The sequence below is a fragment of the Ptychodera flava genome, chromosome 5 (genome assembly GCF_041260155.1).
Source record: "Ptychodera flava strain L36383 chromosome 5, AS_Pfla_20210202, whole genome shotgun sequence".
Lineage (NCBI taxonomy): Eukaryota > Metazoa > Hemichordata > Enteropneusta > Ptychoderidae > Ptychodera > Ptychodera flava.
In genome coordinates, this window is record NC_091932.1 from 7,301,035 (window position 1) to 7,373,123 (window position 72,089).

The 72,089-nt window shown below is 38.0% G+C and overlaps 1 long non-coding RNA gene across 4 annotated transcripts; it reads left to right on the top strand.

Moving 5' to 3' along the window:
- Positions 1 to 4,292: 4,292 nt before the first annotated feature.
- LOC139132886 (uncharacterized) lies at positions 4,293 to 21,019 on the top strand. Of its 4 annotated transcripts, XR_011552481.1 has the most exons (10): positions 4,293 to 4,437; positions 5,258 to 5,447; positions 6,294 to 6,431; positions 6,741 to 6,801; positions 8,296 to 8,437; positions 8,907 to 8,981; positions 10,341 to 10,476; positions 12,193 to 12,284; positions 17,036 to 17,165; positions 19,082 to 21,019. It is a non-coding gene; the product is annotated as an uncharacterized lncRNA (long non-coding RNA). The 4 variants fall into 4 exon arrangements; XR_011552478.1 differs by lacking the exon at positions 5,258 to 5,447 and having other exon boundaries at positions 17,032 to 17,165; XR_011552477.1 differs by lacking the exon at positions 5,258 to 5,447.
- Positions 21,020 to 72,089: the final 51,070 nt, after the last annotated feature.

A 72,089-nucleotide genomic window follows, 5' to 3' on the forward strand; every position in this document is an offset into this window, starting at 1 on the left:
AATCCTCATGCCACAAGGGTTCGACTTTATTTCTTGTTGATCTCGAGTTGCTACCACCAACTTTTGATTTGAGATCTTTACATGCCTCAGACATAATAACATCAAATAAATAAAGAGCACTATTTACATTTACTTTCGATTTCAGTTGTAAATTCTCCCAGAAGGTGCAGTGTTTTATCACTCTGCAAATGTGTTATAACCGAGTTAGCAATGTCAGGTCTCCATGAATATCTACACTATTGTTCCTGCTGGTGTCCAGATCTATGCCAGTATTTACAGAAAAGGATAACTGACAGTGAACGGGAAAATGGTCTGATAAATCTACAGTATCAACAACAAAATTGTCAATGTAATCAAAGAGAGATGTTGACGCTATTATATAATCAACAGTACTTGCTCCTTGGTTGGCTGTACACGTAAATTCTCCGTCTTTGTCACCAACAAAACGACCATTTAATATGTGTCCGTCTATTTCCAGCAACATTCTATAAGACTTTTACAAAAATTATTTACATGTTCATCTTTTGCTTTTCTTTCTAAATCAAAATAATCTATTCCATGATCAAACAAGCCATGCACATTATTATCGGGCTCATTACTTATATAATCCTGTAAATTTTCCGTACGAGCATTAAAATCCCCTGCCAATATTAAATCATGACTATTACCTTTATCAAACACTTCCTCTAAACCATTTTCTAGGCGCTCAGAAAGTATTTATATGTTATATGCAGGTAAAGTAAAAACATCAGCCAAATCAAAGAGCAGATCACTAGAAGTTATAAAATCAGCATCAAGTAGAACTCTAAGCGCTCTCTTCTTTTATTTATACACTGTCAATATTCTTACGTCGTATTTCCCCATACAGCACAGCAATAGTCTAAGGCTAATTGTATCAAACCGAAGTACAAAGTTTACTGAGGTGGGACGTCGAAGTAGGCATATTTTCGCACTCAATGACACGCAGGCCTTATCAATGTGGTTATCCAAGACATTGCATTGTAAAGTTACTCCCAAAATATTTTTAAAAGGAACACAAGATTTGATGTACATTAATCGATATGTCAAGAGTGTTCTCCAGTGTCTCAGCACTGTATAGTTTTTTGTGAGAGCCAACTAACATTACGTTTGTTTTACCTTCGTTGATAACCATACCATCGTTTTTTACCCAATTTGAAGAGGGGATAACTTCATTTTGAAGTGAACGATTCTTACATGGGAGATTGAAGTTCCTGATATTGTCAGCATATATGTCAAGATTTGAATTTTGTAAAGGCAGTGGTAAAAATCATTCATGAAGATTGTGAAGAGAAGAGGATCAAAAATCGATCCTTGTAGAACACCAATATTTGTCTTTTCGATGATATCTGATAGTTTGTCAATGTGGCAAAACAATTTGGGAGCGATCTGACGAATACAATTTGAGCCAATTTATTGCATCTCTATGTACGTGTTACCTCGTTCCACGCGGAAGGCTCTCTGCTGTCCAAAAAACACACTCATGTCATGATAAAACTGAAAAACTTTTGAAGAAATCTGCCGCGTTTTGACAATAGGAGTTTCTGGTGTCCACCGTTGTAATAACGCAACTCATTATCATAATGGCGCCGTCCGCATCAGTGATTGGTCCGTCAGCACTCCATTAACGGCATCAGACGGAGATTCACCAATTTCTATGACCGACGGCGTTCATTATGATAACGAGAGTTGCGTTATTACACGGAACAGCTTTACTGCAGTGGAAACCATGTTCAGAAGAAATTGTCAATTTTATTTGAATAAACTTAGAAAATAATCAACCTGAAAACGTTAACTTTCTTGGAGTACTTTTTTTGAGAGTACAAAATGGTTTATCGGTAACTTTGCAAATCAGCGACATCTTTCTGGTATTCGTAGGGTGACAAAGTTTTCTGTGCCCCAGAACCTCAAAATATGGTGCCAGATGGATAATTACACACGCTGTCACTGCACAAACCGCGTTACATGTACTTTAATCCCTTCAAGTGGACGAGAATTCCAAGCATCGATCAATCTACGTATTCCAACGTCGGCTTTCAATAAGGAAACAGAAGATATACAGTACATGTTGAAACTGTTGACATGTCTCTTGTCGTGGTCAAATTTTGTGAGACGAGGCAATCATTTCTGAAGTATTTTAATGTCGCATCACCCTTCTTTTCACCATTGCTCACGAACTTTTAGTCGTACATTTAACCGTGACAGCACAGGGCACAGAAGTTAGTCCCCTCGGTGGGGAGGGGTGAGGAGGGGTGCGTATTTTGTGCAACGTACGGTTACTATATTGATTTTATTAATTTTGACTGTGGTATTTCAAATAAAGATTTCGACTCCAAACCGTCTGACTGCTTTCTTTCTTACTACAAGTCCACAATATCTCCTATCAAATCTGTGTATACATCACTGTAATTGCTCCGCAAACATTGCCAACTTGCTAATCCGCTGTCCGTATCAAAGGATTAATTGATTAAGTCAACACCACAGACGTCCTTACAACGCTATGGATTAAACGTATTCTTGGCCCGAAAGATAAAAGCTGGTCACATATTCCATCGTATTATGTATCGCTTTCGAATACCACCATGACTGTGTTAGGGACTGGTCAGTTTCTTCGGCCTGGGGGTAGCCGGTGGATTCATGGGGGTCACCCTGTTTTTGACTTTGGTGTTGGGGTCACCATGTTTTTGAAATGCCCAATAAGGAGGGGGGGTCAGTGTGTTTTTGAATTTTGACAGAGGCTCATCATTGCCTAAAATGCATTGTGTCAGCCACAAATTTCATCATTCAGTTGCATAGAGATATATGTCAGCGATATCTTGATGTTTGCTTAGTGAAAGTGTATCATTATGAAATCTGCAGTTCATATGAAAAGCATGACAAATTCCTAATACTTTTCTGTTCTTTCTATGAGAATTCAGTATGAGAAAGCAACATGCACAAATATTTCACAACATATATTTGATACAGTGACTTATTTTAGAGATAGAAAAATGACAATATATCTTTCCTTCTCAATGATGCAACTATTTTCCTTTGTGTCTCAGGTTTTCTGTCGAAAGATGCTTTTTTATTACCAAAATAACAGTTAAAAAGGGCAGTTTTTGTCATTATTAGCTGTGCTTTTATGGTTTCAATGTTACAACAAAAGGTCATCTCAGACACTGCACACATCGGATTTGGCTAAAATACCTCTCTATGGCTCCTCGGGAGATTTAATTTGATGGGTGGCAAGTCTTAACATCCATGTTAAGACTTTAAAATTCCTATCTTACAACTGACATGTCAACAATTTCATTAAAAACAAATATAATATATTTGTAAATATTATTATATATATTATATATTATATATATACACAGTTATTGTCCACACTTTTGTTTTACCGTTGTCGCGGGGGGGTCACCCTGTTTTCAAAATTTGGAATAGGGGGTCAGCCACTTTTTGACAGTCCCTTATTCCATCAATGTCAGATGACACAAACCTAGCTTTGTAGATCATATTTAGAGTTTAGCATGCTTCTACAAGCAAGTTTTTTTGAAATCATGGCTAATAACAAAGCGTTGTATTCAACCAAATGAAAATGCTTCTGTAAAATGGTCAACGCTTTTAAAACATTTTCTGAGGCTTGTAGACAATGGATGTAATAAGCGACAAAGTTCCAATACAGAAACGTTCATGTAAGCAAATGTACACGATTTTATTGTAATGTATGGAAGGACAAAGATACCCTTGAACACAGACTTTTACGATGTCAAATAATGAATTGCTCAAGATGTCTGGAATGATAATTATAAACTTTTAAAATCGCCCATATATAAAACAGAAAGCAACATTTATATACTTATTGTTGTCTGAATAATATTTCTCAAGCTGATGAAAGCTTTGCAAATTTCCTTACATTAATTGGTAAATCGACTATTCATAAATATTGGCAAAGGGGGAAAAATATTTCAATTGGTCAGAGGTACTTGCAGAACATACAGCTTTTACTCTGAAATGTACAATTATCCATTGAAATTTACACTTTCATATTACAATTGTAATTAACTTGCTCTTGGAAACATAACTTAATGCTATATTGAAATATTTTTCTTTGAAGTATGCATTTTAATAAAAGATTTTAAAAAAGTGCGTCCAAATTCTGATCATGGTGCCGTCGTATGTCTGATCGCCTCGGGGACATGTAAACAGAGAGGTATATGACGTATCAACATCGTACATCTTGACCAATGAGGAGCCAGAGATCCGAGGTCACAGACAGTTGACCTCAGACTGAGCAGTCAACTTGTCGAGAAATGAAAGCCACGCTCGGACTCCCCTTGAAACCTTCACGTTTTGAGTAGTTTGCCGTAAAATCTGGCTGTTTCTTGCTATGGATCATAAACTTTATGAACAACAGCCTCTAGCCGCCACATTTCGGTAAGTTTTAAAGAAAATTATGCGGCGAAATCGCCGCTTGAACATTTTGCCGTCGTCGGCAGTTTTCAGTATTCTTGCTCGTTTGTTGCTGCGGATTCGTAGCCCTACCACTCCCTTTGCTGGTTGTGCCCCACTCCCCAAACACAACCAGCAAAGGGAGTGGGCTACGGATCCGCAGCAAGCTCGTTTGATGCACACCTTTTCTCTCTCTCTGCAGTCTCTGTTTACTGTGAATCAGTGCGATCGATCGCGACTCGGAAGCGACGTGTCTAATGCCTGTGATTGAAGGGGCTTGTGGGCCTGTGCCGTTTAGATTAGTGGACACAAACATAGGATGTGAATTGTACTTTCCAATACGTCTCATTAGGTAGGACTGGCGAGTATCTGTATAATATACCACATGTCATTCAACAGAATACCACATCATTCACGTCACGAGAATACCCTGATAGCAACTTTGAGTGTATAAATATTTTCTCGATCGTGACATGCTGTGGTACACTGGCATGTTATACTCCCTAGTGACCTAGGGAGACCTTGGGGAAGCAGTAATTACTAGTATATCTAATTATATATATCTAATATAATTATATTTGTGTCCACTATATAAATCTTTACATGACACGGGCCCTTCAATGCTGTGGATGCCATGGCCATACACATTGTAATACCTAGTATATTACTTAAAAGACCGTAAAGGTGAAAAAAGATCCAATGTGTAATTTATTGTGCATGTCACTCCAGAAAAGGGAGTCACGGTAGCTTCGCTCCTGCCCCCATTTCCCCTTCATAGCAATCATGTTTTGCTGCCACCCACTAGGTATGTTTGTTGCTGGGTAGCTAGAAGCATAGACAGTCGTGACTGTCTATATGGTGGAAGAATATACTGACTAAGAGGCAAGGCTACAGGGTTACAGTCTGAAAGTGTAAACACAACGCAATCATGGACGTTTAGTTTGTGGAACAATAGTGCCATAGTCCCTCAGAAGACCAACAACAGCCTTTGCAAGGTACAAGTACAGGGAACTCAGCACCACACTGTGCAAAATGTAGAATGTAGTCACGTGTAGTTGGATACACCACTTGGAAGCCTGGTGATAAGCAATGTTGAGCTTTAATGCAGTACTGTAGCTTGAGGAGGGAGAACAAAGTTGATGTACATGTTACCTGAATATAGCACAAAGGACATGTGGCAGTGTGATACACATATTCTCATGGTCTTTATAGTACACCAGAAAACGTTCAGAAATAAATTATTGAACAAATATTTGTTCACTTTTTCAATAACTTATCATTGACTTCCAAACCAAATTATTCATGGCATGTGGCTGATATCCATTTGATGTCTTTTTTGACATTTTTCAGGCATACAACAATAATTGTTACCAAGTTTCCTTTCTGTACCGATCGATAGATGATATTCAGTATAACAAATTTAATGATTTACTTATGCATTGACTCATCTTATTCAAATTTGCCTTTCAACAAAGATGCATTACTGATATTTAGCCACATTTGTCAATGAATATAAGGGAAGAGGGGCAGTTGGGATTAGTTGGAATCAATGAATTTGACTTCTTACGAGTTGCACTGGCCATGCACAGAGTATGTCCCTGTCTGACCTTGAGGTCTATTTAAGTGAAGACATTGGCACTTGAATGAACTCTGAATGTTTTTAAGAAAGTCGTACTGTTCATGTATATACTTGTGAGAATTTTTCTTGATTCCAAGCTACGGTCTTTCACTGTGATATCCATTTCAATACAATAATCAAACAATGATGTATTTCATCCTCACTTCTTTTACAGCACATACATATACATGTTTTCTAATGTCTGTTTTTTCCCTTTTCTCAGGTTCTATATATGCTATGTAAGGACCATTGCATGTTACAAACGTGGGCCGTAAAGTTACTTTGGCTACTTGTTGTTGTACCATCAATCAGTGGGTGATGGACTTTGACGGAAACTTGGAATTCAAAAGGATTATAAAAAGTAAGAGTCTGATTTGTTTCTTCCATTCTGTAATTGCAAGTTACAAGTGATTCCACTCAGCAGCACATCACCTTTATATCCTAGTTATTAATTGCTGAGTCACAATCAATACTGCCGCAATTGTTTTTTAAAACCATGACCAAAAAAATACCATGTCTTGGAGATTGTTTTAGATTGTTTTCAGGTATATAGAATATCTGAAAATTTCCTACAAAATCAAATGCTGCAAAGAAAGTATATGCTGTTAGTGTATTACTATTGATAGACTTTCTGGATGAACTTAGGATTGTATCTTTCAACTGTTCACAGGCATTGAGATGGCCAAGTCTAGAGGAGCAAGATGCAGGCTAGGACATGAGTTAGAAATCTGGTAAGATATAGGTTACTTTGAAAGAAAAAATGTGTATTTGAATGCAGCAAGACACATGTATGTATTGACAATTGGGCTGTCAAGGTGTCTTAAAACAGCATTGACCGATATGAGCCTTAGATACCGGTACATCTTGCACAGAAAGTTTGATCCAAAACAGTATGTGCATGAATTAAGTTTCAATTAAATTGTGTCCAATGGATGTAGAAAACAGACCCTCCTGTTTTCATATATGCCTTTTTAGGTATTGATTAGGCGTTATGGATAGCAATTTCAGAAGTATTCTATATTACTTTACTTAGATTAGAGGGGCATTCACTTTCAGAAACTGACAAAACAGAAGATATCCAGTCGTGAGTCTTGTGAAGAAAGTTAGAGATAATGTGCACCTAAAAAATGAAATATTTAAATTTTCCCCGTAAAGTTTTAAACCATAGTGCTACCACTGTGTGTAGGGACTGCATTGAAATAGTTCACTTTCACAATCGTCACTTTCACAGTCGTGCACATCAGGAAAAAAGGCACAACGAGATGCCCGGACATCATGCAATTAGTAAGGAGCATCTTTTATGAGGCAGCCAAAGGAAATTTCCATGTCATGATTGCCCACGTCAGTGGAATTGATAACTCAATTGCTGATGCACTTGTGCTGCTGTGTCTGTTTGTCTTAGAGTGGGTATCATGCAATGAGACATTACAAGGTAGCTGACTGACATATTCAAGTGTATCTGAACAGAACACCATATCACATCGGACTGCAAATACATTTCTTAAATTCCTATGGTGTCAATTGATTTTTTCAATGTCTGCAAATTTTCAAAAAGATCCCACTGGATCATTCTGTTTGTATCACTCAGATGTGCTACATGTATATCAGTAAGCTGAGTACATCTGCACTTGGCATGTACCATTCTGTGTTCACTGTCTCTTCAAAGATGATAGGGTCCTTTTAAACTTACAAGTGTAAGGCATTTCTCAAAAACAAACACAGTTACTCCTTTTTCTGAAGTTTGACAAATATATCTCTCATATTTATGCTGTCCAATTACCAGTATTTACTGTAATTTTGACTGTTCAAAAATAAGATCCATGTGTAGATTGTTCATATGCATTGAACACAGCTTGATGTACAAATACAGTTTTAAGTGACATTAAGCACACTGGGTATATTTAACTTCAAATTTCATTCATGTTCTGCTAAGCTTTTGATAAATTAATGCATCTTCTTTAATGATCCTACCAGTGGAGCTTGTGCCATCTTTCTGTACTTCCTACAAGCAGCTCTGAACAGTGTTCAAGCTTTAATTGGATTTGTAAATGTGATTAAACACAGTGAATTTTTGCATGAAACAAGGTTCAGTCTAATATTATGCATTCTACTTTATCTCCAGCATGGGTTTTGAAAATATGGTGAATGATATATTTATATTTATTACACACAACTACGAAAGTAACTGCTAAAAAATTAAACATTAATTTATTTCTTGTTTACAGAAAATGCTTAAAGATTCGCCCCAAGATTGATCTTTGTAACCATGGCAATTTCAGAGAACTCTGTTGGTTCAGAGGCTGGGCAAATATTCAAACCTTGGAAGATTACTGCCTACCAAGAATGATCTCAGAACTCACAGGCCAGGTAATGTGATGTCACAGTACACAGTGTAACTATATCTTTCTTGCAGCAATTACTGTCAATCCACCATGGTCATGATACATAATTATTGTTGACAGTGTATCTATTAATACTTTGAAATCAGTATCTCCGCTGATGAATTAATTGCTGCTGTGCAAAGTCTCAGTTAGAATGTGCTGCATGTCAAGTTTAGACACTCTCATTAATAATATTGGCATGCTGTTACACAAACTTCTACAATGTATATTGTCTCCATGGAACATCCAAGAAGGCAGCAAAAAGTCAATGCAGACAACAGTAAAGACTCATAATATACTGGTAATTCTGTTATTTTCTCACAGGCTAATGTTTGTGACAAATTCGATACCAGTATATTTCAAAGATGTTTACATTCGGCTGAAAATGTAATAATATTTTTTATCCACTCAATTTTGTTAACATGTGTTAATGTTTTCTTTTTTATCATGGGAAGGAAGTGTGCACAGCAGAGCTTGATTTAGAAGATATGAGAGCTTTTAGAGGAGAATTCTCAAACAGATGTGTGCAGGTAAGAATTTGAAATTCTGAAACAGTGATTGGTAATTTCTCATTTGGAATGCACAGTAAGTGAGGCTACCCACAATTCTCCATGATCTGTACACACAGAGATCACTCACTGAACTGAAGCAAATTTCTTCTGTACACAGAACAACTCGGTCCATATTTCAAAATTCTGGCAACATAGTTCTGATACCCATAATTATCTGATTTGTCACTGAATAATGAGAAGATCAACCCCTTTTCCGTGGAGGAGATAGCAATTTTGTAATTTTGTCGACATAGATTTTTGACAGCCATACACAATATTTTCAAGGAAATTAAGGGAATAAGTTGCACCTGTGTTGGCAAAAGTAAGGTATTGATCTTTTAATGTTCGTAACAAAGGAAATTTGCATGTCTAACCGGTGGTATGATGAGACCATCTTAGTTGATGATAACTTTGTCTTGACAAGTGTGCAATTTTTAGCACTTCCATACATCGACTTCTCATTCAATTTAATCAAGGGGAATAGTGGGTAGCCTCACTTACTGTGGAATGTCATCTGTAGTTTCATTTCATAAGTCTTTCATCTTGTAATGGCAGTGTTGACATAGGTAAGAAATGCTGTGTATGATAGACTACCAAGGAACCCCAATAACATTTACATAAACTTGTCTTCACAAAACTCTTTCAATGAATGTTATATTAATAACAAAGTTGAATGTAAAGGGTCATACAGCACTGCTGACAGTCAGTATAATTACATGACATGTACACTGAAAGCTAAATAGATAGTTTCAATTCAGCTGTGTTTATATCTCAAAGTCCGAGTCATTTCTTCTGTTAAGGTAGAATGCGTCTCAGGGACAGATATTCAGACTCTCAAACTTTTACAATTCCTTTCTGATCTGCCACTTGTGGCAGTTTATTATAAAGCTCTTGGTGGAAGAAAACTTTTCACCGTCTTAGTTTTTCAAAAATCGAAACTTTTTTTCCCTAGATGGAGTTAACACAGGGATGGGAGCCATTTTGAATTTCAAATATCGGTATATCATGGATAATTTGTTTCCCTAGTTCCAACTTTGCACGGTGACCCCTGATTTTTATCGTGGATTTTGAAGGAGAAGGGTTGAAATATTCCTTGAGGAAAGTCAGAGCAAAACTTAAAGTCTTTTACTTTTTAGGTGCATACTACCTAAATTTGGAAACAAGTCTGAAAATCAATATCAGTATTCTTATCCCAACTATTTCCAATCCTTAATTTTGCCCGAGTAGTTTTTCCTACTTTTCATGTCAGATATGCTAGGTGCACTCTGCTTTAAAGGAGAATTCCTCTCATTCTACTGAATTAGAAATGAAATGTATCGTTCATCTTTTTTACCTCAGCTACCCTCTAGGGATCACCATAGATACGACTGTGAATACCATAGTTATTGTTTTCTCCAATGTGACTGGCAAAACATCAAAGTTCAAAGTTCACAGAGGTGGTATCAGAGAAAGTGAAGCCTCACAGAATGTACAGGTAATATGGAATCTTTTTTCCTGTACTTATTTGCATAATGACGTGGCATGTTCCATCATACAAATGTTGTAGGTACATTACCATGAAGAAACAGGGACCAGAAATATTTACACTTTTGTCATACATTTGCTTGGCTTGGTTTGTATATCATTCATTTTTGAAATTCACATTCTCTTATCATGTTGTAGTCAATCAAAGTTTAGCATACTTTAGATTGAAACACACATCCAGTAATTTAAAAATTTCTATAAAATGGCACATGTCTCGTTTTGAACCAATGTATGTTGTACCTGCATATTCCAACACATTAACATTTACACTGTATACTTGCATGCAGGCATTGTCATACTGTTACATCTAATAAAAAATGTCAAGTTGTTCTTTGAAATAGAATGAATAATAATGATAAAATTCAGAGAAATTGAAAGATTGGGAGATTGAACTTTTAAGAAAGTGTGTCTTTCACAAAATATAGTTTATCATTCAGTTGACTACCTCTCTGCCTCCTTGCATAACGTAATGGGGATGAACACAAAAATACCAAATATCAGCTGTCATTAGCATATTTGAACATCATGATGTTGAATCATTTCTGCCCAACATCCAAAAGCCTTTGATCTATTTGTAACACTGTGAGAAACGATTGATTTGAATAACAGGGCTAAGTTCCAAATGACATTATTCACAGTTCTAATTTTTCACAAGACTTTAAGGTAGTATGCTCCTCTGGGACATATATTTGAAAAACTTTTACTGTCATAGTTTTTCGAAAATCCAAAATGTAATTTCCCCCCATAGAGTTAACACAGGAATAACGGCCATTTTGAATTTCAAATATCGCAAAACGTTTGGTAATTTGTTTTGTTATTTCCAAACTTTGCATGGTGATCTCCAACTTTTATTGTTGATTTGGTAAGAGAATTGATGAAAGTTTCATATAGGAAACTTTGAGCAAAAGTTTTAAGTCTTTCACTTTCGAGGCACATACTGCCTTAAAAAATTTGTACACTGGAATTCAAAAATTGTACTTAGCCATCACCAGTGTGCAACAGCAGCAATATTAGTGAAAAGGCTCAAACCAGAGGCCTGGTTCAAATTTCTGTCAACAGGGGCATGTATTGCATGTTTGATGTTTTCTCTGGTAACAATAATCTACAATTTCTCACAAACGTAATTACATTATTTTAATGCTTACACAGCCTTTCTTATTCTGATAGTTAATTGAAACACCAAACTTGGATGAAACTTTGATGTCAATGAAAAAAAATGCCATAGCATTGGAATGTTTACACACACACTGTACAACTGTAAAGATCATAAAGATATCTTGACAGTGTGATAGTAGAGTATGATCATGAAAATTACCAAGACTCATAAGTTTATGTTTGACCATCTTATGAAAGATCACATTCTTAAACTACCGGTAATCAGAAAAGAACAGAATTGTAATTGCTCTTTTGCTGGTAGGTTTTACAAGCTGCCAAATTACAAATATGAAGTGAATAGATACTGTGACTCTTCACTCTCAGCACAATGTAGCTTGTTTTTGCGATTCATGAAGACTTAACTAAATAAGGTAATTGTAATTGTATTTATAAAGAAACCTGACATCACTTGAGAGCTGAATATAACTGTCAGAGTGATATCCAGTGACTATGTTGATGCTATAGACCACGTATGACTATTTAACAGTCTGTTTTGACTTTTGTGTTTCAGGCCCGTATGAGAACGCTATCCATACATGTTTGCTGTCATTGAGTTGATGTTTTATGGTCCAGAGGAGCTGGTGGTGGTGTACTTGAGTTAGGGTAAGCTTAATGCTGATGAGAGGTATAAAGTAGATGTTCTTCCCTGATATTTTTCTTTGTTCATCAAAGGAAAACATGAGTAATGTAATGAGTGTGTGAGCACAATTAGACATGTGATGACATTGCAAGTAGATTCTGAGCTGAATGAAGAAAAATATTAGGGAATTATACACTTATCACAAGCACGTTAAGTGAAGAATTGGTTAAATTTTGCAAAATAAGAGGAATTTTCCTTAACAATTCCGCATTTTAACTTTTGAACTACTTTTGGAATAATATCAAAATACTGTGGGCAAGTGACAATCATTGTCGTCAGTTGTGTTGGCAAGGAACATGGCACTCCCATTCATGTACAGCAGTAATGCTAGATGATCACTCATGATATACAAATACGAATCTCCATATCGGTGATAAAACTAAAACAAGGGCATTCAAAATTTGCCAAGTGGATATATTTTGTCAGTCTCTTACAATTACAGCTGTCACACACAAATTTCAATCTCTGGAGAAATAGTGGCCACCATGTTGCTTGTTTACTTTGATTAGCACACCAAAGATCAATGCCAGAAAAGTTCAACACACCAAAATTTATGACACAAGCTGGTTGTTGTGACACAAAAGGACCAGAGGATAAATCTGTGTTGTTGTCGAGAGATGACAAACTTAGCTTGTTCATGGCATAACAGAAACAATGGTCAACAAGAAACATTTACCAAACTCTCTCACTTTCCTCAATATATAATTGCAACATTTAGTTTCATTTTCATTCTGGTTTCAGTTTTGAACTATTTTCATTTTTTATTTCACTGAAAATGTCAACGGAACATACGCACTGATCATAAAGTACTGTGTCTCAACCAGAGAAAGATAATGGTACTGAACTCAGTGTTCAGAAGTACCACTGTCTACATTGTTGGTATTAAAATGAGTCTGAAAGTAAAAATACTTGAAAACAGGATTTTATCCTCAGTTCAGTACTCAAAATGTAAATTGAATCAGTTTATTTTAACAATTCACGGCACTTTCCAATAAACCTGTCATAAAATTTGGTAAGGGCAAGTGAGATCACATTTCAAACAACAGATGCCCTGTAAAGTTTGAACGAGACCTACATATTTTTCAGAAGTCTTTGTTAGTCCCCACGGACACCGTCCGGGGGGACTTATAGGTTTGGTCATGTCCGTGCGTCCGTGCGTCCGTGCGTCCGTCCGTCCGTCCGTCCGTCCGTTCACGCAGATATCTCAGAGACGCCTGGAGCGATTTCGTTCAAACTTGGTACAAGGATAGTACCATACCTCATACAGATGCACGTCGATTTGTTTCACAATGCGATCAAATTTGGCCGTGTTAGAGGACTTTTTAGTTTTCACCTCCATAGACTCCCATGTATAAGGCAGACCATAGACTCCCATGTATAAGGCAGACCATAGACTCCCATGTATAAGGCCGACCATAGACTCCCATGTATAAGGCAGACCATAGACTCCCATGTATAAGGCAGTCCATAGACTCCCATGTATAAGGCAGCCATAGACTCCCATGTATAAGGCAGTCCATAGACTCCCATGTATAAGGCAGTCCATAGACTCCCATGTATAAGGCAGTCCATAGACTCCCATGTATAAGGCAGTCCATAGACTCCCATGTATAAGGCAGTCCATAGACTCCCTGTATAAGGCAGTCCATAGACTCCCATGTATAAGGCAGTACATAGGCTCCCAAGATAAATAAAAATTTAGTTTCTCATCGTATTCATATTGCAAAAAGGATGCAGTGACACAGTTTTTAGTCCCCACAGATAAAGTCCAGGGGGCTCATAGATTGGGTCTGTCAGTCCGTGAGTCCATCCGTTCACGCAGATATCTCAGACACTTTGACAAAATGTCACGTGACCTTGGTGACCCTTGACCTCAAATATACATATTTGTCCATACTCAGTAACCACAAGTGCTACACCCTTCATATTGGTATGATGGGACACCTTATGACGCCACATATTGTACCTCATTAATTATGCACATATCTAATTTTGAGTGAGCGAATAGAGCTAGAGGTCTGATTTTTGGTATATAGGATAACTTAGCAATACAATTTTTTGACAAAATGTCACGTGACCTTGGTGACCTTGACCTCAAATATACATATTTGTCCATAACTCAGTAACCACAAGTGCTACACCTTCATATATGGTATGATGGGACACCTTATGACGCCACATATTGTACCTCATTAATTATGTGCATAACTAATTTTGAGCGAGCCAATAGAGCTAGAGGTTCTGATTTTTGGTATGTAGGGATAACTTAGCAAAACAATTTTTTGACAAAATCTCCCGTGACCTCGGTGACCTTTGACCTCAAATATACACATTTGTCCATAAGGCCAAAGTAATTAAATTCTTTGTTTTGCGTCCCCACCCGCGTAGGTTTTTAAGGTTTTCATGAAAAACACACACAATGTATTTGAATAGGAAATTTTAGGACATGACCGCTTAGCTTTTCTGAACTAAAATTTTGTTACAATTTTTTATTTGCTGCAATCAAATTACATTGTGTTAATTTTCTTGTGTGTGTTTTTCAGCCGCTCAGACACGTACATTTTCCCTTAGAGTGGACGCAAAACAAAGAATTTAATTACTTTGGCCTAAACTCAGGAACCACAAGTGCTACACCCTTCATATTTGGTATGATGGGACACCTTATGACGCCACATATTGTACCTCATTAATTATGTGCATATCTAATGTTGAGCGAGCCAATAGAGCTAGAGGTCTGATTTTTGGTATATAGGGATAACTTAGCAATACAATTTTTGGACAAAATGTCACGTGACCCCAATGACCTTTGACCTCAAATATACATATTTGTCCATAACTCAGTAACCACAAGTGCTACACCCTTCATATTTGGTATGATGGGACACCTTATGACGCCACATATTGTTCCTCATTAATTATGTGCATTTCTAATTTTGAGCGAGCCAATAGAGCTAGAGGTCTGATTTTTGGTATGTAGGGATAACTTAGCAATACAATTTTTTTGACAAAATGTCACGTGACCCCAATGACCTTTGACCTCAAATATACATATTTGTCCATAACTCAGTAACCACAAGTGCTACACCCTTCATATTTGGTATGATGGGACACCTTATGACGCCACATATTGTACCTCATTCATTATGTGCATATCTAATTTTGAACAAGCCAATAGAGGTAAATGTATGATTTTCTGTATAGGGATAGACTATAGGATAGAAATTTTTTGACAAAATGTCATGTGACCTCGATAACCTTTTACCTAAAATACACGATTATGTCAATAAATAAGTAACCACAAGTGCTATGTCCTTTATATTTAGTAGGATGGGAGACCTTATGACAACACATGCTTTACCTCGTTAATTATGCCCATATATAATTGTGGGCAAGCCAATAGAGCTAGAGGTCTGAATTTTGGCATATATGGATTAATTAGCAATACAATGTTTTTTTTTCAAAATGTCATGTGACCTTGATGACCTTTGACCTTGAATATGCATATATATGCATAACTCAGTAATCACAAGTTCTTTACGCTTCAATTTTGATAGGATAATAGACCTTAAGATGTCACATCTTGTACCTCATTTATTATGCACATATGTATTTCTTGGCTGGCCAATACAGCTAGAGGTTTGATCTTTTTTCCCGATTTAGAACCATAACTTAGACATGCCTCTTGTTTCAAATTGGGAACAATGACATAGACCTATGTGTCCTTTGATCTGAACATATACACTTTAGTGATACTTCTTAATGACCTCATTTCCCTGCCCCCTCAAGACTAATACTCCTATTACAAGTGGGGACTATGTCATTGTCAATGACTTGTTATTGTTAATGTTATCAGTGGATATGCATGTAACACCTTTTATGAATCAAAATGCAGATGTTAGTGAAGTGTTCCTCAAATGAACGAAACAGCTACCAATTGTTCAAAGTCATGTCTTTGCATGTCATGAAGTTTTAATCTTTTGCTATGCAATATCATATATTTAATACCAGTATATTAATGGTTATCTGATGGGTCGACACATGCTGAGAATTGAGTGGTATATTCACAATATAGCACGGTTGGCACACACGTGAGCTCCATGCAAGAGCAAAAATCCTTTTTTTTTGTGTGTTCCATGCAAGAATTTAAATAATTAGCAATAAAGCACACCCAACGACAGTATACCACTCGATTTTGACTAGATCACCACATACTTGCACTTGCTATCTCTCGTGCATACAGTATATGTCACAAACTGGTCAAAATCTTGTGGTAAACTGTCACTGGGTGAGCTTTATTGTTTTATTATTCAAATATCATCATAATGATAGCATGGACTTATAACTCTGTCTTTGCATGAGAACATTTTGTATTTTATATCTGTACTGGTAGATTCTGAAGGCACCACTCACTTTAGAATTACAACCACTTTTGGATGGACAAATTGCCAAGACTGATGACGTAAGATAAATACTAGATGCGATAATCATGTATTAATGGCATAATAAAGCCAGCTTTCATCACCATGGTTTCGCCCAATTCCATTGTTTCCTGTGGAAACGTTGGACCTTTCCACAAGGAAGGAGTGAAGGGGTAAAATATATTATAAAGCAACCATCCGTGCGCATGAACATCAGGTGGATAAATTCTGTGACACTTACTCAGTAAATTGCAAAACTGATGTATATGTTTATTATTTATGCATTTTGCAGGAAGATATGGAAATGATGTACAAGGAATTATCAGTTTATGGAAGATCACACAAGATGTCCAGGTGTAGACCTTACAGTACGTTTTGTTAATTGCTTCATCTGTGGAAATTTAAGATACATGTACTCCAAAACAGGTACGTTGCTCATCTGTCAGCCTTTAATAATGTGTAATGGCGTCAGTGCACCATGATGGAGATTTTGCTTCTTACAGAAGAATTTGATTTGATAATAAGCCAGCAATATATGGAATTCATGTGACACAGAAATGAACTGAAAAGCAAATACAGCAAAACTTTTTTTATCAATGCCCATAATACAGTGACATATCAGATACAAGTACTTTATGATTACCATTGATAAAGTAACCAACAAAATATCAGTCACCAAAACTACTGATTGCAACTGTACCATTGTCACTAGGGTGCAATAAATTAACCATTGGCATGAAAATACCAGGTTTATAGATTTTACCAAAAGACATTGTCATTTTTTAAAGGTAGAACATGCTTTGGGGACAACTATGCAGACTCTCAAACTTTTACAATTCTTTTCAGATCTACCACTTGGGGGGCCTCATTTTAAAAAACTCTTGGTGTAAGAAAAATTTTGACAGGCTTAGTTTTTCAAGATTTGAAAATTTATATTCCTCCATAGAATTAACACAAGGATGGCAGCCATTTTGAATTTAAAATATCGGTAAATTTTGTGTAATTTGTTTCTCCAGTACCAAAATTTGCATGGTAACCCCCAATTTTTATTCTTGATTTTGAAAGGAAATTGTTGAACGATTCATTTAGGAAAGTTTGAGCAAAAGTTCATTGCAAAGTCTTTCACTTTGAGGCTCATAGTACCTTAAAGGACAGTGGATATATCATTAATGATGCCAGGTGCTGTTGGTATGATAGAGCCAAGTGCCTGTTGATATGGTGTCATCACAAAGAGAATTAGTTGAGCAAAGCAAAGGTCAATCCAAGAACGCTCCACTTTCAATTAGGGGTTCTTAATACTTCCCTCCTATCAACTTCAATAAAATCAAACATTTAAGAGAACATTCCCTTTGTGATATCTTCATATTGAGAAGAGTTGGCCATACAGTAGTTGTTAGCAAGAATTTTGGTTGAAATGGCAAACTAGTGGTGATTGACAGGAAGACTCCAAGATATCAAGTGTTTTGTTTTGACCATAATGTTAACAATTGAAATGCGATATTTTAAATCATGTAGATAAGTATTTTCATGTTTTAGCAAAGTCAGTTAAAACTTGTCACTGAGGTTTATAAATGAAAACTGACTGGTAACAGCATGCATAGCATAATTGGTGTGTTGTCATTTGCATGTCTCATTACACCATGGCAAGTGTCTGTACACTGTGATGAAACTATCTACTGTCAGCAGGATCTGTACACCCCTGGATTGTCCTTGAATTTTAAAGATTCGCGGACAGTCCTGGAAAAGTCCTTGAAAATAAAATTGAGTCCTGGAAAGTCTTGGAAAATTGATAATCCACTCACAATATATGGTAGACCTACAAAGGTTCTTGAAAATTGCTACAAAAGTCCTTGAAAGTCCTTGAATTTTGAAGTCCATTTGAGTGTATGGACTCTGTATCAGTGTTACAGCAGTAAACTTTGTTTCAGTAATTTGTCATCAGAGCAAAGAATTATTCTTACATTTGTATTTACAGAAATTTGATAGTAGTCAGAGCGAAAAATTATTGTATATTCACAGAAATTTGATTTTTCAAACAAGATCACTTTATGTCAATCTGTCTGTCAATGGTTTTGCCTCAGTCTCTAAAGCTTACAATCTCTACAGATAAATTTCATGTTTATCAACCTATCAATTATATTGCCTTTGTCTCCATAGCTGCCAGGGTCCACATGTAAATTTCTTTATGAGCACCTATACTTCCATTAAATGTGATTGTGTCACATGTGAAATGTTCTCTGCTGTGAACATATGGAATGAAATGTTTTTGTTTTTGTCGAAGGCAGAAAAATATCAACAACTTTGAAATTATGTCAACATTCTTTCAACTTGTGTCGTTCCAGGTTCAAAAACTTGAAAAGGCAAAAGGACAAGAAGATAGAAGTGATTTCCATGGCAGCGCAACAAAGGGTAATAAAGAGTCTGATCCTGAGGGTGCAGCACCCAGTAGTCATGGTAACCAGAGGGAAGGGCAGAAAGACAGCAGGTTTGAACAAACAACTTCATCATCAACATGTACCGGTACAGCAGTTTCCACAGAAACACTGGTTGTGAATGAAGAGACCTCATCTGCTGTCATGGCAACAACAAAAGATCCTGATGCTGACAATGCTAACAGAAGTTCTGAAAGTGCAGAAGTTAGCTTTGTAAAATACTATGAAAATAGTTTAAAGGGCAGAAAATGCTGTTACAGTGCCTTGGATGGAGATTTGGGTCTCACTGATCAGTTGAGTAGTAAAAAACGCTGTGAAAGGGCCATGGACAGAGATTTTGGTCTCACTGATTAGCTATAAAGTCTCTAGCATCAAAGAAACGACGCTCCATTGCTGGTATCAAAAGATCAACAAGTATGAGAAGTGATGATAGTGATGAAAATACAAAATGGTGGAAACCTTGGACATGGAAAACACCAAATGAAAATAAAGTGATGAGAATAACACCAACATATGTGTGAAACCATGTCAAAGATCTTTACACTTAACTGTAATTTTGCAATATTGGTTAATCAGATTTTCAGATAGTGCTACGTCTATCCATGAAACTGATGTTGTGTTGTATTCAGTTATTCATGAATTTTTTGTATAGAATTGCAAGTCATCTTTCATATTATCAATATTTTGGAATGCCTTGTTCATCACCGTGGTGACTTAATTTGATCCATCGAATCAGTTTTACCAAATTTAAATGTAGATATACTTGAGATACAGAGAGACTCTTCACTGGGGTTTTACTTTACGCTTTCAATTCAAAAACAACTATAAATGCTAATTTATGTTAATAATTATGATCAGGTGGTATAATTTACATTTTTATACTGAACATTCTCTCACTTGTATCTGTCAATTTTAAATTCTTGAATGGATGGGTGTACATGTTTGTAAAAGTGTTTATATGAAGAAGTATTATGTATATACACAGGTTGCATATTATACACACACCATAGCCTAATGCTAGTGGCTCCTGTTATGAGATTAAGAGCTGATCAGCACAGCTAGCCAGTAAATTATGGCTCACTCAATGAAAATTCTGCACATGCCGTCATTTAAATCAGGTTTTTTAAATTTTTTTTATATCAAGTTCATCAGTAAATACCAATATGTCATTTGTCATTGCATCGGGCATCAATCTGTAATCAAAATGTTGTTAAATAGACAACTTGAAAATTTTTCACGAGTCTGTCAAGTACTTTTTGATGAAGTGTGAATTGTTTAAGTCACAGTAATTGTACAGGGGTTGAATTTTCCTGGTTCCTTAATGCTTATGTTATCAAGAGGGAAATTTTTTGTAACTTTTTTGAAACTGAACATGATGTTACTGGAGAACTGCAAATACATTGAATAAGTCATTCTGTAAAAAGTTATAGCTGTAAAGAGATGATTTAGTAGTATGTGGTAGTTTTGTTTTCACGATTTGATTATTACCAGTATCTCCTGTAATTGAGTCCAGATACATGACATTGTGTAAATACCAAGGCTATTGCTTGAACAAATACATTATCAACCACATCTCAGACTTTTTTATATGTATATTATGTACCCATGTTCTTATAAATCCTTTTTTTTCTTTTTGTGAAACCAACCTAGTGGTTACCTGTACTGTCAAGTGTAACTTTTACAGTAGTATTAGATTTGGAGTTTATGTGTAGCTTACTTTTGTAACACTGTACTGTGTAACCTTGAACTTTGTTCTTGAGATTGAAAACTTGAAATATGCTTCATAGGAGAATAGTGTCTTTAGAAATTTTATGTATTAAAATGGCAAGGTTTCTTTGCTTGAAGTTACTTATTTGCTTTGATTTCACATGCAGACACTTGAGATATTCCTGTAGAGTATGTCCTAAGTCATAATAATAATCAAAAAAGTTATCTAGTGACAAACTTGTCTCCTTCATGTTTGACTTAGTAAGTTTATAAAAGTTTGGCTCAACAATAGCAATAAGAGGTAATGTTTTTGTAGTGTGCTGTAAAATGGACAAATTAACATAAAATGATACTCATCTTCTACATCACCCCTCCTACATAATTTACACAGTCTAGCTGATGGATCAATATTCTGCCTTCTTCCTTCTACAAAGGCTAAAGGAGTTCTGAGCATCAAAAGCAAGCAAAGGTTTGAATGAGTTGCCAGTTATGGTGCAAAGAAATGTAGTTTTTCTGGCTCAAGTACAGGTTCGAATTGGGTGTAAGAGCGTAACATGGGCTTTTCCATTACCAAAGTTTCCATTGCTGTTTAACCCTTTGAGAGCCGTAATTTTTCCCACAAAATTTTAGTGCAACATTTTACCATTTTTATGAATTTTCCTGTAATTTTTTTGATAATTTTGAACAAAAAAGACATCACATTTCATTGACTACAGATTTTCATCAAAATGTTGGCAAAAATCTGACAAAAATTGACTGAGGTGTATTTTTATAAGGGTGACAAAAACTTACTTTGGTGCTCAAAGGGTTAAGTATGTCTGAAACTCTTATATTGAAATATGTTAAAATAAAAAAATTATTACCAATTTCTTGAGCTATCCATGCATAGCCAAAGCCATAAGAAAACAAAATATTCTTAATAGATGTCACTCATGTGTGCCTACAGGTGCTGTCAAGGTTACATAACATTTGATAAGCCTGCTTTGGGAGTCGACCTGAAGGCATTTCTAAAAGCTTTACCAGTAAGTTATACAGTGCTTTAGAGCAAGCTTATGGTGGAAATTGGGGAGCCGGTGTTCTGCTAACAACGGAGACACATTGACATTTGCGCGTGCGCAAACTTTGGGGCGTCGCCACTGCTGGACGACCAAGAGTTGCCAACAACCAAGCCTGCCGACAACGGAGACACATTGACATCTGCGCATGCACAAACTTTGGGGCGTCACCCTCAAATGTCACCTTCGCTGGCAGACAAGAGTTGTTTTGTGGAGGGACCGTGACACGTTCTCCGATTACAACTTCATCACAGGCATGGTTCGGTAAATCCAAAATTTGTTGACACCATTTCCTATGATTTTTTCTAAAACATCAAAGTGTTGGAATCCCCAGATTTCAGAGCCATAACAAAGCATTGGTAAAATCATACAGGCAAAGATTTTAAAATGACATTTGAATGGAAAGAACTCGAGGCTCGATCTGGCGATGGACAGCATAGTTAGTGCTATGTTGACTTGTGAAGCAAGTGTATGTATGGCTTTTAATATACCACATATTTCTTGAAGGAGAAAACTACGCAAACAGGTGTTTTGCCAAATCGCCAGACTTCGCTACAAGCTCTATCTTCCCCTTTCCGGAAAATCATTACTTTGGTCTTCTCTAAATTATTAGATAAACCTTAATATGCCCCTTTGAACAGAATTTATGCAAAATTTTGATAAGATTTTGAAGATGAGTAACAGAATCAGCAAAAATAACAATGTCATCTGCGTACAGCAGAGCAAAAATAAGCTGAATTCTCATCTGCTCAGTTCTTACTAACATTGTATTTAATTCCTCCCATCCCAGTATGCTTCTCCGAACACACCCTTGACGCACCCCAGTCGGACAGTGGAAATAATCAGACATGACGTCACAAGATCTAACACATGCCTTAACACTAGAATACATTGAGTACAGGATATCGTACATTTTAACTTTAACTCCAAGACATTAAAAGGGAACGATTTATTCAGTCAAAGGCCTTTGAAAATTCAACAAAAAAGCAATAGAATTTCCACGTCTGGCACTAGACTCTCTCACAGCCCCTTCGTTGGCTACGCAGTTATGCGCCCTCAACGGTCTTTCTAACAAGCTACGCTCACTGAGCCAGCCGTGCATCGCCGGCGTCGCCGGCTCGCTGGAAGCTCGGCTCACCCTCTGAGGGCCGTATTATGGTCAGAGGTGAAGCAGGCGAGGGGCTGGAGAGAGTCTAGTCTGGCACATAAGTACTTTTGAATTATGGCATGGAGAGCGGAAATATTATCCATAGTGCTATGATTTTTCGTGAAACCGGCCTGGCAATCTGAAAGAACATTAACCGCATCAGACCACTTGAATAATCTGTCATTGAAGATGGAAGTAAAGATTTTACCTAATACATTTAAAAGGGAAATTCCTCTATAATTATTAACATCAGATCTGACTCCTTTTTGAAAAGTGGTATAACAATAGCAACAGACAATTATAGGGGAAATATTCAAGAATCAAAAATAAAATCGAAAATTTCAAGTGGGGTTGGTAAAATAACATTTGCAGAGTATTTGTAAAATTCATTTCGGAGACCATCGCGACCAGAAGCTTTACCAGATTTAAAATTTTTTAAGGAATGCAAAATTTCCTGCTCGGTAAGTCTCGCATTTAAAATATTCAAAAACCCTTCATCACTTCCTTTATCGTAACGGTTCGATGTACGTTCTAGCTGTAGACGATCTCCACAGAACGTAAATGTTCATCTCCTGTATGCTCATCAGAACAATCATTGTATAAAGACTTGAAATTACCATACCAAGTTTGCAGAGAAATCTCATTAGATGCACGACCTTTGTGATGTGCAACTTTTTTCAACACTGTCAAAAATTCCCCTGAATTTCCACGTGAAGTGATTCGAAATTCATTTCTTATTTATCTTGAAATTTTTTTACTGTGTCGCCAGGTTTGCTTGAATTTTTCCTTTGCATTCTTGTACTGTGCAGCAAATCGTCCCAGCCGTTTTTAGCTATTATAGACTATAGTCTATAGAAGCTATTGGGATGGGTATCCGTCCGGCGTCCGTCGTCAGTCTGTATGTATGTATGTATGTATGTATGTCCGTTTGTGAGGCGTCCGTCCACTCAAATATCTTGAGAACCGCAGTACTTACTGATTTGATATTTGTTGTGTAGATGAAAAAATATGATTTTGAGAAACTATTTTTTTTAAATTTTTTGATATTGTTGAAAATAGGCAAATTAATGCCAAAAAAGGTGTTTTTGGTAAAAAATCTTCTTCTTCATAACCGCTGGTCAGACAGCTTTGTTATTTGGTATACAGGTCCCTAGGGGTAACCCAACTTAGATTTGTTCAAATTGTGATGAAATATGCAAATGTGTATTTTTAAGGAATTTTTTTGTCATTTTTGGTCAAAATTTGACTTACATTGTATGTTATTCTTGTACTGTATAAACCCTATCAATTCACCCAGAAAAAAATAATTAATATGATTTTAAATAATTGAATCAATTAGGAAATCATCAAAGCCAAAATAATTTTAGTGTAGAATTATCAGAAAGTTCAACTTTTTTTGACAGTTCATAGTGAAATGCTTACCATCTTGGAGGATTAAAACATATAAAGGCAACTTTCCTAAATCCCAACTTTGACATATTCTGAACTGTCATTTATTGTGCCCTGTATGTTATCTAAAAGAAATTGCTCAAAATAGTCAATAGAGATAGAGATAGAGAAAGTTCTAATTTCCATTTATGATTGACTTCGTAAGGATAAAATAAAATTACTTTTGAGGAAAAAAATAGAGTGGTCAATTAAAAGAGTGGTCAAAGTGATAGGGTTTTTATGGTAAAGCTGGGCTGTAAGATTCCTCACATAAAGGTGCGGGATTGCTGGATAGCCAAAATAGCCAGCTTTGACATATTTAGCAGCTATTCAGCTAAGAGGGTTTACAGCAATGACTCAAGGGATAATTAGCAGCTATTCAGCTATTATGTTGGGACCTAATGACGGAAACTTAATTGCTGCTTCGAGGTTGTTGAGCAGCTATTCAGCTATTCTGCTATGATACCAAAATCCTTAGCTATTCAGCTATTCAAGCTAATAACCGTTTTTAGCCGCTATTAGCCAATGTTAGCTGGCTATTAGCTGACTATCAGCTATTTTCTTATCAATCATATTCATGCAAAGTCACTGTCATGTTTTCCCGTATTAATTATTGCCTTGCCTGGAAACTGATACTCTCATCATTAACACGCCGAATGAGGTGACATACAATTCGTACGTGTATTTTCTGACTTTTTTATTACATTTCAACATTTGCTTTAAACTCGAGAAGTCTCCAAATGTCTTAGGGTGCGATTACTCTTGCAATGCAGCACCTGTTTGTCGATATCTCTCTTATTTCACCTAGTATTCCCACCGCCGATCTTAGTGATCACGCAACTGCGCTTCCGCTTTTCCATATGAACTTACTGGTCGCAGTTCTTTGTCTGATTTAGGACCTGTGTAATCAGTCATTCATGTTTGTCGCCGGGATTAGTATCTGTTAAAACCTGTAAAGTGGGCATAAACATTACCAATTCTCATGTACAGCGTGATCTTTTGGCGTGATTCTACCCTTCGCTTATAACTTAAAGACAATGAACAAAATTACCACGTTCACCATTTCCTCCGTAGAGCCCCGTTCGACAAGAAATGCACAATGCAATTAGGTATTTCTGAAGTAACCGAACATTTGATATTACTTTCTTGGTTCTACCCATATTCTTGTACATCTTTCATTTAATACAGAGGCCAAGCCAAAACAACAGCTTATCGTCCAAACGCTTGTGTACTTGTCAGTTGTGGGATTCGTCTTCTACAAACAATTTTTGTGTTCAGCTGCAAACTGACATGCATATTTAATAAGTTTTTGAACAAAAGACAATGCAAAACCCGTCACTGGTATTTGATTAGCGTCTGCGTGAATGTCGGTACAATTAATCACATGTAATTTTTTAGACACAAGCAATCACATGGAACCTTTTCAAACAGAGACTAACTGACCATAACTACTCTACCGCTCAAACCAGCCATGTGACTTAATATATTTATTGGTCCTACAAATCGCAAGATTCCCCGATCATTTCGTTTCATGCCAGTGAATGAAATCCTCAATACGTACAATTTGTGATTTCTTCAGCTCTCAATGCAGAAAAAATGCCATGTGCGATGGTTAGAAGAAACTTGCACTTGCATGAAAAAATATCTTCCATAAAGAACTCAATACTACGTTCTTGGTTCTACAATATTTATTCAGTATATTTATGAGATGTCTAATTCTTTGTACACCTAAGTGAAAGTCACGCTCGTAACTTCCTTGGTAATAAGTAGTTGTCAGGCTTTTTCAGACAAGTCCACTGCTTAGCTTGTAGCCAGCTAATAGCTAGCTAAGAGTGGCTATTAGCGGCTAAAAACGGCTAATAGCTTGAATAGCTCAATAGCCAGCCCATTTAGGCCGCGGGAGTTGTTAGCTGGTAGCCAGCTAATAGCTAGCTAAGAGTGGCTATTAGCGGCTAAAAACGGCTAATAGCTTGAAAAGCTCAATAGCCAGCCCATTCCGACCTCAGGAGCCAGCCCATTCCGACCTCGGGAGTTGTTAGCTGGTAGCCAGCTAATAGCTAGCTAAGAGTGGCTATTAGCGGCTAAAAACGGCTAATAGCTTGAATAGCTCAATAGCCAGCCCATTCCGACCTCAGGAGCCAGCCCATTCCGACCTCGGGAGTTGTTAGCTGGTAGCCAGCTAATAGCTAGCTAAGAGTGGCTATTAGCGGCTAAAAACAGCTAATAGCTTGAATAGCTCAATAGCCAGCCCATTCCCACTGCGGGAGTTTTTAGCTGGTAGCCAGCTAATAGCTGGCTAATAACAGCTAATAGCGGCTAAAAACGGCTAATAGCTTGAATAGCTCAATAGCCGGCCCATTTCGGCATCAGGAGTTTGTAGCTGGTAGCCAGCTAATAGTAAGCTAAGAGTGGCTATTAGCGGCTAAAACGGCTAATAGCTTGATTAGCTATATAACCAGCCCTACAATAATCATTTGTTTTTAGCTGAATAGCTACCTACTACGTTTATAAGCAGCTAAAAGTGTCCTGTGGAAATTAATAATAGCTTCAATAGCCACAAACAGCTAAATATAAGCTATTCTTATGGCTAACGTAGCTATTAGCTACCTAGCTATTTAGGGGGCTATTCAGCTATCCAGCAATCCCGCACCCCACTCATTCCTCATGTGCTATTTATAGCAATTATGCAATCTGTGTAGACAGTGCAATGAAAGTTACATGATTCCTTATAATGCTTTTGATGACCTTGAACTTCTTAAGTTTCAAACATTTGTCTCTTCAGTGTGCTTTCTCTGAGTATGGACAGTCTCAACTTATTCAACAGAACTCACTTACAATGTTAATCAAAGATATCCACCTTCTTTCAATACATGTGTCACAAAAGGTTATTCTCTACAAAACACAGCAGAGCTCTGTCAACTGTTGAGTTGCTTGTTTTTTCAAAACCGCTGGTCAGACAGCTTTAATATTTGGTTTACAAGTCCCTAGGATGACCTAAGTGAGATAATTTCATACAGTCAGGAAATACTTAATTTTGTATCCATGTCTATAGTAGCTTCAGGGACTTTGGCCCTATGTTTTCTAAATGCCTTCAAGCTATCATTCCCACTGCGTTTGGCCAAACCAAACCGCTCTCCAAACCAAGGGGGTTGATTTGACCACCTGTACATGCCTGTAGGTGCCAATTGCAAAGCTTTGTTCAGATATTTGAAATAGCACAGCTGATACTTGGTAGGGCTGTCATCGACTCATCTAAAGACATTCTGAATATGTAGAGAGCTGAGATTACGTTGAAAAGTATCGCTGCACGAGTCAGACAGGTGAGATCTGGTATATTTGGAAGCTGTCAAATTAACACAATATCTTGGAAAGGCGACCATTAATAATATGTAAATCAAAATGTTCTCAAGTATTCAACAAAACCTTTGCCGGCTTCATTTGCATGTTTATCTTCAGAATGATGTGGCAAACGGAAATTAGATAGCTCATAGTGGGCGCCGTCAAGGGGAAGGTAATTCCACCAGCCCCCCCCCCCCCCCCCCCACCTTTTTTAAACGCAACCTTACGACAAGCTGACTCGGGTCAACAACCCAGGTATCACGACAATTTACAAAGTCGATGAAAACACGAGTCAGCTTTTCCAAATACACAACAGTGACAGACAGGAAACCGGCCAAAGCCCGAGTCAAACTGAACTTGCCTTTTTATTCTGGAACGTTAGAGGACTTAAACCTAAGGTGAATGACCGAAATTTCATTTCGTTATTATTGGTTTGGTAGAAACATTTTGTCTTCCGAATGATTTTGTCAATATTTTACCAAATTATATATAGTCTAAATTTCCCTGCAGTATGACAAAGTCGGATGGTTCGTCGTCCGAGCGGAGGTACTGCCTGTTTATGTTAAAAATTCGATTGCCAGCGAAGACCGTAAATCTAGAACCGTTTGTAGTTGACTTTATATGAAAAAATGAAAGCCATTAAATTTTCGTAAAACAACAAGTTGACCTTGTAATGGGGCAGGAGCTGCAACTGTTGATATTTTTTTCAATATTACTATGCAATGTATCACATAAAGTTTCTTAGTGTTCCGCTACAGCATGCTGAAAAACACAATATTCAAATTGTCAACAAAGCCCGTTTGTCTAAATATTGGTGGTAATTGAATTACAGTTCAGACTGAATTTGTCAATGATACAGATGCACTGTATACACGTAGGCTGTGTTTGCAGGCTGAATATTGGGCAGCTCAACATGCTGTAGGGAGTAGAACAAGAACGCAGTGGTATAACTGAACATAAATATTGTCAAAATACAAAGTTAATACAGCTACTGCACTGCTACTGGCTACGGGTAGTGTCACTGTCACTGCATATCGACAGTGAGAGTGATAGCTCTGACTCTGATGTAGTTTAAGAAGAATTTGGGTCATAGGACACTCAATTGACAGTAAAACATACATGTACACAAGATCCGGCCCGAGAGCAACACATAGAAGACTAGGAGACTTAACAGTTACCATGGATTTTTGAATTCTGGCATATGAGAATAATAAAATACTAGAGAAAAAAAGATGGGGTCCCCATGCTTGATTTTATACAAATGTACGATGAAAAGTCACAGTTTTTCTCAGATCGCTTAAAATCGATATATAAAACAATTTATTTCAAGTTCATGCAGTGAATGAAATTTTCACATCTCATCGTTCAATTATATGACTCCAATTTAAACGACAAAAAATGTGTGACTATATAGAATCATTAATTTTTACCAAATCTGTCATTATTACACCCAAAATTTCTGAGATTAAAACATTTATTTGATGGAACATTTTAACCTTCCAGTATTGTCAATTTTGTAAAACATTTATAAGTGGCATCTAAGTTGTATATGTCTTGTACTTTCGAAAAAATTAAATGTTTGCGAATTTAAAGTTTGTTTTGCGAAGCATCATACCAGTAGGACTACAGGCACAAATTGCACCAATCAGTTTTCGGCGCACCTGGCCCTTCGGGCACAGAACTATAATATATCAGAGATATTTGGATGTTTGCTAATTAAGAGTTTGTTTGGCGAAGTGGTATAGCCACAAACTGATGACGTCAAATCGCCGTACACAAAACACAGACGCCTTGTAATTATGGTGCCGAAAGTATGACAAAATCATTATCCTTTTTTGTTTCTCTATGAATGTTCAGTATAAGAAAGCAACGTGCATTAGTATTTCATAATACATTGATACAGAGACATAGTTTAGAAAGACAAGAATGATTTTTCGTTCGCATTGATACAACCATTTTCCTCCCTGTCAAAGGGGTTCAAATAAAAAGTGCTTTTTTATGAGTAAAATAATAGTTAAGAAATTATAACTAAAAGATAGTTTTTGTCATTATTAGCTCTGCTTTCATGGTTTGTTGATGATAAAAGAAAACATCCTCTCAGACACTGTGCGTGCCATCAGATTTGGCTAATGCTTATAAAATAACTGAGTCTTTAGGGATTCTCAGGTTTTGTAATTGGATGGCTGGCAAGTCTAAACACCCATCATAGTTGAGATTTTAATACTGCTATTCTTTCTTTGATATAAGTGATTGACACCCTGGACATCTGGTTATGCAAAGAAAGTGTGAAATACATTATAGACATCCGTTATTTTTCATATTTTTCTGTGACCTTTGACCTGCCGTATTTCCCTGCAGCTAAGCTATAGCAAGATCATATTGTGGCCTATGTAAGAGTCCCAGAGGAATGACAACAGTTCTGGACATTTGGTTATGCGCAGAAAGTGTGAAATGCATTCACAGCTCATTCAATTACTGTATTCAAACTTTCAAATTAAAATTCCTATACTACAATTGATATGTCAACAATGTCACCAAAACACAGAATGACTACAAATTTGAAATATAATATAAAATTTCAATAATAAATTTGGAAAACACTTCCTTTTAGCTTTGTTGTGGGCGGGGTCACCCTATTTTTTTTCTCTGAAAGTTAGAATAGAGGTTCAGCCACTATTTGATGTCTGCAAAAAATTATCCACCGTTCCTCCAGGCTGAGGAAACTGACCAGTCCCTTATCATATACAATATTATGCAACATTATCAACACGAACAAAATAAATGAAGACTACATCTTCATATAACTGTAGTCCGTGACCCCGACTATTTAAATATATAGTATTGATCTTTCAAATCATGCTCATGTTTATGAATACAAAATATAGGAAACATGTTTAATAACCAACAAAAAAAATGCATATAGACGAGTATCGGTTCTTTGTGATTTAAAACATATCTCCCGATCGCTATTCATGTCAATATTTCAAAAGTTAAAACATTCGACACCTATGGAAAGTAAGTATGACTCCCATGATTGAACTGTTCACTTATCATATCCGATGTGAGCCGGCAAAATCCAAAAATGCAAAGAAGTTTTCTTTTAACAATGGCGCGCAGCGTGGGCGGGGTCATTAAATTTTCATCATCTTCTGAAGGGGAACAATAATGTATTTGTGTGGGTAGGGGTTCTAACTCATTTCCGAGTATGATATGGTTTCAAACTTATCGTCCACTCAAAGACCATATTAGACAGATTCAAAATTTACCATAAAACAAAAATGACCAAAATCACTCAAGGAAGGTGGGTCTACCCCTTAATTTGAAGGAGTCGCACGAACAATTTGCCGGCCCACCCACGGCCATAATAACCGAATGCTCCCTCATGGCACAGAAACACAGCGAGACAAGCGAAAACGCAGTATGTCTCTTCGAGACGTCAAACTGTCAACTAAGCCTTAAGGCAGTATGTGCCTCGAAAGTGAAAGACTTAAAGTTTTGCTCAAAACTTTTCTTAACGAAACTTTCAACCATTCTCATACTAAATCAACAATAAAAATTGGAGGTCACCGTGCAAAGTTTGGAAATAGCGAAACAAATCACCCAATATTTTGCGATATTTGAAATTCAAAATGGCCGCCATCCCTTTGTTAACTCCGTGGGGAAAATTGGATTTTCGGAAAACTAAGACGGTGAAAGTCTTTTACTCCAAGAGCTTTAAAATGAGCCCCACAAGTGGTATATCAGAGAAGAATCGTAAAAGTTTGAGAGTCCGAATGTCTGTCCCCGAGGTGCATTCTACCTTAATCCGAAAGTTTATCATTGGTACATTGACCAACACAAACGAACAATCTTTTTGACTTACAACATCGAAGAAAAATGTATTCACTTAAAGGAAATTGGTCAAAATACGGATGGCAAAACATTTCAATGACAACGATGGTGCAGAAAACGAAAGACTCGATAGGCAAGACTCATGTAGCTGTACTGTGAGACAGTATTCGGTGGCAGGGGCACAGTACTTGAGACTGCACTTGTACGCTGGGTCAAGGTAACTGTTCAATTGCGCGGTTGGACCTTCTTAATTCGGAAACCCAACAGCCAGTAGGTTTACACACGATAGAAATTTAATGGCAATGTACTGATTTGTTGCTTCCTTGCGGCAATAGAGACCGAAAATTTTCAGTGCTATAAATTTTATTGAATGTTCGAGCTTTCCAGTAGCTCTTCAACCATCGAGAGTTGATTTGGCCTATCGTTGAATGCTGTGTCAGAGCAAGAAACTCACTTTCTTGTGCGTGGTCACCCTTTCAAGTACAACAGACGTTACTATGTGTACCTCAGCGGAGAGAGCTCATGGGACGCCCCGGGACCGTACTTCGTTGTTCTCATCCCATATTCTTATCCCAGATTCGCGTTTGCTACTAAATAATTGAGGACGACAAATAATGATTTTTTGCGGCCTTCAAATTATGTTAGTGTCCATCTGCAGAGGAGTGTTGTTTAGCAGGGCCTGGACCAAGGGGATTCCGTGCAACTCTGCACGTCGACTTTACCGACAAATCTGGATGTATAATACGCGCAGAATGATGCGCACTGTAACAAAACGCGCAAGACTCAAGAGTATCACCTCCAGCAACAGTCTATGCACCAGATGCACCATATTTTCCCTTCTTTATCGTGTACCTACGTTTCATATACGATTGCAATCAGGTATTTTAATTGAACTGATAATATATCACAAGTTAACCATTGACAAAACATGGCTAAACATTGCAAAGTGGCAATATCATCAGTTATCATTCACTGAATAAATTTTCTGTGATTTTCAAAAAAGGACAAATCAAAAGGAAGTGGTATTCATACTCATTTCTGCTCTATCACATAGTAAACAAAACCTTAGATCTCAATCTATTCCGATCTCTCGATTAACCTCAATCCGTAAGGGATCTTTGATAATTAAAACGCGTACGCGCGCATGGTAAACGCAATTTTTTGTGTGTGGGGGAGGGGTTTGGCTCGGATATCATTAATGATTCGGTCAAGATCTCCTCCCCTTGAGCAGGCCATAAAATCGTGATATTGCCCTCACTGTCATGTGTTATTATTTAACTACATTTCAATAGCAAGTTTAATATTGATATAAACTGGAGTCACTGGCTTCACTGTCGCCACTAAATATCAAAACATTTTTCTGATCTCGTGCTAGCTTTGTTTGTGAAAGGAACGTTTGTGGGTAGCAATGCGCGTAATGCGCCGGGTAAATACTCAAGAAATATGTACTGTTCAGAAAGTTCTCATCGTCAACGTCTAGTAAAACAACTTATTTTAATTTTCAAGTGTTACGAAACGATTAAATAAGATTACCAAGCTCTTCAAGTAGTGAGAGAAAACCATTTCATCTGGGTATTTTATATGTCGACTGCAATGGCCTTGTTCCATATCAAGGTTTGTAGTATGTTATTGCCGAGTTCAACAGGGCCATAGATTAAGCAAGGAAAATAAACAGCTGACCAAGGCACATAAAATTTGCACATTGATGTATGTATAAGGTTTCTAAACATCATAGTTTGCTGTATGCTGAGTTCATCGGTGCATTTCGACTATTTACAAAATAAAACCTGGTTTTATATAGTCCATATTTACCTATTTGACTCTCTTTCACAGTAAGTCTGTGCTGTATTGGGGTATACCGTATGGACTCTCTTTCACAGTAAGTCTGTGCTGTATTGGGGTATACCGTATCATGTCACATGATCATAACTATCCTGAAAATATGATTGATCACTTCTAGCAGTTAGCCCACCATTGAATTCATGGCAAAGTGGTATTTTGGAAATAAAAGATTGACATTTTCATTTCGACTTAATTCGATCAGTAATTTCAGGTGTTTCCTCCAAGATGTGTGAGGAACATGTTAAACAATGTATGACATTCAAGTGTTCTAAAGACCACTATTCATTTTTTTTACTTTTGGTTTCGTGAGACCGTAGTTGAAGTCCTTAATTAATTATGGGTCTGATTTGGCTTGAAATACCTAACAATGGCCGATGTGATTTTATTAATACTGATTTGGCTTGAAATATCTAACAATGGCCGATGGGATTTCATTAATTAAGGCTTGCAAAGATTCCATCCCCAATATCTGCCTGGTTTCGTGTCTTGGATTTAACGCTGATTGTATCACACAAAGACAAGCTTCACCTGAACGGAGTCCGGTCATTCTTCCATTAAACACAAAATGAGTAAAAAGATACTGAATCATGATACTTATGACGAGTACACTTATTTATGATGCTTATAGCATATTCTCGACAAGTTTGGTTTCATGGTACCTCTATTACATCTTGATAGCAGCTGCCGAAAAGACGTCCTACAATAGACGTTCAGACAAAAGAGGTGGTGCTTTTTTCAAATTATCACTCCAAAATAGCCCTCTTTAACCAAGCAACATAGTCTGTGCATAGTAGAACTATGACATTGAACAGAATTGTTCCTACATGGCTCTACCTAATGGTGGAATCCAACGTCAACTGAAAATTCTCATTATCATTACAAAAAAATTAAAGTGTAAGTTTTGATATCGAAGTTACAGCTGATATGTCAACAAATTCAGAGCCATTTTTCCACAGAAAATTGTCGCTTCAAAATAATTGCATAATGTCGCCAGTGGCAGTGCAATGAGATATTTCCAAAACAATTCAAAAAAGACACTGTCGAAAACAATTGAAAGTGAATCTTGAAAGAGTGGCTCTACAACTGAGTAGAATGTTAACGGAGTGCATTCAAAGAAAGGTGAGTCTGTTGTCAGTCAATGGTTTCAGATTATCAAGACCGACAAAGAGCATTGTCAAGAAGCATTGCCGACAGGGGTTGTCGGGAATGTTATCAAAATGTTGCTGATTGCAGGAAATATTCTGAATCACGGCATATTAAACAGGCTGTTAATCACAGTAGAAATTGTATGAGGCACATGTAGGACAGAATATTGGACGGCTTATAATGTAGAGATTGTAAACACAAATGAAAAATTAGCAATCTGGGAGAGGGCGATATCGATGACGATGTTTTCCATAGTTATGTTGATGCAACAATTGTTGTTGTTGTTGTTGATGTTGATGATGATGATGATGATGATGATGATGATGATGATGATGATGATGTGGTTAAATGTTCCAGACAGCCAGACTCTATTGATTCTTACGACAGTGACAATGATTGTGTTACCAGAACTGAAATAACATGTATTTTCAAGTACCATGGTCATGTAGAATGTGTACAACTTGGAAATCACGGTATGATTATGAAACAATGTAAGGTTGCAGGGCATGGTCATATTCAACAAGTTTGGCAAAAGGGGGGTTATATTTGAGAAAGACAAAGAAGGGGGACAACATTTCAAACTACACGCTCCCATTTCCCCGGCCTATTCCTTTATAATAAATGAAAGCTCCCTCAATGTTTGGTGTGCCTTTTCTTTCTCGCCAATAGATTTCAACTAAAATTTCTGGAAGGACCAAGAACCCTATATAGATTAATATTGTCAACTAAAATTAGGGTGTAACCATGTAAAGGTTTGAGATATCCAATCATTAAAATTTATGATTTTCATATTTCTGCATAGGAAAACAATGGACTGAATAATTAAGAAATAACATGGCAGAATTTAGTATTTCCGACAACACTGTAAGACTGATATACCATTAGTTTTGTATTGGTGAATGAATGAAATTTTATTTATTTTGAAAAATAAACTACTAGACAAGTCTATATTGTGTAGGAAAAAGTTCTCTTTATTCAAAATACACTGTTATCATATTAGGTTCCACTGAAGTGATCAAACATGAATCAATAATTTTTTTGCTTTTAGTTACTCTCGGTTTCCTATTGACATTTTCACTCAAAACAGCAATGCTATACCATCACGCCCATTTCTGTTGAATGTCATTTGTAAATGATGATATTTTAATCAAGATGCTGCAATTTTCTCAGCCATAGACTTTGAAATAACTTTGTTGGGAGTACAGTAGAGAATTGAAAGTGTAGAGAGACATTGATTTTTAGACAATAGATATTCAAACTCAAACAATCCATGTATTAAATTGGCAGGTTTCCTTGGCAGAATCGTACAAAGTTTCAGTATTTGGAATATTTGTTCAAGCGTTCCCTAAATGTTGGAAGAGACACCAAGTATGTCTTTTGTTGTTGTTGTAAATACTACTAGTCCGAAATGTTCTGATGTCAAAGATGTTGGCGACTGTTACTGTGACACTTTACAAGGTCACATGGGTTGATAGAGAGACGAGAGAAAATCCGACAAATATTACACGTGGATGGCTTCGCATAGAAGCGTTGTTTTTCGTCCCGAATGTTTGTACTTAAGGTAGAACGCACCTCGGGGACAGACATTCGGACTCTCAAACTTTTACAATTCTCTTCTGATATACCACATGTGGGGGTTCATTTTAAAGCTCTTGGTGAAAGAAAATCTCACCGGCTTAGTTTTCGAAATTCGAAAATTTTTATTTTTCCCCATAGAGTTAACACAGGGATGGCGGCCATTTTGAATTTCTAATATCGGTAAATCTTGGGTAAATTGTTTCTCTAGTACCAAAATTTGCACGGTGACCCCCTATTTTTATTCTTGATTTTGAAAGAGAATGGTTGAAATATTCCTGAGGAAAGTTTTAGCAAAAGTTTAAGTCTTTCACCTTCGAGGTTCATACTACCTTAATGTTGGCGACGTCTGCCTATCATACGACATATATTTTGTGCGTTCTGACCGAATTTCTTCATGCAATTAGTTGATGGCACCATTGTGTATCTGATAAGTTGCATTTTTGTCTGAAAGTTGCAGAGGGCAGCTGCGGTCACCATCAGGTTCGGTACAGTGATATGAAAAAATATATCACTAAACTTTATCAATATCTTGCTCTATTTCCACCAAAGCGTAACAACACTGAGCGTAAGCCGCGAAGTCTATTAGGTGAGTTTGCTTTTCGTCCCATTGCGCATAGTTTTTGAACGTTTCAGGACAAAACAATAAATTGCGTGAATAGGAATTTACTGCGTAGCCCTCTGCTTACAAATCCTTGTTTACAAATCCTGTCAAATCTACCGATACTAAAACACTTATTCTTTATTCTTAAAGTGGCATTCATATTAATACATTGAAACAATCCAGTAAATCGAAAAACGTTCAGACAAATGATGAAATTAACAGAGAAAGGGTAAAGAGATTTCTCTATTATTAGGGTGACCGGACGATTTTTAAAACTGAAATTGTTTGCCAATATCTTGATGGCACCTGTTGAAAGTGTCGGTACAAAGTCCAAATCTGAAAAAATAATTTGGCTAATTAGCATGATCACAATTTGGCAGCCTCTGGAAAATCAAAGTTTCCAAATTCTTTCCCTGAGAATATTGTAATGAGGAATAATGAGACAATATGACCAAAAATCGGATCAAATATTGTTAAAATGGCTCAAGATGACTAACTCTACAATAATAGTCTGGTGAAAGGTGCATTGATAGTTTCCAAATTATTTCTGGTGAGAATATTGTATGGGTTGATGAATCCCAGTGAAAGAAAATGGAAGATTGTCCTCACGCTGACCTTTGTGTTTACAGTATCATGGATACAAACCATTGTTTCTAGTCAGAGACAGGTGCGCACCGGTGAAAAAGCACGTTGTTCAATTACGGCACTATTGCGAACTTTACTTCCTGCTTTAGAAAAACCGTAGGCGCTAATTTGTGCTGCATAACTGAGCTTTTTAGAGCACAAAACAAGAAGAACAAGTCATTGACAATGACATAGTCCCCACTTGTAATAGGAGTATTAGTCTTGAGGGGGCAGGGAAATGAGGTCATTAAGAAGTATCACTAAAGTGTATATGTTCAGATCTATGGACACATAGGTCTATGTCATTGTTCCCATTTGAAACAAGAGGCATGTCTAAGTTATGGTTCTAAATCGGGAAAAAAGATCAAACCTCTAGCTGTATTGGCCAGCCAAGAAATACATATGTGCATAATAAATGAGGTACAAGATGTGACATCTTAAGGTCTATTATCCTATCAAAATTGAAGCGTAAAGAACTTGTGATTACTGAGTTATGCATATATATGCATATTCAAGGTCAAAGGTCATCAAGGTCACGTGACATTTTGAAAAAAAACATTGTATTGCTAATTAATCCATATATGCCAAAATTCAGACCTCTAGCTCTATTGGCTTGCCCACAATTATATATGGGCATAATTAACGAGGTAAGCATGTGTTGTCATAAGGTCTCCCATCCTACTAAATATAAAGGACATAGCACTTGTGGTTACTTATTTATTGACATAATCGTGTATTTTAGGTAAAAGGTTATCGAGGTCACATGACATTTTGTCAAAAAAGTCTATCCCTATATACTAAAAATCATACATTTACCTCTATTGGCTTGTTCAAAATTAGATATGCACATAATGAATGAGGTGCAATATGTGGCGTCATAAGGTGTCCCATCATACCAAATGTGAAGGGTGTAGCACTTGTGGTTCCTGAGTTATGGACAAATATGTATATTTGGGGTCAAAGGTCACCGAGGTCACGTGACATTTTGTCCAAAAAATTGTATTGCTAAGTTATCCCTACATACCAAAAATCAGACCTCTAGCTCTATTGGCTCGCTCAAAATTAGATATGCACATAATTAATGAGGAACAATATGTGGCGTCATAAGGTGTCCCATCATACCATATATGAAGGGTGTAGAGCACTTGTGGTTACTGAGTTATGGACAAATATGTATATTTGAGGTCAAAGGTCACAAGGTCACGTGACATTTTGTCAAAAAAATTGTATTGCTAAGTTATCCCTATATACCAAAAATCAGACCTCTAGCTCTATTCGCTCACTCAAAATTAGATATGTGCATAATTAATGAGGTACAATATGTGGCGTCATAAGGTGTCCCATCATACCAAATATGAAGGGTGTAGCATTTGTGGTTACTGAGTTTGGACAAATATGTATATTTGAGGTCAAAGGTCATTGAGGTCACATTACATTTTTTCAAAATAATTGTATTGCTAAGTTATCCCTATATACCAAAAATCAGACTCTAGCTCTTTTGGCTCGCTCAAAATTACATATGCGCATAATTAATGAGGTACAATATGTGGCGTCATAAGGTGTCCCATCATACCAAATATGAAGAGTGTAGCACTTGTGGTTACTGAGTTATGCACAAATATGTATATTTGAGGTCAAAGGTCACCAAGATCACTTGACATTTTGTCAAAAAGAATTGTATTGCTAAGTTATCCCTACATACCAAAAATCAGACCTCTGGCTCTATTGGCTCGCTCAAAATTAGATATGCACATAATTAATGAGGTACAATATGTGGTGTCATAAGGTGTCCCATCATACCAAATATGAAGGGTGTAGCATTAGTGATTACTGAGTTATGGACAAATATGTATATTTGAGGTAAAGGTCACCAAGGTCACGTGACATTTTGTCAAAAAAATTGTATTGCTAAGTTATCCATATATACCAAAAATCAGACCTCTAGCTCTATTGGCTCGCTCAAAATTAGATATGCACATAATTAATGAGGTACAATATGTGGCGTCATAGGGTGTCCCATCATACCATATATGAAAGGTTTACCACTTGTGGTTACTGAGTTATGGACAAATATGTATATTCGAGGTCAAAGGTCACCAAGGTCACATGACATTTTGTCAAAGTGTCTGAGATATCTGCGTGAACGGATGGACTCACGGACTGACATGACCCAATCTATGAGCCCCCTGGACTTTATCTGTGGGGACTAAAAACTGTGTCACTGCATCCTTTTTGCAATATGAATACGATGAGAAACTAAATTTTTATTTATCTTGGCCTTATACATGGGAGCCTATGTACTGCCTTATACATGGGAGTCTATGGACTGCCTTATACATGGGAGTCTATGGACTTCCTTATACATGGGAGTCTATGGACTGCCTTATACATGGGAGTCTATGGACTGCCTTATACATGGGAGTCTATGGTCTGCCTTATACATGGGAGTCTATGGACTGCCTTATACATGGGAGTCTATGGTCTGCCTTATACATGGGAGTCTATGGTCTGCCTTATACATGGGAGTCTATGGAGGTGAAAACTAAAAAGTCCTCTACCACGGCCAAATTTGATCGCATTGTGAAACAAATCGACGTGCATCTGTATGAGGTATGGTACTATCCTTGTACCAAGTTTGAACGAAATCGCTCCAGGCGTCTCTGAGATATCTGCGTGAACGGACGGGCACGGACGCACGGACATGACCAAACCTATAAGTTCCCCCGGACGGTGTCCGTGGGACTAAAAGTATCAAAGGTACAATTTGCCCGCCTGGCCATTCCTTCCTCCTGGCAAATGATGAAAAGTCATAGCCGTTTCAAAGTAAAAATTTCGTCAGCAGTTTCTCGGAAGAAAAAAGACCTTTTTAGGAAATTTTTGCACTCATCTTGACTTCCTAGTCTTCACAACATTCACTGTGAAATGCAAGTGTTTCCGTTCACGCGATCTCTCATAGTGACCATTCGCGTGCGAGTAGACGACTTCCAAGATGGCGTCCCGTCTGACGTTTGTTGACAAAATGTGTTCATAAACTTCAAGATTTTCACGTCATTACCTTGTTCATAGACATAAATTTGCACAACTGTTGCATGAATTGTACAATTTATCACTATCTAGGTCTCCCTTTATGCCTTCGATTTCGAGTATTCACTCTCAGAAAACTTGTGTCAGCCCTAGCTGCAAAATTGTAGCTCTACGGTGAGGCGGTCGGCGAGTTTGGTTTTTGCGACATCGCTCACCAGTAGAGCTACAATGCCGAAGGCCCTGTTGCATACAAAATAAGCGCGGCACACATGGCGCGGCATTTTCATGTAAAATCCCGCATATTTACTGCATTTGGTCGTACCGATTTATCACTACTGAAGACTAAACAATATACTACACTAACCGTGTCGTTTATGGGGTTTGGTATTAGCGCGAACACGTCGATCGCGTTCCAAAACATTGAGCGTGTTTCTGGGGCCGCCATTACCGGAAGTTGGTAATGGCGGCTCCAAGAAATGTTTTTGGAACGCGATCGACGTATTTGAACAATAACAAACCCCATAAACGACAAGGTTAAGCAGTCTACTGTTTAGTCTTCAGTAGTGATAAATCGGTACGACCAAATGCAGTAAATGTATGGGATTTTACATCAAAATGCCGTGCCATGTGCAGCGTGCTTATTTTGTATGCTACAGGCCTTCGGCATTGTAGCTCTACTGGTGAGCGATGTCGCAAAAACCAAAACTCACCGACCGCCTCACCGTAGAGCTACAATTTTGCAGCTAGTGTCAGCCCCATGTAGGGAATAGGAGGGCCTCTCGTCCGGTCACCCTACTATTATAGACAAAATTGAAATATTGGCTGGTCTTGGTTGATTCCTTTGCAAAAAGTTCACATGCTCGGTAGCGTAAAAAAGCGGACTTCCGTGTGAAAAAGTATGCATGTTTTCTCATTAAAAAGCTCTAAGAAAGAAATTATCAACCTATTGGAGATCTAACAGTTTAACCCAAGTAGTTAGACAATATTATACATTATTGGATGCTCTTCACAGTTTTTGCAGGTGTACAAGTGTATGATACATTCAAACCGTGTGAAAACATGACTGCCAGTGTATCTCAGGGAAAGAACCGTTACATCTTTGGAGGTATGTCGCGAAATTTAAATGTTACAGCTATGTTGATACGATGCATCTATATATAGTGCATGAAATACATTGTTTGTAAACAAGAAAGTCGCACATGCGCAGTTCCGACGACCGTTTCATTATTGGAGGCTAAAATGTCTTACAGCATGTTGAACGTCATTAATTATAACACTCAGCATAGTACGTGGAAATCATCTCTGAAGGCACTTGACAAAGGTTTGAGAAAAATGATTTTTTGCGTAGTGCGTCGTGGCAAACAAGTACAATGGGTTAACAAACTTCTAGTTCACGACATCGCGCAATATTAACCATGGGAAAATGTTATCTATATAATTATAACAAATGTGCGTCCGTCAACAAGATTGAAATATTGTCATAGCCAACAAAGTTATAATCAGTCGCTCGCTACTGCAGAACAGTGCGATAAACCATTACAATATATTCATTTCAAATTATTTAAATTAAGTTGTTCAGGAGTGACAGGTGTAAAGGATACCTCCTCAAAGCTTACCGTGACATGCAGCAATCGCCAACAAATTGTCCGTAAAATGATAGACATTAACTTCAGGCGTTCCTTTTCCAATACTATGGTTGTTTCAATTTCTTGAAGCTTTCTTACAGTATCTATATGTTAAGAATTGTGGAAAAGTGGCGAGGTGGTCTCCTATTTCCAGTTCTCTAAAGTTATCACATGTGAAGGCAGCCGCGGCCATCCCGATGACTCGTCAGTGGCGTGTATGTTTGCTGCTCAGAGCGTTCCTTTTCCAATGCTATGGTTGTTTCAATTCTTGAAGCTTTCTTACAGTATCTGTATGTTACGAATTTTGGAAAAGTGGCGAGGTGGTCTCCTATTCCAGTTCTCTAAAGTTATCACATGTGAAATAAGGCATCCGCGACCATCCTGGTGATTCGTCAGTGCTGTGTATGTCTGCTGCTCATGGCAGAACGAGACTTGATATAATTCACATTTGCATAACTAACAGCCACAACCAATTATCGATTACCAGGCAAGGAGAAGGATCAATATGTAAATTTTGCACTGACCGTCATTCTAACGCTGGTCAGTACTTCGCTAGGCTATCAAAGTAAACAAAGGATTCCAGGTGCCAGATCACAAGCATTGACAGTTGGAACGACAGGGCACTAAAAATACTCAGATTTTGATTGACCGGAAACCAAGGAACTCGTTATTATGTAATAATTTCAGAATAATATCAATGTAGTATATTTCTCAATTTCATAATAATTTTCCAATTGAACAAATCAACATAAGTCAAATGAACAGTAATGGACAAACTAATGAATGTGTGGTAATCATAGACGACAATCATGCTCAGTCGATTAGTTTTAAAAAGTATCCGTTTTCCAGTAATGGTTTACCGTGGGCAGTCAGTCATGGTTTACCGTGGGCAGTCAAACAACTTTATCTATCAAAGGTAAAGTCAAATCCAGAGATGAGATTTACAGAGTCGCAGATGTTACTGATCTTACACAAAGTAAACCTTGCCTCAGAAATTTTCATTTTTGGTTCGTAAGATAAGAATGTTAGCAGTTACAGGCCATCTCTGATATCGGTCATTTCCATGACCTTTTCCTGATCTTTCACTCTAGTATTTCACTGGTATCAATTTCATACCAGTTTTATTGAAAACTCTGCAACGGCGAACCGTATCAACCGAGTGCGGTACTATACTGAAAATTGTCTCTGTGACATATAGTAGCGCATGAAATTTAAAGCTTTTCTTCCTGGAAACAATTAAATCTTAATGTCACAAACTACTATAATGAGCCCATGGATTTAAGAATATGTTTTGTCATGAAATGGCCTAGGCTTATAAACGTTGCTGTTCTTATACCTGTGTCAGAATTCTTTGCACCTCTTAAGGGACAGCTTTGTTCTCTTTGGATAATTACATTTGCCTCTTTTATTTTCTTTGTGATATGACAGTGCTGTCCTTAGAAGCCGGGTGCCGGGTAAATAACCCGCCTGTTTGCGTTTTTTCCCGGCTACTTTTAACGTAATTCGATTATTTTAATTTCTGAATCGCACTGCTCGGTGTTAGACGGCGCACGTACAATTAGCAGTTCCGCGACCCCTTTCCCCGCTTGGAACAGCACAGACATAAAAGAGTTTATAAATACCCACTTGTGGCTTTTTGAGCCCGACCTTTTACTTGTTAAGTAGTGTGATGGGCTGATGGACGCGCCAATAATGGTGTTGGCTTTGATCAAGCAGCGTGATTGGTTTGATTACTATGAAGGTCATCTTAGGTCATCTTTAACGATGGCGTCAAAATGAAGTTTGAAAGAATTAAGTGTTTTATCCGACATCCATCTTTTGACGTGGTCCCTAAGTTAATTAATTCTTTTCTGATTGAATTGAATATCATTTTTTTAAATATCATCATGAAAACAGTTATATAGGTAGGCCAGATGGTGAATACTTACTAGTATTAATTTAACTAATTGTACTTATCATATATTCTTTCTGATTATAATTTTAACATTTTTTTAGTGAGTCCGGGGTTACTTACCAGTAATAAAAGATGGGAAATGAGCAATGAAATGAGCAGACTGCAGGTGACTTTACTGCAAATAAAAACATAAGTGCCGGTATGTCATAAATAATACAAACAAAACAAAATCATGTTTGTTTGTCTTGTTGTATGTGAGCCACGTCTAAGACACACAACAAAAGTACTGTTTCAGTCTCAGCTAAATGTTCAATGAATTAGTCAAATGTCACCTCAGTGCCACCAGAGAACACCATTCCACTCAACACGTTACTCCGAAATTTCATTTTTCGCCTTGCCAGAGGGGGACACCCCCCTCTCGCGCTCTCCCCCTCGGTCGCTTCGCTCCCTCGCAGTCCACCCGTCTACTCTCTTAAATTGCATGGTTACTTTTAAATATAAGGACAACACTGAATGATATGTACCGGAGTGAGCGATATAAGGACAACACTGAATGATATGTACCGGAGTGAGCGACAACGTCGAAAAGTGACAATGAACACAGCAGTGATGTTGTGAAGTTGCTGTCTAACGATCAGATCAGACGCAGAATACAAGGTACAGTCTGCTTGTTCAAATGCAATGTTATCTATGTATATAATAATCAAATTGAATGACAATTATCCGATAATGACACTCTCCGCAACTACTGGATATTCGACAATATGAAGAGGTTAAAACAGAAATTTACACAACAGAAATGATAAGAATTACCGCCAAAGGGTCCTAAATTTTGTTGATGAATATATGTTTTCTGACTGATTGCATAACTAAAAATATTGGGTGCCTTTAAAACTTTACTAAGCAAGCTTACGTTAACTTAAATTTGATGATTATCTCTAACTGAGGGTTAAAATTTTGTCAGGAAATACTGAAGTTGGTCTCATGTTTAATGTAGATGGTATTAAGTGCATTGTAAAGACCCGAATTATAGCCACAGAGGCTCCCATTTTACGATTCTTGGAAGGGAACTTTTCGTTCTTCTAAAATCTTCATGACTTCGAAGCAAATTTGAATAATGCCGAAAACTTTAAACCGGGTTAGGGTAACCCCTAACCTGCGCATGCTCATCGGACATGAGAATGTTGAAATGAAAGATTAATGCGTAATATGAATTCACAGAATAACGATCACATATAACTTGACAAAAAATGCACCGCGTTTAAATTTTAAAAAAATATTACGTAATACAGCATCAAAGAGCAATTTCATAATATACTCTAAAGTAGTTTCTTCGGGTACTTGCCTTAAGCAGGTTAAAAATTTAGAATGAGATGCAGGTCACGTGTAGGGACTGTAGGGTTATATGAAGTTTGTCCATGTTATGACAGCCCGGTTAAGACAGCTGTGGTAGGATTCTGACACGTTTATGGTCTGCTCGCGATGTGAACATTAAAGCAGGTCCAATAATCCGTTTTATTTGAGGTAAGTATAATTTGCGAGGTTCAAACACTCATAGAAAATGACAAAAGTTATCATGTTGAACCACTGCTTAGTGACGGTAGAGTCATGGCCCCGTACAACACGTTCTGGTACGACATGTTGTTTCTCAGGTGATACCCCGTGCTGTTCGACCTGACAATCCGCCCATGCAGGTGTTGTAACTCGTGACTGAGTTCCCGTGCTTTAAATAAAGCCATCAATCTCAATTCTACCGGCGTGTTCGTCTTCAATTACACAAGTATTACGGTCACGTGGTACTCTGATATCTGGTAAGGACCACAGGCGCATAAGGGAACGATCACAATTAACGGGAGGGGGGGCTGGAAGAAAAAATATGTGGTGCATATATTTTTTACAGGCCCCCTAACACCAGCAAAGATTTTAGTGGGTCCCCCCCCATCATCGGCAACAGAATTTTTGTGGCCCCCCTCCCCAAAAAAGAAAGATTACATAGGTACAAAGTTGTACACATATATATAATCCTTATAACTTTTAATATATGCTTTAGTGAAAAAACATTCTTGCATTCTTGAAATAAATACTAAACAAATAAATATATAAATAATAAACAAACAAAATAACATATGTTCAAGCTTTACTACTTGTAACACCTACAGCTACTTTCAGTATTGTGTTGTGCTATTTTAATCTCAAAGAATGATGAAATTACCAAATACCTTATAAACAATCTACAAGTTCATTCAGTGCTGTTATAGTTGTTATAGTTGAAGCATTGATTTAGACATGAATTATTTTTAATGATGACAGTGTTCACTGCACATCTCCAAGTTAGTCTAACAAGCTCAATATTGTGCATTTCATCATACTCTGAGTAAAATAAGAACTTCAAGTGAAACACACAGAACACAAAATACTAAAAAATAGCCAAATTATGTACAGATAATGACCCTCAATACCTTTCCAAATGACGCATACTCCAAGGCAGGAGATCAAAATAGAACACACTTTGAACGAAAAGAGCAACAATTGTCACTAAAGCAAATGTAAATATGAATGGTCTGGAAGAGGTACACAGCATAAAAGCAGATACCAAGTACAAAGGTATTTTGTTTGCTATGACGGAATAACAGTTTTAGTGTGACTCATACGAGAAATATTGGCTGAAAATGGTCTGCTATCTCAAAAATAACCTAAAATGTGTTTTCTGGATCAAATTTCATTACAAACTGATATGATAAGATAAGGATAAATGGTCACACAGGGGTCATGTATATATCACCATGGTATATAGAATGAATGCATTGTCTTTTTAATTTCCAAAGTATGATACAGCAAAGAGTAAGAATTTTAGGACAATTTTGTCGCTAAGAAGACTGAAATGAACTGCATAATTATTTTTGAATCTGTTTTCTGGTATGCATGTTTAGCATTTCATATACCGGTATGTCTATGCTTTACTTCAACTGAGTGTATGATGTTTTCAGATGTTGGGGAAAAATGTATAACATGACCATTGTGATTTCAATGCACTTTCCGAAACCCAGTGTCTGCCTTTCTATGACTACCCAAGATATTCAATGTTACTCCACTGTAATGACAGTCTGCCATTCGAATAGTCCTTCATGGGCTAACTATAAAAGATCCATTAATGCCATTTTTTCTCCTTTTTTCAGTATTTTTTTCCTGAGTGTCCACTACGTATTCTAGTTCTTCCTATAGCATGATGAAATAACCAGTTTCAACCTAGCCTCTGTATCATTACCAACCATTATTATTGATGACAAATTAAGTCAATTTTCAATAATAATATTGCTCATTTTACACATAACAACTGCATTGTGAGGTTTAAGACTTGGCATTTCATCATGCTACAATAATTTTACACAAGGAACTACAGCTTCAACAAGGAAAAAACTGCTGAAAAATATTCTCTGTCTGTGATGGTGTAAATATTTTGGTGGCCCACCCCTTACCTTCCCTGGAATTTTCATGGCCCACCCCAAGAACACATTTTTTTTCGTGCCCCGCCTTTTCTCTTCCGCCCCCCCCCCCTGCCGTTAATTGTGCTCGGTCCCTAAACCGTCGCTACGTGAAGCCGGCCTGTATAGCGGACTATATCTTCTTCCTCCGGTATACAGGCCGGCTTCGCGTAGCGACGGTTTATGCGCCTGTGGTAAGGACTAGACAACTTCGACTACTTTCGGAACAGACAGGTTGAGGCATTTCCCAGAGTGAAGCTGAACGGAGTTGTGACAATGGCAGATATCTAGAGTTGGTACGTGTACTCTGCTGGCTAGACTTGGTTCAAGTAGGTGAATTTCTAAAACTAAAATCATTTGCAGTAGTTTCTCACGTCCTTCTCTCTTTTCACACAGGCCTATTTAGAATTTGGCAGCCCAGGCCAGGTTTTCTTATCGATTACCTTTGAGTCTGCGCAGTCGTGAGTTAGTTTCCGCCGAATTCATGTGATTCCGGGAGAAACTCCCCTGTGTAGCATTCACCCAACTCATCGTGTTCACCCCACTCACGCGTTTCACACCAAAACAGAACACAAATCATCGCGTTTACCCCACTCAAATATTCACAAATCACAGACTTGAACCAAGTCTATCTGCTGGCATGTTGCACCCATATAGGTGAATGTAATTCTCAATGTAATTCTGCTAAGCAATCAAACCACTATGCCTGATATTCAGGGAAACGAAGTTTCCTTTTCAGAGCTGCTGAAATAACAATATGGCAGGTCAGTCACCTAGCCACAAGGTGAGATAAACTGACGCACATTTGCACAAGAAAGATTGATTTACGCAAGACTATTTTTACATATTTCAAGTAATTACAGTTGAAATTTGAGATCAAAGGGGAAACAAGGGAGTAATTATTTATGCGATCACATAAAAGTAATTTACATGTAGTGTGGTCAAGAAGAACAGGGAAGTGACCGCACCTTACATGTCAATGTTATTTTAGCGACATTGTCCGCTCGCGCTAGTCCGTTACTTTGACTACAGTCTCCTGCTAATTACCCAACTCTGATTTCTTGGAGCATCCAGCTGCCCAGACAAGAGATCTTTGCTAACAAAGATGCTTTTGCGAGGGCATATCAATGTACTCACTGTGCATCGTGAGCATGTGATCTTTGCCTCAACATGCTAAATGGTTTTTCTTTTCTTGGTTCCATTAATTGGGCACATTTTTCACAATTTGAATGTTTGTATGAAAGTTTACAGAATACGCTAACTCAGAATGACACGTTTAAAAGCTACCTATAGCTTACAATGGAACTTTTGTGCAAAGATGGTCAAAACGCAAAAGACCCAAATATAACTATATAGTCAAACACGGTTGATATAAACATTCTCATGGGATGGTAGTGATTATTAAAAAGATAAACCCATTAGAGCTATGCAATCATGATGATAATAATGATGATACCGTAATCGGTGAATTTGACAACTATACGATTATGGCTTGCAGATTTTAATACATTGTTCCTTAAATTCGTCTCTTCTACTCAAGCATTGGATTTTGTAAAGTAAATCCTGAAATATCGCGCCAATACTGACCGCATTCTGCTTCAGTAATTTCCTGTGCTGCTATTTGTTCATCAACCACAAATTACACAAGCCTAACTTGTATGATTCTAATAAAGACAACTTATTGCGACAGCGACAGATCTATTGTAATTCAGACCTGGACGGCAGAATTTGAAGTATGGGAGGGCTGGTGATATCAAAATAGCTCTCTCGTCCATCGGCAAACATTATTATTTGTCAAAAATTTACATTAATCCTTGGGAATTACGCATACAAGAACGCTGAAAATACTGACAATATTACGATGTACACTATAAAATATATCAGACTTCAATTATTTTTGTTGTAGGATGTATGAAAGATATAACTTTACTTTCGAAAGTCATTTTAAAGTGGCACTCCCACTTGGTAACATTTTTAAAGCACATTTTTTTTAATGCCAAAGGTCGATATTTGACGTGGCGACTGCGCGCGGATCGCGAGATCTCGATAAAAACATGTCCTCAAAAAAGTAAAAGTTTGAATTCCGGTGGCCCACCTAAATTCAGCCATTCGGTCATGCCCCCTGGGGAAAGTCGAGTCATACTGACTCTGAGAAAAAACGGAAAACAAAGTTTGATTCCACCAGAATTCGCATAGGTGACTAGCACAGTTACGTGCGGTTGATACATAGCGGCCGCCGAATGGTATGCATAAACGCATACCACGCGCGCGGCGTACAGTGTGGCAGACGACAAAATGTAGTCATCGGAGGCGGCTAATATTTGACACATAAAAACCTATGTTTATGCGGTATTGGTTAAAAATATAGTACAACTGATTTAGAATAATGAAAACGACAAAAACTACGGAGAAGTTTTACAAAACTTACCTGAGGTAATGGCATAATGCTGTATATAATGTATTTGCAGTGGGAAGTAAATTAATTGCGTCGGTCGAACTTATTGTAGACTCCCTAGAATATCGTCAATCAGCACGACAACAAACCTTCGGGGGATTTCGGGTCAAAATCAGAAACGATCGTAAAACTTCGGGATGTGAAAAATAACTCGGGAAATGACATGTTATTATCGATATCTCGCGATCCGCGTTCAGTCGCCTCGTCAAAAACGACCGTTGGCATTAAAAATGTGTTTTAAAAATGTTACCAAGTGGGAGTGCCTCTTTAGTGTTCTTGTGTGCTTTTGAATTGTTATGCAGGGGATACATTTTGCATTACAAGTGTTATCGGAAACTATAGTGCCCTATCTGTACATTCTTGTGGATATTTCATAAATTCGCCAGGCATTCAAATACATCGGTTTATTGCATCCACATTTCAACACAGTGTTTTAAATATTTGTTGATCTTTTCCAAACTTTGCACAGAAATTAATGACTCTCTCCTGATTCATTCACGAAATGCAATAACCATTCCCGAAACTGCTGCTTGAAAAAATGGTGACCCTCACTCACCCAATCGCACCAGCCCTACCTCCCATTAATTTTGTCCAGGCCCTAAGCTGACAATCAATTTTTCTATGTTTTACATGGCTGAGTGTAGTAGAAGTCACGATAGACAAGGACACTCGTATGTGACCAACATTATCCTCAACCGTGAAGTTCATTGACCCTTTACCATGTGAGTTTCAGAAATACCTTCCCTGCAATATGCTTCACTTTCGTATGTAATCATCTGATGACGATGAACTGATAAAGTTCCGGTTGAACCGCCTCGATACTTCTTTCAGTCTGGACTCTACTTCGATTATCACCACAGGCGGCCCAAACGTATTGAGTTTTGTCACTGTTTTCTCTATCAGTTCCTCTCCTTTCTTCATGTTCTGACTGATCGGAGTAAATAAAATAAATGATTATATAACCTAACCTAGCCTTTTGACTCTTTTTTTTGATTTTACATTCCATTACAAGGACGTAATCTCTCATAGGGGTTTACACATATCTTGTAATTAATTCGTCAACACAACTAATTATGCTAGTCCGTGGACTGATCAGGGATTTTTTATGGGTTGGTCAACATTGCGAAATATAGCAAAAGTTTCATTTTCATTTACATCTCTATCTTTCGCATACGTAGAGCAAAACTTTCAATTCCCCCACTACCCAAAGAATTTTCAACCTTCCCCCTTCCAAACACTTGCTGGTGCGTTTGTTGATGAAATTACCTGTGATAATCCGGTGGCGGCGTTTACAAATTAGTAATTCACGCTCGCTTGCTGATACATTAGGCAATCAAACGCATGTGCAGAAGTAGCATTTTTGGTATAGGGTAAAAACAAACCAGGACAAGAAGGACTGTAGTTTATGCAATAAATAGTTGCGGTCGGGCACAGGGGAAAGAAATCAGTCCCTTGGTGTGGGGAGGGAGGGTTTTTTGTGCAACGGTTTACTTTATTTGATTTAATTAATTTTGACTGTGTATTTCAAATAAGAGTTCAACTCCAAACCGTTTGACTGCTTTCTGTATTACTATAAGTAATGTGTTAATTTTGAGTGTGGTATTTCAAATCACTCTGTACCGGTATATCGTATGTATTACAAGATGACAACAAACGTCGTAATTTTGCACATCCAAATTTCGTTCTTTCTCTAAAGTTCTTCTTAACAACATATACTTAATATGGTCATCTCATGGAAACTTCATTCTGTCTTTGATTGTCTTTAAGATAAAAAATCTCACAATGGAATACACTCGATATTTCTCTCTCTCTCTCTCTCTCTCTCTCTCTCTCTCTCTCTCTCTCTCTCTCTCTCTCTCTCTCTCTCTCTCTCTCCATTAAATAATTAAATAAGTGGTGACAGTCTCATCCTCAGATCTTGGCCTCACACTCATGCCTTTTGTTACGCACGTGGGGGACGCTCCAAGATAACGCGTTTTCTTGCCTTCAGTACATGAATTATCATACAGTATAAGATGTCAAATAGGTAACATCGTATCGCATAACATCTTGAATCATGGGGAGGGCGTTATACTAGTAAACTCCGTGGGAACACCCTTTTTAGATGTTTTAAAATATTGAAGATTCGTTAAACTTATTGAACTCAAAAGCTACATATCATATACAAACTTTCAGATTTTAATTTTTTTCCAGTTATAGAAGTCCCAAACCCCAATAAAGTGTATATTTTCCTAAAGCCCTGATATTGGGAAATCCACCGTGCACAGTACACAATCATTATTTGCATAATAGTCACGTGACAAGCGTTTGCTGAACCTTCCAAAATCGGTTTTTCCTTCCTTTAGCGAACACGCTGCAAGATTTCCGGTTGATTTTTGAGCGTTGAAAAGCCTCGGCAGTATCCTTCGAATCCGTGTCTGACATTTCCTTTGGGTTTTTTTGTTATGCACTATTGAAGGAATTGTAATTGGCGCGCCACATAATTCGAATGGAGACTCAGAATAAAAAATCGCAAGAATTGAGTCCAGATAATTGTCTAGCGTACCCAAAACGTATTTAACCTATGAGTACGTTATAAATACGCTATGTATACGCGTGATGCAGGTTGATGACTGAACACGTACAGGACGACCTATGAAGTTTGAACAAATTCTGAAAAGAAGTGGACAGGTTCAAAATTTACTGTCTTTCTAATTTTTGACTGTCCAATAAATAGGCATCTTCAAACTAATATACTTTCATAGATGCCCCCTTTTCTTGTCATCGTTGACGATTCGATATCTCTATGATGAACAAACATCCATTAATTTTCGTTTTCCATGATCTTGAGAAAACGCATGGAAACTCGTTTTCTGTGAGAGATATAGTCATTACATACCAAGGAGATCATGCAGACCAACCACAGCTGAGTTGAGATTATCCATAAATCTGGTTTGGCCATTTATGGTGTTAGGGAGCCTTCGTTAATACCAAGGGTGTTGGCAGGGCAATTCAGGTCAATTGTGACCCCTATCCTACTCTTAAAAAGTGACCCACGCCCTCTGCCCGATGTCAGAAACTTAAACCTTCCCCACTGTACGGTGAGATATTTGTAAAATTACCGTACGCATATACATGTCAATTAACCAAGTGACTGACAACTAACATTTAATAATAATAAAGTTGTATAAATGCTGTATAAGATCAAACTTACTGTTGAATACTGAAAGCATGATTTCTATGTTGTGCAAACTATATCTGACCGGTGTAATTAAAACATATCTGTATGTAATGTCAGGGCATTTTGTTCACGGTTTGAGCAGACTTAGTTATTTGCCGAAATATCACAAGTTTTCTGACTTAGGGGAGAAGGAGATGCTAGAATTTTTTTTCGACGCCTGCAAGTCTAAGCATGACAGAAAATAACCTCTAAAGATATCCATATGACAGACAGTATACAACCTAACTTTGCAAAGTTGCACAATATTCCGATTTCAATGCCAGAAATGTATTTTTGCATCACATCTGAAAGACTTGTGCAATTTATAGGAAACTCAAAGCTATGATGAGATGTGACTCAAGAAGATATAGGATTTGCAAGGAATAAAAACGGCACTGCACCTGTATTTGGGACAGGATTACAATGCGATTCGCTGGAAGATCGATGACGCACGTTGGCATGAATCCCTAGCGTCCAATGAAATGGTGGCTTGAACAATGGACTACATCACAATCAAGCCTACATTCTGAGGTTGTGAGTCGAAATTGAGAACTGGTTTATTCAACGCCCAGCAGAACGATTTTGACATAGTGAATAACATAGGAAAGTATTGTGTATAAATTGAAGACCATGGATATATGTAATGCCTTCATCAAAACGTTATTTTGAGGGCCATCACTGCAATTGAGAATGTGTACTTCTATATTACTTGTAAGTCGATAGTTTTATTCCTCTGTGATGCTGAAAACTCATGTGAAGGAAGATTGTTATACAACAAGATGCTTCGCAGAACCTTCTGAATGAAACAGTTCCCGATTATGTTGTGTAGGCTAATAGCTTTGTGCGCTACCAAAATGATTGAGAAGCGTCAGATCCAAAATCGCTGAAGTGCATTGACTTGAGTGGGTTAAGGTGAAACCCGTCGCCAACATCGATATCCAAAAGAAAATGCATATACTTTCACAGTTTTCTTTGTAAATTGTGAAGTTGGTTCACTAGTCATATTTATCAGCAAGATATCTCACAAAATGGTACCCCACGAAATATAAGTTGACTACAAATTTGCACATTCTCAAAACAGCAATTTAAGGGTAAACCGTTTTACAAATTAGCTTGGAGACCATGACATGAAGCCATTTATGATTGTGTATTTTGTATCTAATTTGCGGAAATAGTTGGAGACTTTGGAATTTGCTCTCAATTCCCTTCCACGGTGACCTTTAATTATTTGTTAAAAATGAAACAAAAACTGATCGAATAAATTAAATTTTGTTACCTTACATATCAAGTGTGTAATGTATTGGTCATGGATACTGAGTGCAGCTGATATAAATATGATTGGAATTGAGAAATCATATTCAAGCTTCCACACCTTGACATTCATTCATTCATCCTGCACCAGTTTTGTGAAAAGCATAAGCTTACCAAGCAACAAAGAATTTCTATCAAATATTTAAATCTGCAAAATTTATTCACACTAAACGTGCTATTTCTGGATACATTTGTATACTTCCGATAGATTTTTGCCTGCATTCATTTGTATTCATCAGGAACTTAGTATTTCAAATTTCAAATTAAGCTGTTTGCGACATTTTTTCTCACAATTTTACAACTCAAGTAGTCGTACGAAAGTCGACGAAAATTACAACTTTAGACCCCCCCCCCCCCCCCCATATGTGGCCCAAAATGAACCAACGATTTTAATGAGCACGCTACACGACCGGTCGTACGACTCAATTTTCGTCGTGGTTTTTTTGTAATATGCGCCGTTCGAGTTGGTCATGACCGTTTTAAACACGCATGCGTGACATGGTAATTCCCACCAATCTTTTCCAGCCGGATATGTTGTAATTCTTTCCGACACCAGAAGTTGGACAAATTTCACTGACTTTTCTTTCAAAAACCTTCAGTGCGTTGTACCGGTCGCAGGTCGTGCGTGGCTTTCAGGAGAGATTTTTTTGCATGTTTCTTCACGACCGGTCGACATTATACACCCGTGGCCACTTTAGTGTTGATCAAGCCTGTCTGGTGCAAGCAGAAATTCTGTCTGCAGAAGGGTGATAAAACGGTTACTTTACCCTGTATCAGTGGTGATAATGATCTACTATCGGTACCCCATGGACACGCCGATTAGCCTGAAATTACGGAGTGATTATAAAATACACTGTATACAAATGATGTTGACCACAGCATTTGCCCTATGAGTATTTAGTTTCAGGTAAAACTCATGTGTTTCAAATGCAGTCAGTGTTACAGAACATCACACATTTTGTGCCGATTTCAATATTGCAGTGAATGAATACCAACGATACTATAGCGGGTATCGTAAGTGTCGTGTTCGGACTTTGTTCAGACGCGGAATTGAGAAAATGCCACTTTGAAAATGTTAGCAATTAAGTTACAGACATCGCCCGTCTTGACTGCAAAACTTTCGAAATAAACATTCACTTGCACTAAGCCATGTTTCTTTCCTACAAACCGTGAATAAACTTACTCCAATTTCACTTGGTACGGAAAGGTAAGAGTAAAGTACAGTCGGGGTAGCGTTTTACATGTACATGTATTCACATGTGTGTAACCATGAACGACACTTTTCTCATCCCGGTTGAAGGGAACCTGTCCTGATACATGTATATCTCTTCCAAACTTTTCTGGCTCCCTCTATGCTTATCTTAAAACGGTCGCTCGCTTGTTTTTTGTAGCTCCTCGTGGTACCTCGCTAGATGCCAAATTGGCACCACAATGTCTTATATTTTGAACAATCAAGCTGCCCACGTCCTTACTGAAGGATTTTCCCGTATGATGTTCGCGACCGTTGTTATTGATGTTCATTGTCGGAGTGCAGACTTCAGCGTGTCTACAGTGCAGTGTTGTCATCGATTGAATTGGGCAGGCGAGACATTTTAGTAGAACGTTATCTCAATCCTAACAGTGGGGTGCCGATAGTGAACCTTACATTTATTACACCGACCACCACTTTGTTTCGTTTATACAAACAGAATTTCTGCTTGCACCAGACAGGCTTAATCAACACTAAAGTGGCCACGGGTGTAACTAGCATTTCTCCTCCATGAATGGTTGCTGGTCGCAGCTTTATATAAATATGGATATAAATTTACATATTTGAATTTTCTTGTATTTCCCCACTGCTTCAGCTACTACTCATCGCCAGTTTCCTCTTCGCGATCCACATTAGCGGATGTAGCGCATGAGTACAGCTGGCAATGTTTTATGGGTCGAACGTTAGCCTGCAATGTGCAGATGGCCTAAAAGCATGGTTACCTATGTACAGCCTGATGAGTGATTCCTGGAGATTCCAACATCACCGACAAATTAATATTTTATTGTTACTTTCTGGGAGGCCTTTTCATAATTTTGTTTACCATTAGATTTTTTAGACGTTTCATACTTCGACTAGGACAATTTGCGCATATTGTGTACTGTACGTATTATGCCTAAATCATCAAGTCATACAATACTTTCACAGTGTATGACCGTATCGACATTGAAAAAATGATTCGGGATAAACAGAGTATTTTTTAAAAAGTTTTTCCTTCGCGCGACCGGTCGTAGGGTCGTGGCGATAAATGTCGGGAGAAATGGATATTTTTTCAAAGTTTTTCCTTCACGACCGGTCGTGGGGTCGTGGCCATGGACATGGAGAGAAAATGAAGTATATTTTCGACGTTTTCCTTCACGACCGGTCGTAGGGTAGTGGCGATGCATGTCGGGAGAAAATGAAGTAGTTTTTCAAAGTTTTTCCTTCACGACCGGTCGTGGGGTCGTGGCGATACATGTCGGGAGAAATAAAGCATTTTTTCAAAGTTTTTCCCTCACGACCGGTCGTGGCGATGCATGTCGGGAGAAAATAAAGTATTTTTTCAAAGTTTTTCCTACAAGACGGTCGTGGGTCGTGGCGATGCATGTCGGGAGAAAATAAAGTATTTTTTCAAAGTTTTTCCTACAAGACCGGTCGTGGGGTCGTGGCGATGCATGTCGGGAGAAAATAAAGTATTTTTTCAAAGTTTTTCCTACAAGACCGGTCGTGGGGTCGTGGCGATGCATGTCGGGAGAAAATAAAGCAGTTTTTCAAAGTTTTTCCTTCACGACCGGTCGTGGGGTCGTGACCATGCACATGAAGAGAGTGTACGTTGGCATACATCGTGTCAAAGAATGATAGTGTCCTTGTAGCGTTTCTATGACATCTACAGTACGAAACAGCCACAACACAACATTTATGTTAGTTGAATTTTTTTGTCAACAACAACATCACGACTAATAAACATAAACAACAATACAGACAACAACAACTAGATTTCTTGGTTTTATGGTTTTAACATTAAAATGAGAATAGGCAGAGGTCATAGCCTGCCTGCCAGTGTCGCTAGTCTCGTCTGATTAGCATGGCGACCAGCGCGGCCTCTCAGTTTGTAGGGAAATCAGATCGTTTATTTTGACACCTACCATAGCGCAAGCATTTAAAGATTTAGAAAGTACCCATTTCGATAAAGCTTATATGGAATTACCTCTCTTTAATTCTGAGTTGTGCTATCTTTCTGGTTTTGCCCAGAACCCGGCTGATGAATTTGTGTCACAGAGAGTGCTCAGTTTGACATTATTTATAAGATAACTGAAAGGAGACTGTGGAATAAATTCACTGAGTGTCATAGTTCAACATGTAATTTACGTATGTGGTAACTGTCATGTATTTTGAGCGCATCTTTCACGTTATTTTGCGACGGCAAACGTATTCCGAATCGCCCGGTACTGTGATCGGTTGATAGTGTCTATGCTAATGAGCGCTTGGCTGTCTGACTGTCTATGACTGGTAGTGCAGTTCTGCACGTTAATCGAGTGCTCAGTGGCATGAAAAATGATTAACTGTTGTGCAGTTTGGTGCAAAAATGACTCGAGGAAGAACAAAAACGGTGTTAGTTTCTACCGTTTTCCCACAGAACAGCTTTTTCGAAGACTGTTGCTAAATAAAGTCGGGCGAGGTACTACTAGTAAAATGTTAAAAACTGTCAAAGATAGAAGTTATGTATAACTTCTAACTTTGACAGAGCATGCTCTGCACCTTCAAAGGATGATTGTTTTATAAGGATCTCGGGACTCTAATATCACTACAAGACGACACTACACAATGTGGTTTGTATCTTGACATAGCCTAAAATCACTGGTTTGGCGGATGGGCGATTTCGGGACTCTTTTAATATCCGAAGACGAAACTACACGACACACGTCAGCGAAATCACCGATATTAACCAGATAAAAGATCGGCGATTTAGGACTTAAACTATTATACTAGACGATACTTTGTCAAATCGTGGGTAAATATCCTATGTATATCGGAGATTTCACCACCCAACAGATCTGACCACCCGACTACCTCTGTCCGACTCTTAGTTCAATAATAGCATTCATGGTCGGTAGTCAAGAATCCTGCATGTTTTACAATATTAGATTTATTCATGCACGAAATACTTTTTTTTACATTCAATGCATTTTTTTTCATTAAATGTCCACACGAAACTTTCATTCACATTACTATTGGGACTTCGTCGACAGGGTCGATCGGATATCATCGGGAGTTTGGGAGGGCCTTGCACGAAATACATTCTTTACATGTAATACATTTTACTTGATGATCGGGATTTGGACAGAGGACCGATTGGACATCATCAGAAGTTTTTGCTGGTCTTGCGCGAAATACATTCTTCAGGCCTACAACAATAGATTATACTAGATTTTTCAAATTGCGGGTAAATATCCAATATATATCGGAGCATTCCTCACTGTATAGATCTGAGCAAGCCCGATTTCCTAAGTACTGTTCGACCCTAACTTCGAAAATAGACGATATTATAGATTTGTCAAATCGCGGATAAATATTTTCCGATATATCAGAGATTTCGCAACCTTAGAGATCTGGCCAAGCTCGATTTACATGGTAACACATGCAATCAGTCAATCATTCCGTATCATTCACTAACCAAAAATTAATTTTAAGCTACTGATGAAGAAAACTTTTTTCGAAATGTAGCGTTGAAGGATCGCAGGGTCACTTCAACTTAGAGTCTCCAATCCAGTTCGGGGTCTTGTACAAGCACAGTGGCTCCCTCCACGGAATCATATATCTACAAAACGCAAACAACCAAGATATGTGTGGAGATGCTTTCCCATTATTACATATCTTGGTTCAAATTGGTATGGTTTGATTTCAGTCGAGGGAAAGTAATAATCGATGTCAGAAATATCGCTGTCCGTCATACGAACGCTCTGAACTGTTCACGCATATTGACAGTACTCCTCTCCTTGATAGCTCCAATCGTCTGTATCGCCGATGACGTCAATCACGCTGCTACCATGAGCCCTTTCGCTTCCATTATATTCCGAGCATAAATGTCGTCTACTTCAACTTCTCTTTTTTCATCGCGCCATAGTCGTCAGCGCGTGCAAGTATGTGGCAACTTTGAGCTGCATTTTATTCAAGGGTTTTATCAGAAGGGATAAATGATGAAATTGGCTGGACTAAGGTTTCACTTTTAATTATGGGGGCAGTTTGGCACATGCCATTATCATGTAAGTATGGCAATTATCAGTACTGGCAGCCCTAAAGAAACCCTAAATTGCTGAAGCTTACAGCTTATATTTACTTCAATATATTCAAGATTATGCTTACTTCAATATATTTAAGATTATGAACCTGCATGAATTTTGCAAGAGTGCACACTGCTGAATGCCAGTTTTCACATGCGATATGTTACCTTCGTCTTCGATCATGCGACCATAGACGGAAGAGGGACCAAATATTGTCTATATTAATTCCATGCAACATAAAAATAAAATAAACATAAACGCAAATACTTTATAAACAACGGACACCTTTACTTTGGTAATGGTAGATTGTGTCCCTGTTTTTGATGTACAAAGCCGCATGCCATGATGGTGTATATGTGTGTCCGTTGCAATAGTTGCCGACTATTATACGTACTTCGATGGACATCAAAACGTGTTCAAACGCACTTGACATTATGAATATTACGAGCTAAGGCCCACAAGAGCTAGAAAATATCGTACATACACTCTGTTCTGCCATATGTAATCAAATATGAGCAAAGTGGAGCGTTGCTATAGTTTGCTACTATACGACTTCTTTCAAGTTGTTTCTTTTGTTCTATATATCAACCATGGTGTCTCATATTCTGGAAATCTCTTCACTCTAATTTTGCTCTTTTAGAGGTCCACCATGATGGTTAAAGGGTTGAAACTAATGTTGTACTACCCTAAATGAATTTTAGTCCAAAATTTCATGTATTGGTATGTCTACTTTATTCTTTTGCATGATATGTCGACCAATAGAATCTGGGAATTTCTGTCTTTAGAGGGAGGCAGTCGTCGGATGCGCGTGTGCGACTTTCTTGTTCACAAACAAGGTATTTCATGTATGACATCTAGATGCATCAAGTCAACATAGCTGCAACATTTAAATTTTACGAAATTCATTGTTAACATATTTTAAAATTCATCATTCGCAAGCGTAATGTAGATACAGTGTTTACATCGGTGGTAGGGGTCCCTCAGCCTGGCAACCTTTAGTAGAGTTCCGACGACTGCCTCCCTTTAATATACCGAATAAACATCATGAAAACATGTCAAAAGATCCAGCTGTTGTTCCTTCCACATGAAGCTGTACCCACAAATTGGAAAAGCATGGCTTCTATTACGCAAAGTATGATGGATTGTAACATTCTGGTTACCTGCTTAAATGTTTTGATTTACTGTTGTTCTCTCTTTGATATGTGATTGATATCAACTTATGTACAATGGTTCTGGGCATCTGGTTATGCATAAGAGAAATAGAGTGAAATACATTTAAAGCCAATTCAAAATACTGTATTCCCACCTTAACCCAAGTTGAAATTAAAACTTCACAAATAAGCCCTTACGTCTGAGGCATTCAGTCAGTGTACACTGTACGATAGCTTGCCATAAGCTACAAGCTTTTCATGTGTACCGTTCAGTCCTTAAACCATGACTAAAATGTTTGAGCCAAAAAAATAAAAACATTTCCATGCAGAAGAAAGCATTTGGTAGCATAGTGACAGTGTACATACGATTATTATGGTATTTAAAGGCCCTGGTGTCTTGTCATAGTTGTGATTGAGCAGGCTGAATGGCATCTCGAGCATAAGAACTTGCCTAGGAATATGGCTCTACAAACTGCTAATGACAGGTAGTGTCGAACATCTGCGAGCAGAACTGCCCAAAACATGTTTATTTTTACTTTGCGTGCATCCCTAATAAATATGCGGCAATACAATTATAAGGGAGGGGACTTGAAAATTTTTATCATATAGACGGGGAACTTGAAATTTTTTTAGGGTATTGAGACGGATCTGAAAAAAAATAAGATTTCAATCGCGATTTATCCAGCCCCCTCCCTAAGTTATCTGTGAACGCAGCCTTGGATATCATTCCAACAGACAGACAAGACATCGGATCAGACAATCGCCCAGGGTTGTGTAAGTTCAAGAGAGTTGCGAGCTGAAAAAAATTCAAAGTCGCCTGGCACATGGCATCGCATTATCATTCTAAAAAAACATTAATTACGTGTGATAAGACAAAACTTCTATGTACACCGAGTGGCAGATGAAGAATACGAAATTCCTCCGATATTTTGAGATATTTTCCGTTCATTTTTCTCACAAAATTGACCTGATCAGGTAATTAACCCACGGTACCTTGATTAACCTGAATCTGGTATCCATTGGGAGAACGTAGGGAGGGCTTGTTTACGTTGCGTAAAACTTACAAACGTACAGTCTTTTACACTCAGACGCTTGATGTCCTCCCTTAAGGTGACCGCCCTATGTTCCGACATCCCTATGTTCCGACAACTCTATGTTCCGACACCCCTATGTTCGGACACCCCCAGCTATGGAAAGGTTCTGCAGGAACTAGTTTACCGGTTGTCAAGTCCTATTTACTGTGTAATAGGTAAATATGTAAAAAAGTTATAAATGTTACTGTAGACGCCGGTGTTCAATTCTTGCCGCTGGTTGGTGTTCTCCAATTCAAGAGAGTCATGGTACAATAGACGAGAAATCGTACAAGTTTGCACCGGAATAAAGATTTGATCCATTCCTGATGATCCATATTTTTATGATCTACTCTTTCGTAAAATAATGGGAGTTGGACCTCTACAAAGCGATTACTGTGTCATATTTATTTGCGAAATAAAGACCACACTGCATTTGATTGTATAGTAATACAGTAGAATCCACATATCATCTCAACATGTTCGTGTCATAGGGACACCCTTCTCATCTTATGAAAACAAAATGAGAAGCAATTAGGGCCTACTCTTTATCCGTTATTTTATTTTACGGCCAGTTGCATCTGTGAGCTACTAACTGAAAAACGGTACTAGTAAGTATCAAGGAAACATTCGTTCAATTAAGATATTTTACCACGATACGTATTCTACATTATATTTTATATGTTGATACGTTGACAGTTACTGAAAGGACTCTTGTTTTGTTTTTTCTGTTTTCCCTTTCGATTGCGTTGTGTTATTTTTCGCAGAGGGAGATATTAATCGCAAAAACAATCGTTTTTATCAAAGCCACAAAGCCGAACATGCAGTCACTGTTTCTTCAAGTTGCAAGTTCTAGATATGTTTTGCTTTGTTAATAGGGCCCAGTATCAGATCGGGCAATTAATAAAGCACGTAAACATTTACTGCAAGGATTTTTGAAAGTGTTTTTGAAAATACAGTGTCGGGGAGTATGCAGGGACTTTAAACACGCTCAATTGTTTTGTCATAAAGGAAGAAAGGAAGAAACTGAATATCACCTGTAAGCTTATGTCAAATATGAGTCTATCATACAATCCTTGTAAATGTACGAATATTTTACTTGCGTTTGGGAAGCTTTACATTGAAACATTATCACGAGAATTGCTTGAATGTTCTCCCTGTCTATTGCATGGTTCCCATTTGTTAAATTTAATTAATTTTACGTATAATATCGTCAAGAATATCTATGCTATCCACATTGACGGGTTGTTCTCAAATAAAAATGGAAGAGCAACGACCAAAATCAAATCCACATAAAAAAATCCCAATAGCAATAATTTCTACATTTGGAGAAACCAGTCACGAGAAATGTGTGTCTTTAAAAACGTTCAGAACTACACGCAAAGAAATTTAAAAGTAACTTCTGAACATATATCAATCATGTGTTGAATTAATTTCAGCCTATTTCTGGGTTTGATTTTCACAACGGGCACAATCTGATGCAGTGGACGTGCATTGTCTGTTTTGAAATCGGTAACAAATTCCACCCTGTTTACATCGTGAAATCCATTTCTGTGATTAGCCTAAGTATAATCACCTCTTTTGGATGTAAATATCTGAACACTATGGTTTGGGTACAGACCGCTCAGCTCTAATTGAGTATTTTTCTGTACATTTATGTTTTTAAATAGAACTGAAAATACTTAAATTGAGTAGAAATGTACACCTGCCCTCTAAACATGGACTTTCCGATAGGATTTTACTCATTTTGACACTATGTGTCGGAACATATATGGGATGTGTCGCGTATCGGAACATAGGGTTTTGGGAACATAGGGGTGGAACTTAGTGGAACTCCTCGAGAGCTGACAACATCTGATTCGACAACAGCCTTGCTCTATCACAATGGGGCCAGAAATAGTCTTCAATAGCCGCATCATTGCAGTGCCTGCAAAAACACTACCCGTTGCAGTGAGCAAATGACTTTCAAAAACCACGTTGTGCCGAACACGTATCGCTTGCAATCACCTCCTGTCACCGAAGTGTCGGACGTAAAAGAAGAGTCGGTGTCAAGTATTTACGCCGTTTACAGGCGGTTGGGTGGCATCCTAATCAAAGCATCGTGTTTCTGGTGTTTGTTTGTTATGCATTCGCTATTGCTATGATATAATAAGACAACAAACGATGACAATGTATACCTACACGGGACATTCAAAACTCCACTGCAAGGCGCCATGTTGGTCAGAGGTCCGAAGGTCAGCAGGTCAAGTTCACGGAACGCAACATAACACATTCCCTCTACTCATGCCATGGTAGACGGACTGTGAACACACGGAACAGAAAATACGTGTGTTTGTCGACGTGAACATTTGTCTTTTTCTCCATGAAGTGAAAATGTTAAATATTTGTGTCCAAAGTATGACAATAAATCAAACAATCTCTGCGTATGAGCCACGACCTTACGACCGGTCGTGGATCAAAATGTCGGAGTCTAAATTTAACACTTTACAGCCACGACCCCACGACCGATTTCGAAGGAAAACCTTTGGAAATATACTTTACTTTCTCTCAGTGTCCATGGCCACGACCCCACGACCGGTTCTGAAGGGAAAAACTTCGAAAATTTTTTTTATTTCTCCCGACATGCATCGCCACGACTCCACGACCGGTCGTGAAGGAAAACTTGAAAATATATTTCATTTCCTGTCCATGTCATGGCCACGACCCCACGACCGATGGTGAAGGAAAACGTTTCGAAAAAATCACTTCATTTTCTCTCCGACATGCATCGCCACGACTCCACGACCGGTTTGAAGGAAAAACTTCGAAAAACTAATTTATTTTCTCCCACATGCATCGCCACGACTCCACGACCGGTTCGTGAAGGAAAAACTTTGAAAAATATATTTATTTCCTGTCACATGCATCGGCCACGACTCCACGACCGGTCGGTGAAGGAAAACTTTGAAAATATACTTTATTTCTTTCCAGTTTGCATGGCCACGACTCCACGACCAGTTGTGAATGGAAACTTCGAAAAAATACTTTATTTTTCTCCCGAGTTCCATGGCCACGACTCCACGACCAGTTGTCATTGGAAACTTTGAAAAAATACTTTATTTTCTCCCGACAACCTTGGCCACGACCCCACGACCAGGGATGAAGGAAAAACTTTGAAAAAATACTTTATTTTCTCCCGAAATAAAATACATTCGTTTCTCTCAGTTTGCATGGCCACGACTCCACGACCGGTCGTGATAGAAAAACTTTGAAAAACTTCTTTATTTTATCCCAACAACCTTGGCCACGACCAAACGACCGGTGGAAATTGAAAAACTTTGAAAAATACATTCTTTTCTCTCAGTTTGCATGGCCGCGACCCCACGACCGGCCGCGAAAGAAAAAAATTGAAAAAAACTTTGTTTTCTCTCAGTTTGCATGGCCACGACTCCACGACCGGTCGTAGTGGGAAAACTTTGAAAAACTTTATTTTCTCCCGACAACCTTGGCCACGACCCCACGACCAGGGATGAAGGAAAAACTTTGAAAAAATACTTTATTTTCTCCCGACATGCATGGCCACGACCCCACGACCGATGGTGAAGGAAAAACTTTGAAAAACTACTTTATTTTCTCTCAGTTTGCATGGCCACGACCCCACGACCAGTGCTGAAGAATAACTTTGAGAAACTACCTTATTAGGCTATGTCCTGACATGCATGGCCACGACCCCACGACAGGTGTCGAAGGAAAAATTTTGAATAAACACTTTATTTCTATCCATTTGCACAGCAATATCCCCACGAGCTATCGTACGACAAAGGGATACAGAGAAGCTCTGCATGTTGTTTAAATATGATTTAGCATATTTTATTTTCTCCCGACATTTATCGCCACGAACCCACGACGCTAGTGATTGCACAACTTTCAAAAAGTACTTTAGTTCAACCCATGTGCATCGCAACGACCCAACGATCTATCCATCTCGATCTATCCGTACAACTCCGGGATGCAGACAAGCTGGACATGTGAATAAACTTTTTTTTCCTGTCAGTATCAATCCCACATCCGGGTATTTTTAAACATGATCTCTTCACACAAGGCGCATAGCATTGTGCAGCAGTTCACGACTGATAACGGTCGTACGACTGGTCGTGAAGCGTGCTCATAAAAATCGTTGGTTCATTTTGGGCCGGGTATCGTCCATTTACATCAAGAATCATGGCTTGTCTGTATTTTCCAGTGCTGAATTGAAGCACCTTGGCTGAACCATGGGTCTATTTTTTACATCCATGGCTGAACCATGGAGGTAGTCTCTCCTTCCACCTCCATGGCTGAACCGTGGTGTTGTTGTTGGCAACATACCGTTGACACATGCGAAAAGGTGTGAATTACTATTACGAAATAACACAACGAATGTGGACAACTTCATTCCGCTTGGGAGTACAAGGTGTTCGTACAGTGCGCATGCGCATATTATTCGCCTCTGGACCCCTGGCCCATTTCTACCGCTGGCTGCGCTGATCAAGGAACTGAAACACAATCGCCTCGCTCGACGTTCGCGTTCCTCTGGCGAACCAGAGGGCCACACAGGTTATCGTAATGTTGCTTGGATAGTCGTTCGAGGCGGGCGGCCGCAGGTCGCCGTTTACTTGGAAAAAATAGAAAGGTCAGACACCGATTTCAGACAAGCAGCCAGAAAGAAACAAAAGAAACAATCTGGCGTCAAATAAATGATCCTCGACTATCACAAATACCTTCAAATGTTTATTGCTCCAGTATGTCCGGCCTAGAAACATTACATGTGCCGAAATTTGGCAATATTCACTTCCTGGGGATTCCGCACACTTGCCCTGTATCCGCCATACTGACTTAATTGGACTTCGCATTGACGCCAGATTGTTTCTTTTGTTTCTTTCTGGCTGTTTGTCTGAAATCGGTGTCTGACCTTTCTATTTTTTCCAAGTAAACGGCGACCTGCGGCCGCCCGCCTCGAACGACTATCCAAGCAACATTACGATAACCTGTGGAGGGCCATAAGGCATTATAAGTCATTACAATAGTTAATCATGAATCACGAATATTGTCTGTAAAAATTTCATATTTTTGTCATTATTGTGTATTTACAAAAGTACAAAACTGCACTGGAATCCTAAATGGTGATTATTTATGCACACTCACAGTTGTAGTCTAGACCCTAAGTTAATATAGGCCTACTTCCAGCTGTTGCATAATTGCACAGTAACTTGATGCACGGCCAACTTTTCCTACTGAAAGTAATGGTTAAGAACGTCATAATCTTTAAATATCAGTGAAATAAATATATACATCACGGTGCACTTTATTCAAATTTACAAGGAAATCCATTACACATTACAAGTACTGAGAAAACACAAAACACCTTGGGATCCGATCATCGGATCAAATTCCGTGTGACATCTTTCTGAGAGAATCTCTCTCTCTCTCTCTCTCTCTCTCTCTCTCTCTCTCTCTCTCTCTCTCTCTCTCTCTCTCTCTCTCTCTCTCTCTCTCTCTCTCCAGTCAATACCAGACTACTTGTTTTACTTCACTAAAAATCACCCCAAAACCTATCCCCGAAGCTGACCAAGAGACAAAATACACGTTTCATCAGAACTTGATGAAATAGCTGCTATTTAGAGGTTTGACTTTCGGGCTGACCTAAAACATTTTTTGTAGAACCTGTAAATTAATATCTTTTTTTTTTTGGAAGGCGATGGGATGTTGTTCCGAAACGGTGAGGGGTTTCCTGGAATTAAGACTTCTGGAACGAAGAAAATGATATCAGATATCATATCAGCAAGACAACAACATCTTTATTGATAGCTATTTAAAATCGAGGATTTGCCACACTTACTCAGTTACATTGACAAACGGGAGAAAACTAATTACTAACACATACAATTATACACAACAACACTCAGCTATCTCCCGCTCTGGCGAGTACTGATTGCTTAGGAGAAAGCACGTTATCCGATGTTCTGCGGATAGCAAAAGAATGGAAACGACAAGGCTAATTTAAAAAGTTTTGAACTATAGTTAGATCGGCTAAATATCGGATACATATCACCTAGTAAAAGTTGGCTGGGGAAGTCCGATCTAAACTCCAGCTGCATGTGGGCTAATGTAGAAAGTTTATGATATTTAGCTCCGCTAAATATCGGATAGTTAGGCTAATTTAGTACATTTAGATGTAGATGTAGGCAAATCAAAATTAGCCTTCTAAACTTTCAGCTAATTTAGAAAATTTAGATGTAGATTTAGAAAAATCTAAATGAGCTTTCTAAACTTCGAGCTAAACTTTCTAAAAATGATAAACACAATTCCGCACCTTAATGCCATTGTACGTCTATTGTATTTGTTCCAGTGCCCTCTGCCTGGGCGTCGTAGGGCATCATGTTATCAGGGGTATAAGCTGTCACGACAATGAAAATCGACTGATGGATATTGTTTGTCCGTTATTTCCTTTCTTGAGATTTTTGTTCATCTATACAAACACAGGTCCACTACCTTTACCCAAAGATGATGATGTTTTCTGATTAGACGTAGTCACGTTAGGAGATACAAGTACTTTACATGATGACAGGCAATGGTTGTAGCGACGCACATTATGCAACCTTTATGCAACTAAGTACGTTTCCGGCGTTCCTTCCGATCCAACTTCCCGTTTATTTTTGAATAATGAGCAGTGTTTGTTTACGCATATCATGAATATATAAGCGCCCACTAGGTTTACGGACGTCCTCCAGACACATTTCCCAAGATCTTCATACCTTTTCCTTTTTCATTTACATCTCTATCTTTCGCAATTGTGTTACCAACCCTTTATAAGTCCAAGGATTAGCACAATTAGTTGTGTTGACTAATTAATCACAAGATGTGTATATGAGAGATAAACGTCCTTGTAACGGTGTTTAAAATAAACAAAAGAGTCAAGAGGCTATGTTGGGCTTTATAATCATTTATTTTATTTACTCCGATCAGTCAGAGAACTGATAGAGAAAACTGTAAGAAAAACCCAATACGCATGCATGGGCCGCCTGTGATCAGAGGTGTGTTTAAACTCTTTCGGCTGGCCTGGGAAAAATGACGTTAGTCGACGTGTCTAACACCGTATCATCGAACTTAACTAGACTTCATGGGTATACTGAACATTTCCATGTAAGTCAAGAGCAAGAACGGAAAAAGGCTTAATTAACTCGACGTTCGCCTTCAGCTTGTTCAGTTTATCAATTGCGTTCTTGCAGTACGTATTAGGCACTTTCGTATTAGTCTTTTTTTACATTACAAAACAAGACATGTTGTACATACGATGCGATGATATCACATGCCGTTTGGTTTAGTTGTGCTCATGGAGCTATTTGGTAGCTCTATGGTAGGCTCGACAATTAAAGCTGGGTTGTCGGTTGGTTGATGACTGCGACCTTGCCTGCAGGTTTTACACCGTTACTTATTTTGAATTTTCAATTGACCCAGTGTGCAAGAAGAGTCTTGTATTCTCTCTGTAAATCAAGAAGCATTTCGGCCATGTATCTTGACTTAAACATTACTAGCTACGCAGCTCCAAAGTTACGCTCGGAAACAGGACTGGAACATTAGTCAAGCTGGATCTTGCACCGTACCAAAAAAAAGGGAAACCGCGGCTTTTCTTTCTCAGAAAGTCTCAGAAAGCATGCAATGTACTGCATACTGCTTATGCTCAGTGAGGTATCAAGAAATTGATAATTTAGTGGCGTGAATCTGTCTATATTTTGATCAATCATAAGCTTAGTTATAACGCATCAAGCAAGGGTCGCAGTCAAGTTCTCAGGGTGTTTGCGACGAGGAGACATAATCGATGACTGTCCTCTTAATGTTTTTACTAGTTTTGAGAACTAATAAAATAACTGGTCAACAGTACGTCTTCGCATATCAGATCGACAAGTGTATTAGTAACTTCGAAGTTTTACATCCTTCACTGTACAGTTGTTTTTATATAAAAAAATCGAGAAAGCGGGCGTGCAAGCGAAAGACACAGCAACTGAGATCAACAACGGGGCGAAAAAGTGTTTTCTCCCGACAGTATAGTCAGACACTATGCAGTTGATAGTTGTTTTATCATGCATTTAAAGGATGTCCAAACATTGACATAAAAAGATATGTTGAAAAATTATGTTTATAGATACTGTAGATAGCTATTATATTGTCACGCAGGGTTTCAGGCAGGTTAAAAATCTGACATAAAAAGATATGATGTCCAAAAGTTTTGTTTTATTCAACTGACTGATTTATCGTCTTTGCCAATGCTTAAACCTCCCCATTTTCGTTCAAAAAAGACTTAGACATTATCTCCCCAAGACAATATCCCCCAAACGCATAGATATACCTGTGATTGGGTATGGCTGTGCTTCCAATGTGTCTTCACAGTTTTACAAAATGTCTCGCCAACTATTCGCATTGTGCATGGGCCACGTCTTGCAGGTTAGTCAGAAACGAATGGCATTAACTTAGGATAATTGTTGGTCTTATTAAGATAGAATATTGAACATGAAAATACTTTTGCAACTTGTCAGTTTTTATGCATCAAGCAGCTGCGAGTTTCTCCCTCAAACATTGACCGGCTGTCGTCAACTTGAAAGCGCATAGATTGTCATGCCTATGTGTTTAAAAACAGTTCAAGTACCGGTTTCCGGTCTTACGGACCACATCAGGACACTGATCATGACCCCACGGCTTCGAACAGCGTTCTGTAACCCGAAGAAGCAACCGACGAACCCATAAATTAAGCTGTCTCCGTTTCAGCATGTTACAAAACTGCTGGCGTTCGTAAAATTGAGAAGTGTTTATCATAAAGTAGGTTTCTGTGGACACGGCTTTTGTGAGTTTCTCCCCTTTCTCTGTATCGATTTTTTACATCTATGGTTATACCTTGCTGGTGCGTTCGTTGTTGACTTTGTCAAAGTTAATCCGTTGATAATCTGGTGACAGTGTCCACAGATTAGTAATTTACCCTTCCTTGCTTTGGCGCATTTAGCAATCAAACGCATCAGACAATAGACACAATAAGCACCGTCCCTCCACCCACGAGGGACGGTGCAATAAGCTTACAGTGACAATATTTCGCGGGACAAATACGTGACACGGGGAAGGAGAAAAAGAAACTTTTACAAAACCAGTGCTAACATACGACCAAGACACCAGAGGTTGGCAGTATATCATAGTCCAAACGTATTAAAAAAATTAAACCATAGTTAGGAGAACCCTGTGCTGAGCCCAAGACACCCCTATCCCGCCCCTGCCCCTGGGGACGGGGACATTATGTGCAGTCCCCTATGCCCGTCCACTCCTTTTAATGCAAGGTGACATTCTTAACTTTGTGTAGTTGTTTAATGACACTGATGCAATGACTCTAATGCCGTCCCTGACTACATCGAGTAGCTTCAAGCTTTTTACCAAACAATTTATCAACGTCTTTCTAGCTATGAAATATGGCATTAGGCCAAGAAAAATAAAAAGCTTGTTTCTCACCCTCGTGCGCGTCAATTCAGACCCGCCGCGTCAACCTTTTTCTGCTCTTGAGGAAAATGAAAAAAAAATAAACGCAAAAATACGCGACTATAGTGCATAACACAGTGCTGTATAAAACAGAACTGTAAACAAATTAACTGACACTAACATTCCATTCAGAACTGTACACATATGTCACTGGTATATTATGTCAAAACTCTGCATTGCCGCACTAAAAGTCAAACCACAGAACTGTTGCTACACATCCTAAAGCAACACTGCTGTGCATTTATCTCTGCGTGTATTCCTATGTTGTTTTCATGTTTTTTGCGTGTTCTTGTTCAATTGGTTGAAGAATAAAAAAAATGAGAGAAAAAAAAAACCCGACACCGCATCATTTTTGTAATAAGTCTGGGATGAGAAACACACTTTTTATTTTTCTTGGCCTTACCGTGTTTCCATACATAGATCCAGTTTTCATTTTTGTTACCAAGATTCCCTTAAAGGGAGAGGGTCGTCGGAACTCTGCTCGAAGGTTGCCAGGGACCCTAACGACCGATGTAAACTCTGTATCCAAGGGTAAGTCGATGAAAGTTGAAATATGTTTGTTAACAATGAATATCGTAAAATTTAAATG